Raw genomic sequence first — 72,089 nt, 5'->3', positions numbered from 1 at the left:
GATTTTCATATATTTGTAGATCTACTTGATTTTAACCATTTTTGGAGTTTTAAAATTTATAATTAGTTTTGAAAATAGATTTTCAGGTAATCCTAATAATTTTTTACACCAAAATTAAATGTTATGATAAAATTTGGAGATGCGCCATAATTGGATTGTGTTAAAGTTGCAATCGTGTAGAAACCACACCCATTAAGCAAAGGGTGTGGTTTGCATTAGGTTGCGACCTTAATCAAAGTAAGGCATCTAAAATTTGTCATAAGATGTAGTTTTCATGTCAAAATTTCTTAGGATGGCACAAGAATCTATTTTCATCTCTAATTATAAAATTATGAACTGCAAAAACAGTTCAAATCAAGCAGCTATGAAGATATGAAAATTTTGAAAATAGATGTTATAGATAATCTGTTGCAAGATGTACTATTTTTGAGACTTAAAATCTTTTTTTTTTTTCCATATCCAAATATCTCGATATCAAGATGATCAATTAGATGGTTTTCATACCAAAACATCATTTTTCTGATGTATTTTTTGTAAGTGCACCTTAATTCAACAATTTAAGGCCTCAACCGTATATAAACTTTTTCATGTCTAAGAAGGGTGGTGTAACAATCCTAAAATTTTTTTTAAAAAAAAAAAAAAAAAAAAGGAGAAAGTATGCTTTTAAATAGGTGATGTTCTGTTTGAATATGATGGTCCTTGAGGACCATCACTATTTTCAAAAGATTTTGCCTTTGCCTTTACTCTTTCTTTTGCCTGCTTTTGCCTCCTGCTGCTTGCAGCTGGCAACGTCCTTTAGCGGACGTGGTTTTCGTACGATAAAAGCAGACTTTTAACGCGACACCTCAGGTATGAGGTAGAGCGTAATAAAATAATATAATAATACGTTATAAGAATTTAAATAGGGGATATGAGCACTCTCACCCTAAAACAAAATTTTGAGATCTCTCTCTCTGGTCGAAACATAGTGAACTCCTCTCTCGAACCGAATTTTTTATCGAAAGCTTCCTCTCAAACATTTGTGAGTAAGTGACATCGTCTTTCTGAAAAATAGTCTATTTTTAATAAATAGTGATATTTCCGTCTAGGATCTTTATTTTATCAGTTTTGTGTGTAAGTGACCTCATTGTCTCGAAAAATAATCCATTCTTTTTAAAAATAAAATGAAATAATTATTTCTGCTTATTATCATGAATTTTAGGCACGATAAATTTTATGCGCACGTGACGTCATTATCTTGAAAAATAATCTTTTTAATAAAAATTGTGATATTTTATCTATGTTAGAAATTTTGAATGCTGTAAATTAGAAAAATAAATTTATTTATTTTTCTTGTCTATTGTTAGAAATAAATGTGATATTTCTGCTTTTAGTAAAATTGTGATATTTCTTTCTACTATTTTGAATATTTAGACATTGTAAAATTCATGTGCAAATGACTGCCTTATTATTTAAAAAAATTGACATTTTTGCAATTGATTATAGTATTGTTGTGAAATGTTTATTTGTGGATTGATATCCCATAAATTGTGATAATTCCGTATTCTTGAATTTTTATAAGAGTTTTTCTATACATATTAAATTGGCAATTATGCTAGAATACCTTTACAAACTGCTACCTTTCTAAATTTGAGCCCAAAATATTTGATTGGTTATTTTTGAAATGTTATAGAGAGTGACTGTTATTAATGGTTTAAGTGAAATTCATATTAATGATTTTAGTGATATGTTGAGTACATGATATTGCTGCTTTCGAATGTTTAAAGAGATTTAGAAATAATTTAAGTATGCAAGTGGACTCATCCGGTTCGCCGGTGAGGTATAAGTGGACCTATCTGGGACGCCGGTAGGGATTAAGTGGACTCATCCGGTACGCCGGTGAGGTATAAGTGGACCTGCAGGGATTAAGTGGACCTATCTGGGACGCCGATAGGGATTAAGTGGACCTATCAGGACGCTGATGGGGTATATAGGTGAAATACTTGGGACGCCAGTAGGGTATTTTGTGAAATCCTTTGAATTATGTACTGCCGTTAAAAGTGTTATAAGCATTTCAATTACTCAGATTATACTTAATTATGCATTTATTGAAAGTGAAACTGTTGATGCATTTCTGTTAATAGATCTCATTTTGGAAAATATTGATATCTTTCAATCATGATTATTTTTAGGATTATGATGATCACTTACTGAGTAGCCAAACTCATCAAACTATGGTAAACATTTTTTCAGGATAACTACGGATTCATTTTGAGTGCTAGTCAAGATCAACCTTGGAAGATACTGTTGTTGTGCTAGCTTTCTTTATTTACTATGTAAGACCTCGCCACTGTAAATTTGTCCTATCAATAGATGTATATATGTTTTGTCCGTCACATCTCAGGAATAATAGTATTGTAAATTCATGGGGTGTGACAATTATGGTATCAGAGCAATAGGTTTAAGATCCTTAGGAAATTTAAAAAGAATGTACTTAAAATCACATTTATTGTGTGTACAGACAGGGATAAAGTCAGGATCCAGAATAGCTGAAGCCAATATGGAAGGAATTCACAAAGCTTTGAAAAATATGATTGCTCTAATGCAACATCAGATGGAAAACAACAATTCACCTAGGCAGTCAGTTACAGGAAATGGTGGGAGCAACATCGAACAATTTAAGAAATTAAACCCACCTTCTTTTAAGGGTGCTGTAAACCCACTGGAAGCCGAGGGATAGATTATGCAACTGGAAAAAATATTCGAGGTTATGGAATGTCCTGATGATAGGAAGGTGGCCTTGGCAGTTTTTATGTTAGAAGGTGAGGCACAACACTGGTGGCGAATGGCAAAAGGAGTATTGGTCAAAGAAAATAAAACCTTGACTTGGGAAGTATTTCTAGAGGCATTTAATGAAAAATATTTCCCAGATTTTATTCGAGACCAAAAAGAAATGGAATTTCTAGAATTAATCCAAGGAAATAAAACAGTAGCACAGTACGAGGCCAAGTTTACTGAATTGGCCAGGTTTGCACCACATATGATTAATAATGAGGCAAGAAAGGTGAAGAAATTTGAAAGGGGTCTCAGGCCAGCTATTAGAAGCAGAATATCAGTCTTGAAATTAAGAACTTATGCTGAAATAGTGGATCGTGCCCAAATTGTCGAAAAAGATTTTGAAGATTACCAAAAGACAAAAAATCAGAACAGTCATGTTAGACCTACATCATCTAATCGACAACAGTTTGAAAGGCCAAACAAGAAGCCAATGCCCTCGCCATTTCAAAACCCAATAGAACCATGTAGAAAATATGGGAAAAATCATGGATCAAGCCCTTGTTATTGGAATATCGGAGCCTGTTTTAAATGTGGAAAATTGGGACACCAGATTAAACAATGTCCTAGCTTACAGACACAACAGCTTCCAAAGCAGGGAGAGATAGCTCCGAAGCCTCAGATGAAGGGAAGAGTATTTGCGATTACCAAGCAAGACGCTCAGGCCTCAAAATCAGTGATCCAAGGTACTCTTACTATCTTCCAAAAAGTAGCTCATGTTTTGATTGATCCTGGATCTACTCATTCATTTGTGTCACAACACTTTGCATGCCACTTAAAGGTAGAACCAGAACAATTAGAATACATTCTAGAGGTAGCCACACCGATGGGAGATTCAATTAACACCAATATAATGTACAAATCATGTGTAATAAAGATAGAAGAAAAGGAACTGTTGGTTGATTTAATACTCCTGAAAATTCAAGATTTTGATGTAATCTTAGGCATGGAATGGCTCTCTGCATACCATGCAAGTATTGATTGTTATAAGAAAATTGTTACCTTTAGTATTCCGAATCAACCAGTATTTTACTTCAATGGTGTCAAAGAAGACTCCCCATCATATTTAATCTCTTGTATTTGAGCTAATCGCCTCTTTCGAAAAGGGTGTCAAGGCTTTCTTGCCTATATCAAAGAAGATAGGAAGGAAGAAATAAATTTGGATACCACTCCGGTTATCCGAGAATTTCCCGACGTTTTTCCTGAAGAATTGCCAGGATTACCGCCTGACAGGGAAATTGAATTCTCCATTGAATTATTGCCAGGGGTAGCACCAATTTCTAAGGCACCTTACAGAATGGCTCCTGCAGAACTTAAAGAACTGAAACAACAATTGGAAGAATTATTAGATAAAGGTTTTATCAGGCCCAGCGTGTCACCTTGGGGTGCTCCAGTACAGTTTGTCAAAAAGAGAGATGGGACTATGAGATTGTGTATTGATTATAAACAGTTGAACCAAGTGACAGTGAAAAATAAGTATCCATTACCTAGAATTGATGATTTATTTGATCAATTACAAGGATCACAAGTGTTTTCAAAAATTGATCTTAGATCTGGATACCTTCAGCTTAAGATTAAAAGTGAAGATGTACTCAAGACAGCTTTCAGAACAAGGTATGGCCATTATGAATTTTTAATCATGCCTTTTGGAATAACCAATGCACCAGCTGCATTTATGGATTTGATGAATCGGATCTTTAAGCCCTTTTTGGATAAATTTATTGTGGTATTCATCGATGATATTTTAATTTATTCCAAGAATCAGAAGGAACATGAGCAGCATGCAAGAATGGTATTGCAAATATTAAGAGAGAAGAAATTGTATGCCAAACTTAGTAAATGTGAATTTTGGCTTGAACAAGTGACATTTTTAGGACATGTCATATCAAAGGAAGGTCTATCAGTTGATCCTTCAAAGGTTGAAGCCGTTGTTAATTGGAAACAACCAAGTAATGTGACTGAATTTCGAAGCTTTTTGGGATTGGCAGGATATTACAGAAAATTTGTAGAAGGATTTTCTCGAATCGCAATCCCATTGACTCGATTGACATAGAAAAATGTCAAATTTGAGTGGACAAGTGAATGTGAGGAGAGTTTTCAAGAACTAAAAGTTCGATTAACTTCAGCACCTATTTTAACTATTCCTGAGGGGAGTGGGGGATTTGTGATTTATAGTGATGCTTCACATAAAGGTTTGGGCTGTGTATTAATGCAATATGGGAAAGTAGTGGCATATGCATCCAAACAGTTGAAAGAATATGAGAAAAAATATCCAATTCATGATTTGGAGCTAGCCGCAATAGTATTCGCTTTAAAAATATGGAGGCATTATCTATATGGTGAGCAATTCGTAATATATACGGATCATAAGAGTTTGAAATACCTTTTCTCTCAGAAAGATTTAAATAAGCGGCAGATAAGATGGATGGATTTCTTAAAAGATTATGATTGTACAATCCATTATCATTCAGGAAAAGCTAACGTTGTAGCCGACGCTCTAAGTAGAAAATCTACGGGAGTCTTAGCTCATCTAATGATCCAAGAAATGAGATTGTTAGAGGAAATAGTGGATTGGCATCCAACTCCGTCCATTAATGGTGTGGTAAGTATGATTGCCAATATTAAGGCGGAACCCCAATTAATTCAACAAATTCGATTGGCACAAAAGAAAGACCATCAGCTTATAACAATTATAGAAGAGGTGAAGCAAGGAAAGAGAGATGAATTCTCTATATGTAGTGAGGATTTGTTAAGATTCAAAGGTCGGGTTTGTGTCCCGAATGATGAGAGTGTAAAGAAAGCTATCTTAGAAGAAGCACATCATTCTCGTTTTACAATACATTCCGGAAGTATTAAAATGTATCAGGACCTGAAGAAAAACTTTTGGTGGAATAATATGAAAAAAGAGGTAGCACTATTTGTGTCTAAATGCCTAACATGCCAGCAAGTAAAAGCTGAACATCAAAGCCCCGCTGGGTTGTTGCAGCCTTTACTGGTGCCAGAATGGAAATGGGAGCACATCTCTATGGATTTTGTCTCTGGCTTGCCTAGAACAAATTCAGGACATGATAGCATTTGGGTCATTGTGGACCGGTTAACCAAAGCTGCCAACTTTCTACCGATTCGCACGACGTACACTTTGGATCGACTGGCTCAGCTGTACATTAAGGAAATAGTACGGTTGCATGGAGTTCCTGTCAGTATTGTATCGGACAGGGATACTCGGTTTATTTCTAAATTTTGGGCTAGACTACAGTCAGCCATGGGGACGAGACTCGCCTTTAGTACTGCCTTTCACCCCCAAACTGATGGACAATCGGAGAGGACCATCCAAACCTTGGAAGATTTGCTGAGGGCCTGTGTTATTGACCTTACAGGAAGCTGGGATGACCATTTACCCCTCATTGAGTTTGCTTATAATGATAGCTTCCAAGCCAGTATTTAGATGGCACCATATGAAGCCCTGTATGGAAGAAAATGCAGGTCACCCATATGTTGGGACGAGGTTGGTGAAAGAAAGCTTTTGGGGCCAGAAATTGTCCAGATAACCACAGATAAAATAGCATTAATTCGTGAAAGGCTCAGGACAGCTCAGTGTCGGCAAAAGAGTTATGCCGATAACCGAAAGAGAGATCTTGAATTTGAGGAAGGTGATCGAGTTTTCCTAAAAATCTCACCAATAAAGGGCATTATGAGATTCGGCAAGAAAGGAAAGTTGAGCTCACGTTACATCGGACCATTTGAAATCTTGGAAAGAATCGGAGGTGTCGCATATAGACTTGCCTTACCACCCGAATTGGCAAATGTCCATGATGTCTTTCATGTATCTTCACTACGAAAATATCAGCCCGACCCGTCCCATATCTTAAAATATGAACCTTTACCGATCAGGAAGGACCTATCCTTCATTGAGCAGCCAATTTTGATACTGGATAAAGGGTGCAAGTGTTGCGTAACAAGGAGATTCCTTTAGTCCGTGTATTATGGCAGTACCATTCAAGAGAAGAGTCGACTTGAGAACGAGAAGACGAAATCAGAGAAAAATACCCCTATCTTTTTCGGTAATCAGGTATACAAATTTAGAGGATTAAATTTCTTTAAGGAGGAAAAAATGTAACAATCCTAAAATTTCAAAAAAAAAAAGAAAAAAAAAAAAGGAGAAAATATGCTTTTAAATAGGTGATGTTCTGTTTGAATATGATGGTCCTTGAGGACCATAACTATTTTAAAAAGATTTTGCCTTTGCCTTTACTTTTTCTTTTGCCTGCTTTTGCCTCCTGCTGCTTGCAGCTGGCAACGTCCTTAGTGCACGTGGTTTTCGTACGATAAAAGCAGACTTTTAACGCGACACCTCAGGTATGAGGTAGAGCGTAATAAAATAATCTTAGAATACGTTATAAGAATTTAAATAGGGGATGTGAGCACTCCCACCCTAAAACAAAATTTTGAGATCTCTCTCTCTGGTCGAAACACAGTGAACTCCTCTCTCGAACCGAATTTTTTATCGGAAGCTTCCTCTCAAACATTTGTGAGTAAGTGACATCGTCTTTCTAAAAAATAGTCTATTTTTAATAAATAGTGATATTTCCGTCTAGGATCTTTATTTTATCAGTTTTGTGTGTAAGTGACCTCATTGTCTCGAAAAATAATCCATTCTTTTTAAAAATAAAATGAAATAATTATTTCTGCTTATTATCATGAATTTTAGGCGCGATAAATTTTATGCGCACGTGACCTCATTATCTTGAAAAATAATCTTTTTAATAAAAATTGTGATATTTTATCTATGTTAGAAATTTTGAATGATGTAAATTAAAAAAATAAATTTATTTATTTTTCTTGTCTATTGTTAGAAATAAATGTGATATTTCTGCTTTTAGTAAAATTGTGATATTTCTTTCTACTGTTTTGAATATTTAGACATTGTAAAATTCATGTGCAAATGACTGCCTTATTATTTAAAAAAATTGACATTTTTGCAATTGATTATAGTATTGTTGTGAAATGTTTATTTGTGGATTGATATCCCATAAATTGTGATAATTCCGTATTCTTGAATTTTTATAAGAGTTTTTCTATACATATTAAATTGGCAATTATGCTAGAGTACCTTTACAAACTGCTACCTTTCTAAATTTGAGCCCAAAATATTTGATTGGTTATTTTTGAAATGTTATAGAGAGTGACTGTTATTAATGGTTTAAGTGAAATTCATATTAATGATTTTAGTGATATGTTGAGTACATGATATTGCTGCTTTCGAATGTTTAAAGAGATTTAGAAATAATTTAAGTATGCAAGTGGACTCATCCGGTTCGCCGGTGAGGTATAAGTGGACCTATCTGGGACGCCGATCGGGATTAAGTGGACTCATCCGGTATGCCGGTGAGGTATAAGTGGACCTGCAGGGATTAAGTGGACCTATTTGGGACGCCGATAGGGATTAAGTGGACCCATCAGGACGCTGATGGGGTATATAGGTGACCTACTTGGGACGCCAGTAAGGTATTTTGTGAAATCCTTTGAATTATGTACTGCCGTTAAAAGTGTTATAAGCATTTCAATTACTCGGATTATACTTAATTATGTATTTATTGAAAGTGAAACTGTTGATGCATTTCTGTTAATAGATCTCATTTTGGAAAATATTGATATCTTTCAATCATGATTATTTTTAGGATTATGATGATCACTTACTGAGTAGCCAAACTCATCAAACTATGGTAAACATTTTTTCAGGATAACTACGGATTCATTTTGAGTGCTAGTCAAGATCAACCTTGGAAGATACTGTTGTTGTGCTAGCTTTTTTTATTTACTATGTAAGACCTCGCCACTGTAAATTTGTCCTATCAATAGATGTATATATGTTTTGTCCGTCACATCTCAGGAATAATAGTATTGTAAATTCATGGGGTGTGACAGGTGGGGACCTTAAACTTTCACTTAACTTGTCCCAAACCTAGGTAAAGGAGGTGAGTTGTATTAAGTAGACAACCAATATAAAACTTTGCCAAAACTTCTCATGAATCTTGAAGCCACAATATTTGCTTACGTAGTAATTTGAATATTGAGATTGGTATGAAACCTAGCTTGGTTTTTGGATAATTGTATTATCTAGATGATGTTGACCTTAAAAGTTATATAAACACCCTCTCAGCGGTTAAGATTAGACATGAGGAAAGGAATGACAATGCTGATACGCCCTAAAATTTTATCTAAGGGCCCATTTGGAGTCCCAAAACCACAAAGATGAATCAAGCTCCACCATCGACTCTAGGGGTAACACCCATAGACAATATGCAAAGTTTGAGGTTAGAACTATGACTTGATGAGTGTTACACGATCTTAGTATCAAGGTTGATCTTTTTGTGTTTCGTGAGATACTCGAAGAAAAATCAAAATCCCAAAGTTCCGTCACAAGTTTCACATTAAGTGTTCACTGAAGAAGCAAAGTACTTATTTGAATAATGAGACTTCATCATTAACTATTCAAATAGTCAGTGAAGGATACATGAGCACAAAATTTGAGGTTGTGCTTCTCTCAAGCTCAAGAGATTGATATGATGTGTTTTTAATTTTCTGTCTTTCATGATTTTGTTAGATACTAAAAATATGTTTAAGTCATATGGTCTTTTATTTATTTAAGTTGGGTTATTTATATACCTTTTATTTTAGAGAATTGGTGGGTAGAATTGAAAGTTAAATGTTAAATAGATAAATTGCTAGGATTTATTGTGATTAAGGTTTCTAAGGAGCAAGTTAGTTTTAGGGCTTTTTCTTTAGAAGTGTTGGGAAAAAAATAAAAATATTTTATTTTGAGTCTTGTGAAAAGAATTTTTTAGGGCGAACTCCATTACATGCTTAGAAAGTAGATATACTCTCTCATCCCTTTATTTTTATTTTATAATTTATTTATTTATTTATTTTATTTTCCCTCTTTCCTACGTCACCCTCTCTCAAGAACATGCATGCACCACTTTTAAGAAATATATAAGTCGTTACTATTATAACCTTAATTGTTTATTTAATAACGTAGATGTAGTAGGTTACCAATACATTAACTCAAATGCATTAACCCAATTTACTTTCTAGGTCTCTGTCGGATGCTATTCAAACAACATACCCCCATCTTTCAAGAAATATCAATTTCAGGAGATACCAATTCTAAGATACACATTTCTTCAAGAGTTCCATTTCCAGTAAACCAAATGAGGCCTAAAGGTTTCTATCTTCACTATAAAATGTCCACAAATATAGACCATTTTTCATTAGCGAAACTTATTTTGGTATTAATTTCTCTATCTTCTATCTAAAACATACTTTTGCTATAAATTTAAATGTGAACGTACTGCACTTAACAAATTCAAATGATGAATTTGATCTAGTAACCCTCAGTTGTCGATCTAAAGAGATATTACATTTGAACCCACATTTAAACTTCCACGATTTTTGTCAAGTAGATCCATTTTATGTGCCAATTCCATGTTTATTCCTTGCCCTTTTCTTTATATTAAACTCTAAAATCTTTTCATTGCAACAAAATACAACTACTTTTAAAATGGGAAAGTTTTTATACTTCCTATATTGTATAGAAGATATATTTTTCTTTCTCCATCCAACTGTCCAATTCAGATCAAGCGTTGTATTTTACTTTTAATTTTTGTTCTAAAAATTATATGCATAGGAAATTTGGTACATGCTATCATCTCGATTGGACACCTAAACAAAATATAAAAACAATATTTTCGATTAAATGCAATGTAATTTGGTACATGCTATCATCTCAATAGGAGCAATTTTGGTCATTTTATTTAATTTAGAATATCTTTTTATGTTTATTATAAGTGCGATTTTAAGAAAGGAGAGGACGTCCAAAATTTGATGTTAAAATGGTTTGTATAAAAAACATTAAAAATAAAATAGTGTAGAGGCATGACATTGTGATTAGGGCCATCTCAGCCGTCCTACGGGAGCATATACTATGTGTCTACTCCATCGCTCAAATAACTTATTTAGGAAGATTTTTATGGTCTAAAATTTTGTGCACCATATAAGAATTATCAAAAAATTATTTTAAAAATTTTGAATTTTAAGTTGTACAAAGCTTAGATCTAGCCCTTCAAAAATTGGACGGTTTGTATCCATATCGAGGTGTTAGTTTTTTCTAGTACATAAGAGTATGTAATTCAAAAACAAATATTTATAAAAATTAGTCTATGGGCACTACAGAATACATCCCTAGAATTTGAGATCTAAAAGGTGTTCTTTGCATGTGTTTTGACTTAAGGAGTAAATGGATAGTATACTCCCGCCAAAGTAGGAAATCTTTTACTTTTTTTCTTTCTCTATTACATCTCCAAAAATTTAAGATCTATGCCTTGGGGAAAAGTTTTCCCAATGCCTATAGGCGAAAATAAACAGTGATTTCGCTATGTTCATCACCGTCCAAAATTTATCGTACGGACACAAGTGTTCGGTAGTGTTTCAATTTTCATTTTTTTTATTTATAAATCAGAATGATATGAAATTTGAAGCATGTGTACATCTTAGTGAAGTGTACCTAATAAAAATATGAAAACAATATTTCGTAAAATATAAATTGATCAAAATACCCCCATAAATTTTCAGGGGTATTTTGATCAATTGATATTTTGTGAATTATTATTTTTTATAGTTTTATTTGATTATTCTATTTTTTATGAACACACGCTCCTAATTTCAGATCATTTTGATCTATAAAAAAAAAAAAAATAATAAAAATATTACTAAACAATTATAATCATGCAATAAATTTTGAATGATGATAAACACACCTGATGTGTCTCTCAGTTTAGGATGAGAGACCTAAACCCAAACTAGTTTTGGAGATTAGAAACTTATTGGCCACTTTGGTAATTAAGCCAAAACAAATGGGAGCTGTGTGAGATGGAGGACACGTGTAAAAGAGCATTTAATAGTGTGCCATGCCTTTCGGACAAATTGTTCAGCTTTGCGTGCCCTCCAAGGTTACTATTTGTCCCCCCTCTCCTTCTATCTATTAAATATTAAATAAACTGTTTTTTAAATATTAAATAATTTAAATTAAATAAACTTAAACTAAGGTTCCCCCAACTCCTCCCTGTCTCTCTTTCTTCGTGCTCCCTGTTTTGTCCCCCTTTTCTCTCTATCTTATCTATAAACTAAGGACACGGATGTAGAATGAGTTGCCTCTTAAAGATCTATTTTTCACACGTAATTTTTATGAATATGAAAAAGTAAATAAATTTTAAAAAATAAAAATAATAATTTTATTAATAAAACATTTGAATCATTAATTTTAATTATTTTTAGATGGACCACCTGTTTGTATCCATTTTTAAGATAGATACTTCATATCTCGAGGATTACAAATGTAGAAATACAGTCCCCACCGCAAGAAATAATTTTCATAAAATAATATACATAACTAATGTTGTTTTTCTCTCTCATATATATATATATATATATGAAAAAGTATAGAATGAGACCATTTAATTTTAATACAAGGTGGTCACATTAATCTTGACCATGGGATGTAACATTGGGTGGTTGCAATTATTTCATTAACCAAGCTCAAACTTTAAAATTTTTTTTTTCGAACTTTGTGAATCCAAGATATCAAATTTCATATTAAATGGTTGTAAGGAATTTGGGCCACCTTGTATCAAGGTAAATGGTTTCATTGTATACAATCCGAAGCTTTCTATACTTCCTCAATTCTATATAAGTTATATACTTCTCCCAACTAGCCATCCAATTTAGATTAAGTATGACATTGACCGTTTGATCTAGCTCCAACATCTTAGAGTATTTTATTTTTAATTTTTTAAACAAATCATATGACTATGAAAATTGATACATGGCATCATCTCACTAGGGCACACCTAAACTAAATATTGAATATGTTTTCGATAACATAAAAAAACCAAAATACCCCTGAAATTTTTAGAGGTATTTTATTCATTTTATTTTATCAGGAATATTTTTTTTTTGTTTTTACAGGTGCGAGTTCAAAAGAGGAGTGGACGACTAAATTTTGGTGTCAAAATGGTTTGCGGAAAAAAATTCAAAAGCTTTTGCTATGTAAAATTAGTTCTGCTCCTGGGGGAGCATAGAGCCGTTTTGGACACTCTAGTAAGACCCAAATTAAGAGTCTGACTATTAATATTGAGGCGTAAACCCAAAAAAAACTATTCATTTCGACTTTGTAAGTGCTTGAAAAAAAATTTAACGTCAAGATATTAAACATAGACCATCTAATTTCTTGAAATTCAGATCACAGTGTTCATTCTTTTGAGAAAAGGATCATGAAGTGCTTCTTAATTGGATCCCAGAATCTCAAATAGAAAAAAATTCCCCTTGAGTATCTCTTAGGCCCGAGGGAGAAATAGCACCATATGTTCCCATAGGACCATGCTATAATACTTATATAGGCTCTATACACATAGCACTACAGGGTGAGGTTTGCATAAGGCGCCCTCCTGATAGTAAGCTGCAACTCTAAAATCTCGTTCGAGAGGTAATTCCAATATTAGAAACCTTATGATAGTTTGAAAATCTATTTTTATACTCAGTTATGTAATTTAAAATTTTAAAAATAAAACAGTTCAAACATATCTATAAATATTTAAAAAACCTTGAAAATAGCACTCCAAATAACTTGTTAAGAGGTAGATTATTTTTAAGACTTGAATTTATTTTTTTATTCATATCCATACATCTCAAGGTTGAGATGATCATTTGGAAGGTTCTTCAACATCAGAAGACTCTCTTCTAAAGGATTTTTGATACGCACCATACTTCAATATTATAAGATTGCAACCAAAAATAAACTCTCCAAAAACTACTTTCCTCCCTTCTCTCTCTACGTCATGCTTAGAATATACATTATTTTGTTTTGCTGCCTTATCTCACTCTACAATTTTGAGAATAAAAAAGAACATGAGGATGAGGGGTTATGAGGTTACTCCTCTGTAATGGATGTCCATGATTTCGTCCAGACGCAAGAGAGATGATGCTCTTACGAGTATCATGGCCTTTGATGCACTACTTAATCTTCTTACTTGATAATTAATTGATATTAAGATACAGTATTAGGATAGAGACCCGCATAAACCAGTATCTGTCCTAATCATGAATTATCCCTGATAATGGCTTGTTGATTGACCTTCAAATCCTATTCAATTCACACTTAAATGGCCATTCACAGGGCCCCAAAATACAGAAAGAGTACAAATCCAGGTATTTTAATTGAATGCTAATAGTGAGCTATTTACAAATGGAAGGCATGGACCAGTGACTTTTATTTTATATGTTAACATGAATCCATATCTTTTAGAGCATCTCCTAATCGCTTGATTTTTTTTTTTTTTTTTTAAAAAAAAAAATTTAATCCCTTGGGTTCACACAACTATAAATGAGAGGGTGACCTTAACCTTAACTACCATGCTCTTCCCAATTCCCCTTTCTCATATCAGTGACTATGGGAATTGTGGTTAAGGGGCAGGCTGCATTTTGAGGGATTCAGCTTCTTGGCTTAGTGGTTTAGGTGTAAGGATCATACTCTTTACTACTAAGAACTCTCTAAGAAAGTCCTTTCCCACGGGCAGACGGCCGCTCGAGAAACCAATTATTCTTTGATAATAGTAAATACAATGGAAAGGGGGCCCCTAGGTATAAATCAAGGGTCCTTGAAAATATGTAGTGATAGGAAGCCTATGAGTTCCCTTATGAAAGTAGTAAGACCCAAGGTTTACATCACAGACTCTGAGAGGTTCAAAGCCCTTGTTCAGGAGTTGACTGGGAATGGCCTTCCCCCACCTTCTCACAAGCATCAAGTGAAGAAGGCAGGGCCAGTAATTGACACCAAAGATTGTGAAGGGGTTCACGATTGCATATCTTTGCCACCATTAGTGGCTTTTACAGCCTTGCAGAGTGCTCAGGCTGTGCAGCAAACTGTCTTCGATGATTTCGAGTTTGAAGATATTGACACCGCATTCCTAGATCTCGAACAATTTTTCCTGAATGATGGATTCTAGCTTGCCTTTATTGTGCCGTTTACTGGTTTTATTTCCAATTCCAATGACTCAGACGCATCATAGCTGCTTATAGAGAACTGGAAAGGTAGGTTTCCTGTGAGGGACATGGGAGCGTGGTTTTGCAGTTGTTAAAAAGTAGTCATTCTTTTTACTAGATATGAGCTGCTCATACATTTTTTTTTTAAATGTAAAGACAGGATGTATTTTGGTCTGTCTAGATGTAGACAGAGGATGTATCTTGGTCTGTCTAGATGTAGAGAGAGGATGTTTTGTATATAATACCAGTTCAAATGTATGTTGCATGGAATTAAAAGAGTGGATGAAGCTTCGAGTCACCGACACATGCGATATAAAGAAATTATTCAGCATGGGGAATGGAGCTCTTCGCACCATGGTCAGGGCATGTGGAGCTATAATGTGATATCAAGAGTTCTATTCGATATTCAAAATAAGTAAAGAATACAAGAAAATTATTTTGGACATTTTTAAAGACGAGTGATTATGACCTCCTTGTACAAAAAGTAAATGATTTCTTTATGTACAATTCCAACTATTTAATATAAGATGATATTTGTAACATAAAATTCAAAGGTACTACTAAAAATATTTCATGAGAATTTTATTAAGCCACAAATTTCCATTGCAAAAATGTGATGAGATGCTTTAAATTGGTGACAGTACCTTAGTAAAATCATCGCGTAATACACCCAACAGGTTTTCGAATTTTTTATAGGAAAGAGAATTTGCATGCTTGACCAAACAACTTACTTTTAGCACCCAAACGACAATTATTATGACATAGGCATCAAATTCCTCACAATAATGTAATTATAGCTTTTTGCTGAATTTTGACATGGATTTGAGATTTCACAGTAACTAAGCAAACATATGGACCACAAATTGGTTTTGAGTTTGTCACAAATCTGGCCTTCAACAAAAAATTCGACATTTCACATAAAAATTATCATCTGATTTTCTTTTTCGCAATTCAAAACGATTTTGATATCCACATTGAGGAGATTTATGTTTATCAAGAGGCCAATCACCGAAAAATTGTCAAACCAAGGCTAAGAATTTGGAAATAGCTTCACTGCAACTGAACTGAAGGACAATATAAAATGAAGGAGAAATTTAGTATATTTACAAACATGACCTACAGGACCAGATTTCTATTCCTAACAGAACACCACTATGTCTAAAGGCAGGGATATTAACTCCCATCAGAACAGGCAGTCCCAACTTTTTGCATTGCTGGTGACCTCATTAAACCTTCCCAGTTCGAGAACATTGTGTCGGCAATGCTTTTATCATAGTGGTGGTCGTCTTTTCTTCATTATGTTTGCAAAATAACCTCCAAGCGTTAACGATTCCTGCCTAAGTTTTAAGTCATATTGGGCTACCTTTTGCGGCCTGCAAGAATATGAACTATGTTCACGTTTCCATTGAAAGTTCACTCCCTGTGCACATCAACGAAGCTAAAACAGTAGTATCATGAGTGCTGTGGTTTACTCAATGAATGAATCAGAATCACATTACCAATAAAAGAAAAAAGCGCAAGTATCATGAATAAACCTGAGGTTGTGAGCTCGTGGTGGCAGCAAGCCAATGGTGAGGATAGGGAGATGGAGTCCTCGATTCTCGAATTACCATAACTGGACGGGGTGGAGTGCTCCTATTGGCAACGAGTCGTGGTGGTGCTTCTCTCATGACCCATAATATGACAATCGATGGAATCGATGAACCTAGATATAATTTTATTTTAATATAAGAAAGATCACACCAAGAGAACTGATTGAAAAAAAGACAAAGATATGGATTGTCAACAACAGTAAGGTGAAATGTGATTAGGGTGCTAGCGTGGAAAGCTATAACATTAAAATGTCACTGGTTTAAATGGTCGCTTACCCACCCATACAGTAATTGTCTAGCAACGGTTTAGCAACCGTTAAGGAACTTTTTCAGGCATGCATTGTCCAGAAAAAATTGTTCTTGATATCAGGGCTGCTAAACTGGATGCCAAGGGGATAACTTATTATCTTGCTCCTTTATTCTCTTATGTCAATGAGAATCAACTGAATGAGAATTTTACTAGATCCTAACCAAAAAAGTTACCAGTGAAAATCCACAACATATCCTGGGCTGGCAAAATCTTTGCTACAGTGTGTTAAAATACTGTTCGATTTCCTCAAATAGAAATCCTACGCAATAGGTTTTGTAGAATTGTGGTTTTGTGGGATTTAGCCAATGTAAATGGCCATTTAATTTGTTATAGATGGGTAGTATTTCATCTATTTATTCTCTTCTGCAAAGCCAATATAGAGAGAGAGAGAGAGAGGGAGAGAGAGAGATTTGAGGTCCAGCTAACATTGGGATATGGATATGTAAATGTAAAAGAATTTACCTATGAAATAATAAAAAGTTGTAATAAACGAAGAGTATATGCCATGCGCATCATCTGAATGCCAAGAATTTAAAACCTGCATCAGAATTGAAGGGGACTTCACTAAAGGCCACTTCATACAGAGTCATATAACCTTTCCTGGAGGGAGGAACTGTCATAACTCACAGGTATATCAGTAACAAGAGCTACTAAAGCGCATGAAGTGAAGCAGACAACAGCAGCTGCTGCTAAACCTGCCACCTACGTCAAGTAATAAACTGTCAATTTGAAACTATAAGCAAAGAGCAATAGCTCATCAAAGGTAGCCATTCGTCACCTTACACAAAATATCTATGATACCTATGAAGAAGCAACATTGGATTCCTAATACACAAGAGATGGTTCACACATTGTCAATGGCCAGTTTATGTTCTTGCCATATCAACAATCTCACGCAAAGTGATCGACTTCATGAATAAATTCAAATACCTTTCGCATCTCAGATGAAACTTTATCTGAACGTACTCTTCTCATCTTTAAGAATATGAGCAGACCTGAAAATCATCACAAGCCAAAGGAGAATAAAACTTCGAAGTATTAACTCATGAAAATTCACTGACACAAAAAACCTGTATTTATCAAAATTATTCAGAATTGGCTATGCATAATGAGAAATAAGAGAAAAATATTGAAACCCAACAAGCAACACAAAAAGAAATCGACCAAAAAAAGAAAAAATTAACAAAAAGGAACATTTGTGTAGAACACATATGAAGGTAAATGAAAGATGTCCACCAAGAAATCTACAGACGCACAAGACACATTTCTATAATGAGCCGAGGAAAATATTCTTATGTAGAGTTATATTTCATAGAATACTTAAGACTGGATGCCCTAGTTAAAAGCAACTGAACTAGTAAGATATAAGAAATGCACATGAAAAGGGGGCTGGAGGATAAGGGTTTGTCAAATGGAAGTACAGATCATAAAGTTAACAATCTTTTTTGATAAGTCCAAAGATAATAATATTGAATACTATGAATTTCTCTACCGGCAAAAAGGTTTTGATTAATGCATCTCATATTCCAACAAGACTTTGAATGCACTTTCAAAAGTTTGAATACACAGAAATGAGGGCAAACACCAAATGGAAGAAAAAATATCATCATCATCATCAAAGCCTTTTCCCAACTATTTGGGGTAGGCTATATTAAATCCTAGTATGTCATTCTGCTCTATCAAGGACCATACCCTCAGTGAAGTCATAAGTCCCCATATCTTTTCTCACTATTTCAACCATATCCTTTTGGGCTTTACCCCTTGTCATGTTTGAGCTTTCCACTTGAATCAACTCGTAACTCCTAATCAGTACTGTACTGGGTCTATACTCTACATGGCCAGCCTATTTAAGTCTACTCTATCTCATCTTATTGCCTATTGGAGCCACACCTAAGTTCTCCCTATTACATTCATTTCGAATTCTATCCCTTCTTGTCTTGCTACTCATCTATCTCAACATCCTCATTATAGCTACACTCATCCTATGAGCATGTTGTTTCTTGACTGCCCAACATTCAAGAAAAAAATAGAAAAAAAAAATATTAAGAGCATGATAGCTTTCTCTTTTATTTCAGTATGAACAGCTTACAGTTAATACCAAAGTTGTTCATATAAACTGCTATATTTCTTAATATCAACATTTGTGGTACTACTAAATCAAATCATCATCATCATTAGAGCCTTTTCCCAACTATTTGGGGTTGGCTAGTACTACTAAATCAAATCTAATATGTAAAATCATTTGGAGTGAACCTTCTCTCTTTGAAGAATACAGGGTTGCAGGTCTTTTTACCCAAAGAAGCCAAAAGATCTAAAGAATTTATACTAGTATAGCTTCGGCCTATTGGTCAAAGACCTAGTCTTTTGCTTCTTTGGCCAAACTGAAGTGAAGATGAACACACTGGTTTAGTCAAAATATACCCGTTAATTTGTAGTAATTCCCATACGTAGGAGGGGGCATCAAATGTATAGGACACATCTAAAATCTTTAACATCATTTGCTGCATCCTTTATCAAATTGTGCATATCAATGGATAGAAATGTATTTGAGCTAGAAAGATTGTAACATCAAGATAATATGATATTTACCCCATAATACATAAGTATTAAGTAACTCGAAAAGGATAATTCACACCAAGCCACTTGTGCTAGATTGCTTGAACGATATCTGATTCAGGACTCCGAGCAGTAGAAAAAAATTAATGAAGCTACCCATTGTGTACTTGTATGGTTACTTGGCCCAACATTACAGAATAGTTATTATGCAAATACTTCTTATGATACTGAAGTTCTCAAGTGGTCCTCATTATATGCCTTTCAGATATATGGTGGGATTTTGGTGTCAGCCAACCGATCCAAATGCAGTCTCCTTCAAAAATCCATATTAGAGATGAATTTTGGAATGAAAATTTTATAGGTTGATAATTTCGACCACCAAAATCTGGAAAAAAAAAAATAGTATCTCGAACCATAAAATAGACTTATTTTAAACAAAATTTCTGGAACATTCATCATAGTACATTTTAATTCCTTGCAGATCATCAGATCTTGTATTATTTTTTGAGTTGCACATGGATGTAAAGTGGGAATGCATCAGTGTGACTTAGGATCCTAAATCCACTCTAAGATGGATTAGTGGACACGACCCGCATTTTAATAGGACCGTATTTAAACTGTTCCCTTAAATATATCAGATTACCTGCTAAAATGGATAATAGGAGTTCCAGACCTTCTACTAAATCCAGATTTCAGTAACTACAAATAATGTTTTCTTAGACGATACTCTTTTGTGAAAATAATTGGTCCTATTCTTCATCTCTTGCAAGCCAGAGACACCATAAATTCGTCTATCAAGAAACCTATTAAATGCTTGATGCAAATCATAAAATTGCTCATCACCACTTTCCACTACCACAGTCAACTTGAATATCTAGTTAATGCTCGAAGCAAAAGAATCCTTACCATAGCAGGCCAGACCACCTCCAACGAGAAGGGTTATTACGGATAGTATATATGAATATATCTGCACAGTGAAGTATATTAGGATGCAAGTTATTTTCCAAACTTCATTTATGAAGCATTATGGAATTGATTGAAGGATACATAATCTCCCCGACATTGACAATCAAGCAATTGGAATTGATGGCACAACATTACAACTTTCTTATAGTATAACCCACAAAATCTTTTTTTTTTTTTTTTTTAATATCATTGTGTATCCCGTAAAATACCAACAAAGAAACCAGAATTATAAAAGGTAAGTGTAAAAAAATTTGGAAGACATACAATCAGAAGCTCAGATCATATACACACTCTCTTACCCGAGCCATAACTGAAGAATTGATTGGGTTTTTACCCATACCAACCCAAATTAGTACAGAAAATGCGACCATCAGAACCAAAATAAGCACAAGGACCTGATACATAAAAACCAAGTCAGAATGTCACACAAGACAAATAATGAAACCTAATCATCCCTAAAGTATGTTTCTTATTAAGTAGTTTCTCCAAACTTTGAAAACAAAATAAAGAGCATAAGAGGAACATTGAATAAGATTAATATTTTGACAGAGATAAGAAACTAAGTCAACATGTATTTACTCCCATACACACCATTATCACAAATTTTTGTCGGCTGCCTACATGAATGTGCCAAGAACAACATTTTCTATAATTTTCTGCTGATGTAGAGCCTGTTCTGTTCTTTGTCTTTTCCAGCAGTACTTGGTATACTTGGTCATCTTTGTCCTCTTCATCTTCATCAATTGCCTGATGGCAAAGATCAACCCTATTTAACCACCAGTATCAAATGCATAAGAACACAACATAACATTATATTCCCTTAGTATTGATGAAATTGGGTAGCAGATAAATTTTTTCTTAATTATTTAAGCAAAATCTGCACCAAAAATAAAATTGACAAAGTCCATCACTTTTGATAAACTATGTAGTTGGAGCAAACGAAAAGGACGGAAACTACATGGAGAACAAACCCAAGGATTCTCGGATAAATCAGGGAAGGGCCTCCAAGCTGTAGATCCAATTTCATAATTTGAGAAATGTCAATGTGTGAGAATTAGGATTATAAAATTTTAAGACTTTTCAGTTCTATCAACATTCCTACAAGTACTGGCAGGGATAAATCCAAACTTTTGCATCAAATTAAAGACCTAGTGAAAACTTATGCCAGAATGCTGGGTAGTATGATGTCTCTTTACAAAGACACTACCAGACCTTGCAGAGATCATCTATATCTACCCTCAGACCTCAAGAGTAATGCGCTTACATTCTTTAAGTAACACAACAAAAAAGATAAAATTGTTCAGAAAACAGAGATGTGCAAAAAATCCGGCTCTTAAATGTTAAAAGAAAGTTCCAGATTAAAATGTACCAGAAAGATAGAAGCAGAAGAAATGCTCCAAGAAACAGAATTTGAGGGAAGGCTGCAATAAAATAAGGAACATGAATAAAAGTTAGAGGCCACATAAAGCAAATAACAGGTCCTAGTTAAAAGAAGGTTTGAGAATAATAAGCTTGACTCAAAGAATCATGCCACATAACATACAAGAACTTACCCATTAAAATGAATCCACATGCATGTAGCCAGCAAAACCATCCATTGCAATTAGCAATAACATTGGACAAAAAGTAAATCAAGTAACCTGCAAGAAAAGGTGTCTCAGAAGCAATAGGCACAACTAAATTAAGGATCTTCGAATTATATACAAATGATTTAAGCAGATAAATGCAAGCTATCTAATTTTAGTCATGAAACACAGAAAGCTGCTAATAGCAGAATCTAGAGGATATGCAAAGACTGAAGTTAACCTGAAAATTTTTTTAAGTCCTCAAATATCAAACAAAATGGAAGTTAGGAATGTAAGAAGTTCAAGAAAAGTTAAAAATAAATCAAGAAATTTTAACATTTATGATACATTACCATTTCTACCATCCAATACAAGCAACCTACCCACTTCAACAACTTCAATAGAGGCACAAATACCAAGGAACCAAGGGTACCATTTAAGGAAAAATTGGATCCAAAGGAAAAACACAATTAGTATGACTTGTCAACTAATCTAGTCAGGCTTCTCTGACAAGAATGAGATTTGCAAAATTGTTTTCTTATTTATTGGCAAAATGTGCATGCTCACAACACAGCATCAACATTGTAAAAGGCAAGGAATGCAACCAACACTGGACACCATTTGCAATTGGTCACAGCAATGTCTGACAACAATTATGAAAACTCGCAAACTTAGTCACCAACAGCTGTTTCAACAAAAAACAAATTCATAACCTCTTCATCAACATTGAGACACAATGAAAGGTTATGTAACTTCAACTACTGAACTTCAATAGAATCATTCCTATCATTTGACCTTCATGATTCCTATCTGAATTAGAGATGAGTTGTACTCCATTTACAGAATGCCATATGATAGTCCACAAAAGATTAAGGCTAAAAGCAATAAGGCAATGGGTTAGAGTCAATCAAACATATAGATCAAATGCATATGCTTTTGGATAAAGCACAAACCAACCAACCACTTATATTTCTACGATTTTTTCTTTTCCACACAGTGGGTCTAGTAATATTCAAGAACAGAGGTCCACCAACCAATATCCATGCTGACGAGGAGTATCAAGGTGATGGGCGGGAAAAGTCATAGATTTAGGCATGAGTGGTCAAAATTAAGAGAGGTTCACTGAAAGAGAATTAATATTAAATATATCAGCTTATATTGGGTTAATTTAAGTTTTATAGGGATTTTAGGATAATTTAGGAAATAGAGGAAAGTAGATAGGTCATTATTTAATTACCAAGGGGCAAGACTGTCATTTCCATAGCTTTAGGTTTCCATTCAAATAAGTAGGGAGTCTGGTTCTACATGCAAGAATTAGAGAGATGGGGGCTAGATTAGATTTATGTTTCCTTGGTTGGAACTCAGATAAGAATAGGAAAGAGGGGTCTAATTTGTCTTTTATTTTTTTAAGATATATTTTACGTATAAAAGGGGGAGAGGTGTAACACTGGCGTGATATATAGTAACTCCGGACTTTACTTCAGCAGCAAATGTCTTCATGCTCCCTTTGAAAGTCTCATGATTTCTTGATGGTTCTCCCTTTACCATAGTTTTTACTTTTCTCCATTATTGCAATTTCTTGAGCTATTGTTTTATGGAGATTTTCTTACATCGAATTTGTATCAAAGCAAGTTCTTTCTCTGGGAACTTGTGTTTGATTAACTACCGGTAGGAGAGGTGGTCGTGAGAATGGTGTAAGATAAAATAGAACAGAAAAGATGAGATCTGGTAGAAGTTTGACTAGGATAGTTGGCGGATTAATGCAAATTGTTGATGATTTGTGTTGAGAAAAAGCCAAGAATCAAAACATGGCTAAAACCGGACCACATAAACGTTAGATGCCGAAGGGTCACGGGGCATCTGAATAGTCGCGATCCAATACGCACAGTGATAAGTCACAAACGGTGCTCGTCGTGAGAGGCAGTAACCATGCCCTCATGCCCTTTCGGCGATCATTTAATGGACGGCGGCAAGTCGCAGCCCCCTATGGTCGTGCTCGACGATGAGTTACGCGCGACAACAGTTGCGCACAGCGCTGAGTCATGCATGGCGATGGTCATGCACGACACTAAGTCATGCGCAATGATTATCATGCACATCGCTGACTTGGGTAGGCAAAGTGTGGTGACCAATGGTAAGGCCGGGCTTATGAAGCCTGGTGGAAGCCAAGTCCTCTAGCACAACTGTGCACTCCATGTTGTTCTTTGAAAGGGTGCTCACTGTGAAGAGGGCGTGTTCTCTATCATAGGCCAGTTCCTTGCCAGAAAGGTCTGCTTTGTATGTCTGAAATACTTGATCTAAAACCCTTCTACCCTCCTGAGGCGGGAGTAGCGTTTTGGCCTGTAACAGTCCTCTTTTCCTCAGATGCAAGAGTAGCACTAGGGGTCAACCATCTTCTTTTCCTCATATGCAAGAGCAACGATTGAGGTCAGCCGTCTTCTTTTCCTCAGATGCAAGAGCAACATTCCGGCGCAGCTACTCTCTTTTCTTCTGATGTGAGAGTAATACTGCATAATAGATTTGTAACCTCCCTAATAATGGGATTTTTGGCTTGTAACTCCTTCTAATACAATAAAAAGAGTTAAACTTTGTTTGAATTGTCTTGCTTCTTCTTTCCCTTTTTTCTTACCTTCTTTTTATTTGTACTTCCCTTTTTACTTTGTATTGAGTCTCTTTGAGAGCATATCAAGGAAAGTACTTCTTTAGATATTGCCCATTGATGGGCAGCATCACCTCCTCTCCATCAGGATGTGCCAGTATATAAGCCCCATTTGGCGAGACTTTCTTGACTATAAAAGGACCTTCCCACTTAAGTTTAAACTTCCCTTTGCACCGTCCATGCATAACGATCGGCCTTTTGACGGCTAGAACTAGATCCCCACGGGCGAATGAGCAGACTTTGACTGACTTGTCAAAGGCCCTCTTCATTCTACCCTGGTTGAGTCCGAGATTCTGCTAAGCTTTGAGCCTCTTTTCATCAAGTATGTCCAATTCTTGATACTGAAGTTTGACTCTCATCTTTGGTCAATCCTTGATGTATGGCGACACACAGTAATGTGAGCTGAATTTAAGAGGCAAGACTACTTCAATCCCATAGACCAGCGAATAAGGAGTGGAATCAGTGGCATTGCGTGTGGTGGTTCGATAGACCCACAATGCTTCAGGAAGCTTCTAATGCCAGTTCTTTTTTGTCTTTGATACTGACTTCCTTAACACGCTGCACAGGATTTTATTGAAAGCCTTAGCTAAGTTGTTCACTTGAGGGTGGTACATAGTTGAGTACTTCCACTCGAAACCAAACTGGTTAACTAAGCGATCAATGTGATGACTTTTGAATTGAGGGCCGTTGTCAGATATAATCCGGTCAGGCACCCCAAACTGGTATATGATGTGATCTCGCAAGCCGCTTTACCTAACCCATCTGGCTCTAGCCCTATCCTGGCCTCGACCTTGGCCCACCCTATCTCCCCATCCGCCTCTTCTCCTTTGTCAACACCAACCCTCTTCCTTCTTCTTTTGGGTCTGTTGAACAAGGTATTATCAGGCCATGCCATCGCAACCTTGATTGAGGTTCCAAACTCTCGATCCAATCAACCCCTGGAGATACCTCGCCTAGCCCCCCTGCCTCTCATCAACCTCTCTACCCCCACCTCCTCTCCTAGCCCCTCCACCTCTTCCTTAACCCTTTCCTCTTTCATCCCCCTGACCCCTATACTAGGAATCCACGTATCTCTATCCGTCTCCCTTTTTACCTTTTCATTCAATCTCAACCTTATCCCTTCAATCTTTTCGGCCTCCGACTCCCCCGCCTCTTCTGCATCCTCCCCAACTTCAACCTTCTTTCCCTAGCTCTACTTACTTTATTGGACTCCCACCTCCATCTTCCTCTTTAGCTCTATCTTCCCTCCCCTTCATCACCCACTATTCACATCAGGTTCTTCCTACCCCTTTGCATTCGAGCTCAAATCATCTGCTTTCCTGCTCTCAACCCTTACCTCTGAACCGCGCTACCCCAACCCCAATAGTCCCAGATCATCTTTCCCCCTTCCTGCGGCCTTCTACCATATCCATGAAGCCCTCTCTCCCACAACTCGAAAAACCTTGCAGCAGGTAGTTCACCCCAACCTATCTGCCAAAGCCTGTCTTCAAATGACTGTGCTTCCCTGTCCTCTCCCATATAAGTGGGATCAAGTTTCTTAGACAACATGGATAAAGCCCAGGGGAACATTAACTTAGTCATGAAGGTCATGGGCGTGGCCTACAATGGACCTCAGGAGGCTCTCAATGCCTTCATTTATTCAGAACAAGATCATCAATCCAAGACTGCATCAAAAGGCGAAAGAGAGCTAGCTAACTTTCATTTTGGAATCAACCACTGGGTAACTACTTCTAGAGATCAGAAGACCTCTTCAAATTGCCCCTCAACCTGACGGTCATCAAGATTGGCCCCCTTCCTCACCGTGCCTTATGAAGATTCTAACTTGGAATATTAAAGGTTTGGGTGAACCCCAAAAACGCAGTAATGTTCTCAGCTTTGCCTCCCTCACTCCCCCTCTGTCTTAGCATTGATTGAAACGAAACTCCCCGGCTCTACCCTTCCCTTGTTCGCCAGCTTTGGGGGTCCAGATCCTGTCCGTGGGTGTCTTTAGACCTTGGGCTTTGTGGGATATTTGGGTTTGGGACCCAACCGTACACAACATGTCCTCCTCTAATGTAGGGGCTTTTTAAACATCCATCTGCCTGATGAGAGTATCACACTTTCCCTTGGAAATTCACAGCCATTTATGACCTCAACAGCTCTTCACTCAAACCCAATTTCTGGAACGAATTGAAAAGCATCAATTCCCTTCTCCCCCCATTATTGGTGCATCGGAGGAAATTCAACACCACGAGATGATTGTTTAAGCGGAACTCAAATTCATCCTTTTCCCAATCAAGATTGACTTCTTTAATCTTCTGTCAAGGTCAGAACTAATCGACCTTCCCCTCCAAAGAGCTTCCTTTACTTTGTCAGATCACTCTGACAACCCTATCCTCTGCAAGCTAGATAGGTATCTCATCTCTTTGGACTGGGATGCCAAGTTTCCAGGATCTCATTCTCTTGCCTTCACCAAGCCCACATCCGACCATTGCCCAATTATGTTGGACACATCTCTAGCCAATCGTACCGCCAAACCTTTCAGGTTCGAATTGGCTTGGTTAAAGGAAATCTACCTTCCCAACCTTATTCAGACCTAGTGGAACTCTTTCTCTAGTCATGTCCAATGTTATGCAAGGTATCGACTCCAAAGTAAGCTTTAGCACCTTAAGGGATCCCTCAAACCCTGGAGTGCCCAACTGCCAAGAAACTTTCGACCCCAAAAGGCATTCCTCCTTCACACCATCCAACTTTGGGACTCCACTGAGGAGCTCCACCCTCTTGCAGATAATGAGAGATCGATTTGATCCCATGCCAAGTTCGAGTTGCAACTACTCTTAAAGTAAGAAGAGATCTTTTGGGCCAAGAGATCAAGAGATCTTTTGAGAGAAAGCCTATGACCATGTCGATTGGTCCATCCTTGACAAAACTTTCCTTCGTATGGGCTTCGGAGTTTGGTGGAGTGCTTGGATCAAAGGCTGCATTTCAGGCCCTTACTTCTCTATTTCGATCAACGGTTCCCCCAAAGGCTTCTTCCCTTCATCTAGGGGACTCCACCAGGGAGATCCCCTTCCCCTTTCTTGTTCGCGATAGTTGCTGAAATTTTCGGTAGATCAATCTCGCGATTATACCAGGCTGGCTTGCTCAAAGGCTTCACAATCAGCAACTTGGGTCCACTGATCTCTCACCTCTAATATGCTGACGACACCTTGGTATTTTGCGAGGTCTCCCATGAGCAACTTGAAACTCTTCACCACTTCCTCAAATTATTTGAAATGAAAACAGGCCTTGGGGTAAATATGGCAAAATCTAAGATGATCGGAGTGGTAGTGGACCCCTCCCTAGTCTTCTCTCGCATCTCGCTGGGGTTGCTACTCGGATGTTTGCCTTCCTCCTACTTGGGTCTACCTCTATGTTTAGGAAAGCCTAAACTAAACCTATGGAGCCACATCATAGATAAATTTGACTGAAGGCTCGCGAGGTGGAAAGACAGATTTTTATCCTCAGCTGGTCGTCTTACATTGATCAAAGCCACTCTTTCTAGCATCCCTATTTTGCAGATGTTGTTATTTCATATGCCAACCTCAGTGGCTCATCAACTGGAGCAACTAATGAGGAGTTTTTTGTGGTTAAGTAATGGGGATAGGAAAATCCATCTCATCTCATGGTCTAATGTTTGCAAACCTAAATCTCTAGGAGGGCTGGGCATATGCAATCTCAAAGACAATAACCTCACCTTACTTGGAAAATGGTGGGGTGGCATTTAGCCACCCAAAGAAACCACTTATGACAGGAAGTGATCAACTCCAAATACCTTAGCTCCGACCCCTCTTGGTTCCCTTCCCGAAGAGCCCACAACAACACTTTTGGAATTTGGAAATCCCTTATGCACTCATACCTCCACTTTCAATCCAAGATCAGATATAGGCCTTGGCAGGGCGACAAAGCTCTTTTCTGGATTGACCCTTAGCTGGATAACACACTTCTCAAGGACCTTCATCCCAGCCTGTTCTTGCTGGCCTGAGATCCTAACGCAACGGTCGAATCCCACTTTCAGTTGTTGGGCAATAGGAGGCTGTGGGGCAGGATCTTTAGAAGACCCCTATCCGACTCTGAATTTCAGGACTTTACAAATCTTTCCAACACCCTAAACGCAATTTTCTTTACTCACCAGGGCCAGGACAGTCTCATTGGGACCCCAAATCATTCGGGGAACTTCTCGGTGGCTTCCTTTTACTCATCTCTAGCCCACCCCAAAGCCCCACCCACACTCCCGCTACAATTATGACTAACGTTTGGATCCCTCTTGTCCCCCCCAAGATTCAATTTTTCAATTGGATAGCTGCTTCTGAGAGAGCCTCACAGTGGACCAGTTACAAAGAAAGGGACTCCAAATCCCCAATAGATGCATCATGTGTACTGAAGAAGAGGAGAGCAATGCCCACCTTTTCATCCATTGTAAGATGGCCTCGTCCATATGGGCTGAACTCCTTCAGCTATTCCAATGGCAGTGGGTAACTCCACCAAATATCCCCCATCTTCTTAGCTCAACTTTCTCAACCCCTTGGCCTAAAGCTGGTACTCGGCTATGACAGTCATCAGTGGCAGCTACTTTTTGGGTAATCTGGAATGAAAGAAACACCAGAATCTTTCGAAGCCAAAAATCATCCATGGAACCTCTAGTAGAAAAGATTAAAGCCGCAGTTATTTTCTATGCCACCCACGACCTCTCACTCTGATTTTCTCCACAATTTGGCCTCCATTCTCTTCTTCAAACCTCAAAGGCTCCCTCGCTCTTCTCTCCGGAGACCAACCAAAGAGGGTCAATTAAACTTTGATGGGTGCTCTCTCGGAAACCGTGGCCATGCAAGCATTGGCGGCTTGTTTCGAGACCATGACATCAACATCCTTTGCTCCTTTTCCATCCCTATAGGCCTCTCAGATTCCATTGTTGCTGAAGCTTCAGCCCTTCGGGAAGGACTAAAAAAATTTGCCCTCGCTTGGAGTCAGTCTCTAACTACTGAAGGTGATTCTTTTTGTGTGATATCTTGGGCCCCAGGCTCAGCACTCTGGCCTTGGAGGCTCGATAGCATTTTTGAGAAATTCGTCAACTCAGTAGGACTCCACTAATCTCGTGGAATCACGTATGAGAGAAGCAAATGGTGATGCTGACTCCTTACCAAGGTAGCCGCAACCTTATCTCAAGACAACCAGATTCACTCTTTGGGAACTGCTTTTGTTTGGTTTCCCTATCTCAGCATGGCTTTGATCTCCTTTATGGTTTCAAATCAGCTATGTCAAGCATTTTTGGCCTATCTATGCATTTTGTATAGGGCACCCATCTGTGGGTAGCCTATTTTGGGGCAAAACCCATGTGTGGGTATCCAGTCCCCCTCCTAACTCTCCCTTTGTACTCAATTTTAGCTTAATAGAGTTAACATTTAGGGGGGGGGGGGGAAAGGACCAACCACCCCTAAAATGTGTATAGGATATTTTGGTAATTTTATTTTATTTAATTATTCTTTTTTTTGCAGATGCGTAATGAGAAGAAGTATGGACACACAAGTTTGAGCTCGATCCGATGTATAAAAACATATAAAACTGAAACGTAGATATGCTCTTAAAAAATGGGACATGAATGTAAAACATAAAAATATTGGGGGCAGATTTTAAATTTCGAAAAATATGGGCATATGTATCGTATAAAAGGGGGAGGATGTAACCCCAGCGTGGGATTTGAGAACTTTATTCTCAGCTACAAAAATCTGTGTGCTTCCTTTGTGAGTCTTGTGATTTGTTGATGGTTCTCCCTTTACCCTAGTTTTTATTTTCCTCAATTATTGCAATTTCTCAAGATACTGTTTGCGAGATTTTCCTGCATCACAAATCTACTATGAGCCCGCTTAGTGCTTAACATTGAGTTCCATAGGCATACCCCCCAATTCACTTTTTCTATGTTGTGCCGAAGAAATGAGATCCTACATGTTCTTTTGTTGTGTGACCATGCATCAAGATGATCAAGTGACCTCAGTTTCAAAATATATAATAATCACTGACTTTCTGCCATGTGATATTTTATGTATTGTTTCAATAACAAAACAAACAAACGTACTTGCAAGAAAATACAATTCCACTCTGCATATGTGTACCTCTTAGATCATTACTAAAAATTACAACACAGTAAGAAAATCCTCTTCTTGGGTAAGCTTAAGCATAATATTTTAATATCATGAACTATGCAAGCATTTCACCTGCATTAGAAGAGCCGATCATGACAAGAAACACCTGCACAAAAACAGGCATCCAAAACAGAATTTTTAAAACTTCTGACATTTTGAAAGCAAATGAACTCGCAATAAAAAGGGATGCATCGCTTAATGAAATGAATTTACAAGATACATGCGTGCCATACATAGAATAAACTGATTCTAGCAAAACTGCCAGATAATGTCTCATCAAGATGCCGCCCAAAGACACATTTCAGCGCTATTGGAGCAGCATATTAGGTGACAGCCAGAACATGTTTTTGTGGCTTCTTTTGATGCCACTCTATACCCCACCCAGAAAACATTGCCATCTTGTGAGTGAGATAAATAACTGAAACTACCAGTTTTCATCCAGCTCAACAAAAATGCTAATCTTTGTCAGAACTCAAACAAATATTGACCTGAATACTTCTTGCAAACAAGCTAGCTGTAAACTGATTCAACCAAAAGAGCCAGTCATATAGAATTAGAAACACAATGAATCCAATTCAATCAAAGAGATCAATTTTTAAGCTGTTCTTGCCCATTTGGATCCTAGGTTTTGCATATCCTGGATATCAGCTAGAAAAACATGTTTAGCTTCTTTTTCATCACCCTATCCTGGACATGCAAATCCCTGAAAGGGCTCATAGCCTTGAAATGCTAATTCCAAACAAAGAATTAGAATTGGCAAATCCAGGATATGCCAATCCAGGGAAATTATTGTTTTGCATGCTGAGGGACCCATTAGCCTCTTTTTCTCCTCCTGTAGTACCTTCCTCTCTCTCCCCCATTTCTCTCCCAACTCTAATGTTGCATAACTCTCTCTTCCCCCCCCCCCACTGGGGGCAAAAAACATTTCTCTCCCGACAATCGCTCTATTGGAACACAAGTTTTAAGAGAGAGCGAGAGTAAACTTACCATATGGACTTCCACTGATGGGTTGCTCTATAGTGCCCTTTCTCTCTCATCCGAGTGTATGCCATGGCTCATAGCCCTGGTTTCGCTTTGTTGAGTCAAGGAGAGAGATTTCGAAGTTTATTTATTGGAGAGATCATGGCGGTTCTGATGGGCAAGAGGATGTTCGGGGATTTGATGCTTAGGTTTTTGTCTGGTTTTCTTGGAATATCTCTTTAAACATTGAGAGAGAGAGAGAGAGAGAGAGAGAGAGAGAGAGAGACTGTTATTTCAATATGGACTGGAATATCTCTTTAAACATTGAGAGAGAGAGAGAGAGAGAGAGAGACTGTTATTTCAATGGGTGGAGGTTGTGAATACAGATAAGAGGAGGGAGAGATTGTCAAAGGGTGATTGTCGAGTGCCAAAAAATTCATATACACAGACACAACAAAATCTATGAACAGAGAGAGAGAAACAAAGACAACAGAAAATGAAGAGAGAGAGACAGACAGAGAGAGAGAGGCCGGAGTAAAAAGAGAAGGGGTTCTAGAGAGAGGAAATGGTATTTTTAGAGATGGAGAGTGCATGAGTTCTTTGCTGGGGGCGTTTCTAAAGAAGGGGTTCAATTTCGAAAGGCTAAAGATAAGGGAAGAGAAGGGGGTATCAGTGACAGAGGTGGAGGCGTTGCTATGACAAATGGATTGCAGGTCACATTGCTTCTCATCCATGGGTTATCGAACCTTCCTATAATAATAGAGCCCTCCCAAATTTAAGCTTTTTAAGGTTTTGTTCTAATGTAATAAACATAATCACCTCGCTTTTTAACAATTACTCTTAAAAGTCTAATCCCCTCGTGCTCTCCCCACACATACCCGTCTCAAATTCCAAAACACAAATAGAATGTAGAGGGATATGGTCATAGGATAGTCATGGAGTGCCAAGTAGAAGGATCTAAGTTTCAGTGTTAGCACACTCTGCTAGGATTTTTAAAGAGCCGTTCAAAAGTTTTCAAGCAAATGAAAATTGTTTTATTTTCTCTACTTAACCAGTTGGTTTTTGGGTAGTAGTTTTGTAATTCAAATAAGGATATATTTGGTAATAGAAAATTTATTTTATAATAGCATGTATTTGATATTCTAAATTTGTTATAGAAAAGAATGTATATAGAACATTTAGTGACCCGCGTGAGGGCTCACTATGGGACACATGGAATTTCCATGTGGACTAACTAGCCAGGGGAGCAATGTGGAAGTCAAAAACTCAAAGTGGTTGGGCGTTCGGCCCACTAATGCTCTAGATAGGGGAGTGTGGACCCCATGTGGACCTTCTATTTCTAATTTGGAATCCTAAAGAAAATCCAAGTGGTTAAGTGGTTAATATTGAGAAGTCAAAGCTACAAAGTGGATAGGATTAGAATCTTGGAAGGAAATCTAATTTTCATTGTAGTTAGTTATGAGAATCCAAATAGAAATGAAAATTTCCTAAGAAAGTTCAAATGGACACTTAATACAGCTAGAAGAATGTTGGAACAGGGATTATGGTGCATCATCCACCCTTGATTCAGGATGGTTGGGTACTAGATGGCCGATATTAACCTTTTCGCACCATGGATCTCACATTAGACCTAGAAAACAAGTTCCTTTTATATCCACTTGACCCTAGACTGCACCATATAAAGGGTATCTCACACCATTACGACATAGATGACTCATTTAGAAAGGGCTTCATGAGAGGGAACCTAGGTTTAGATCACATGGGAGGCTGAGAAAATAGAGAGGGGCATCTTAAAAAATCTAGGATTTTTGGGTTGTGAGAGAGGAAAAAGAGAGAAAGGGGAAGTGCATACGGGTTAGGCTAGGGTTTATGATCATCCACCTCCTTGTTTGAGAGATCCAAGTAGAGAGAGAAGAAACTGTACAACTTGCAACTCCATGATTATTTTATTCACCAAAAATAGAGAAATACATCTTCCTCCTAGAGGGTTTTATGAGAGAGAGTGTGTGTGTCTAAAAGATGGCAATATAGAATATTTTTTTCTTTCTTTTATTTATTCTAGCTATTCCACATTCATATACCAACTACAATACAAAAACCATAAAAACAAAACCTAATACAATCTAGCATCCTCACTTGTGTGCCATAAAACAAAACTTCTTTTATTTAGAAACAATCAACATAACTGCATAAAAAATAAATCAAGAAACATGGAAACAATATAACAGGATAACCTTGCCTCGGATCATCATTAAGGATTTAGCCCCACTTCGAAGCACCTAAGCTCGATGGCGCACTGATCTATGTCCCTTCTTAGAATCTCCTTAGGATGGGAAGCTCTATGGCAAACCTAATAGTTGGGGTCAAGAGAGTATAACCAAGGCCACAATATCAAACTCAAGCTTTTACCTCACATGGGCCTAGGTTTTGGCTCTAGGTGTGGCCCTAGGGCTAGAAGAGAGATGGGAGAGAAGGGAGAGAAAGAGGGGAGAGAGAAGAGAGAAAGATGAGAGAGAATGGACGTGTGGAGGCCTATAGATAGATCTCTACCAACTTGATGCTAAAACCTATCCCCAAAGGGTTTATTTATAGCGCTTTTCTAACGTTTTAGGGTTAGCACTTGCCATCTTACTAATATTCAATTTGGACCGTCGATCTCCAATGATATGTGGGTTGAAGAGAGGCTTCCAATCTCAGCCCTTCTTTCCCTAAATCAGCAATCATGATGAAGCGAAGGTAATAGAACCATTATCCCTTAGTTTCCTTGACCCATTCGCTTTTAACTATTTAGTTTTCTTTCAGGAATATACTTTTAGTTTCCTAAAAATTCAACTTATAGAACCATGTTCTTTTTTTTTATAGAACCACGTTCCAATAAACACAAATTATCTTCCTTCTCTCTCTTCCAAATATTCAATCACAATGCTTCCTAAAAATCCTAGATGCGGATCCACTTTCAAATAAAAACACATTACCTTCCTTCTCTGTCTTCCAAATATTTAATCATAATGTTTCTCAATATCTAATCAACCTTTTGGATGGCTTGTGAGAGAAGCTAGAAAAGAGAGAGAAAATGGGGTATATGGGCTATTGAAAGCCCATGTAGGCCCCATGTGCCCATGGCTATTGTGCCCCCACGTGATCCCACAATTTCCATGCCCTAACAATAAATTTAATCTTGAAAAATCGCTATTACGTAGTTATAAAATACTATTTTGTGAAAATAAAATCTATAGAGCATTTTATAAATTCATTTTATTGTATATAATTTTTATAAAATATATTTAAACACAACTAGAAGAGAATTTAGATCCATTAGGTCAAGAACAAGCGATTGCTAAAGCACTCCACCTATTCCACAACTCGCGGACCATAGTCATCTTCGCCAACCAGTGTAATGGAATCCATGACCCACAGTCCAAGTAAGGCTCATGCTTGGCCCATCAAGACTGGCCAAAATATGATGGAAACATAGGCCTCATTTGAGGATTTCAAGTCCACCCCAAGAACAAGTCATATCCCATTGGACATGTGCAAACTATTGCAATGGTGGGGGGGATCCTCTCTTCAGCACATCTACACCTTATAGACCCATGGGTGGCTTCCTATAATAGAACTATCATATGTATATGTTGTGCATTGGTAACATAGTTGTTAAACGTGGGAGCGGGTTCACGAGCAAGATCAGTTCGGTGAATGACGAACCACCATAGTATGAAAGCTCCCTGGGGTTAGGATCAGTGTCCACATATTCAAAAAATTAAGAAGCAAGATCCTAGGATACCTAGGAGCGAGATCCCATATAACTGGAATCAAGGTATTGACTTGGAGGGATCTAAGCTCCAATACACCTAAAACGAGATCAATTAATAGTATATGATAAAATTAGGATCAAGCTAATGCTCGCTCGATCCATTATCTCACATCTTAGCTACACCAATTTACTACAATAGTATAGTTTAATAATATCATAAATTGGCTTACTACAATACTAAACTGTAGTTTTTAACACCATCCTTCTAGTATACCACGATGTGCTATGCACCACAAGTTAACATGTTTTAAAAAAATAAATCGATATGACTAAGGAGAGGAGTAGCAATTCAATTAATAGTAGATATCCTCTCCTTGGAGGGATCCTACAAGCATGTGGACCGATATTTATAAGGAGCAAAGTCCTTATTTCTCTAAACCCAGCTCCCACTAAGATCCCGTAGAGGAACCGCAGGATCGAGTTCCTAAGGTGGAACAGTGAACCAGCAACTTTCCCACAATATAGTTGCTAATGTTGGGGATTTAGGCCCTTTCCCTCACAGGGCTACCAACCAAACATAGGAGACCTAGCAATCCTTTGCCCAAAACCACCTTGGGCATCTCTCTGACTTCAACAAGGAGCTAATCGTGCAAACCCTCCATGATTGTGCCTTATACCCAAGGCTAGGGTTTTAGACTCCATCTTCGGCCTAGTCCATCAAACTTGGGTGAGTTATGACCCCATGGGAACTACAAAGCATTCTTCTCTCGTCCCACATGTACCACAATCCCATTGGAGTACAATATCTTGTAGTTTTTACATGCTCTCAAGGCCTTTAAATGGCAACAAAACCCCAACAAAGAGAAGGTGAGGCGATCTTATGAGGATTCAACATACTTTTTGTGAAAGATCTAAAGGGGAAGAAGTGTCAGCAACCTAGAACAACTTACCTGCAACTTTTTCACCTAAAACTAAGTGGAAGGAACAAACTTGTAGTCTAGGTGTGTCAAGATTCTATGGGATGTATGAAGTCCTAAGGGCTAGGCATTGGCAAAATGTGATTTGTTGATATTCTTGCATGATTGACTGCTTTTGGAGCACATGTTTGAGGATGTGGCAGCAACCTTTCCTAAGGCAAGGTATCTTGATATTTGTGTTTTTGAGCCTAGTTTCATTTATCGAAATTTCAAGGAAGGTTGTAAGGCCAGGGAGACACATGCACAAATAAAGAGTACTCATTTTGTTTTTGCCAAGAAGATTTAAAAGTTGCACCCAGCATCACTTGGCCACACTGCCCACAGATGAATCCACCTTCTCGAGGAATTAAAAAGCAAATGATCTCTTCCAAATAATTTGTAGCTAATGGTGAAATGGCATTTTGGTGTGAGACCAAAGAAGTTGCTGGAGAGGCGAGGGATATAAGATCTTGTCTATTTGGCAGGTTCATTAGTTAAGACCATGCTAAGAATAACAAGAAAGATATCATGGGAATCTGTGAAGGCTTTTAAGAGAGAGATCAGTTTCTAACCTCTAATGAACAAGACCGATGCCCTCCATTAACCCATCTGGATAAGTTTCCTAGTTCTAAATATTTGTTTGTTCAATGAAAAATATACTCTAGGAGGTAGCTTCTCATGCAAGTCTCACAGAGAGAAAGAAAGTTGATACACCTTTGGAGGCAAATGCCACATGCCCTATGGTAAATTGAGGTATGACTTCCCTGAATAGTTACGGCTGTTTAGGTAGAAGTCTTATATAATTGATCATTAATATCTCAGATATCTTGCAAGGAAATGAATTGGTGGTTTAATTTTATTGTAGTGACTGTTGTGGGCCCCATGCCCATTAAAGTAACCTACAATAATAGTTACGGGCCTCATGCACATTATGGAAACTCGCATGTAGTGATAGCGTAAAATATCCTACCATATTTCAGTAATTCTCTTGCTATAACGGTCATGCACAAGGGTTGTTAACTCCTATACGGATCTGTGTATATATAAGACACATGGGACCATGATTTGTATAAAGTGAAAAATGCATCTATATTTGTTTTACCTTGTGCTTGAATATTACTCTCTCTCTCTCTTCTCTCTCAATGTTAACATTGTATCATAACAGGGCTTGAAACCCAGACGACCCAAGAATCATGATTTTTCTTCCTGCCAAAAGGTCCCACTCTGGGAAGAGGAGATACACCTGAGAGCACTGTTAGGACTTGCATCAATACTTGAGACTTAAACCAAGGAATCTAAGTGCCCATACTACATCGAATGAGGAGAAGGAAACGTCAGCCATACAACCTAATGTATCTGATCGAAGAGATTAGGCCATCAAAGACTTACAACACTAGTTAACTACTCCTTAATGCTTCACTCAGCTCTAAGATAACAATAGAGCAGCCAAGTACATATGCAACTGCAAACCATGCCTCGAACTCCACCTTTTCTGCATCATTGATCATTGACTCAGGGGCTATTGATCACATGACCGGTAAGAAAGCTGATTTCTTGTCCTTTTCTCAAGACCAGTACCTTCAAGAGTGGAACATATAAACTTTAATCATCGTGTCCTTATCGTTTGTAATACATGTGTCTTATTTTCCTTCCAATCTTCTTTCAATTAGTGGCCTGACAAAACAACGAAATTGCAGTGTCACATTCTATCCCTCACATTGTGTTTTTCAAGACCTGAAAAATGACGAAGACGACTACTGGTGGTCATGAAGACAATGGGTTGTACCTGTTGAACATGGGATGCACTTCTGCTATTCTTAGCTCTAAGTCAAGAAGTCAAGACTAAGTCCTATTGTGGTACATGCACTCAGGCCACATGTCTCCAAAATCTTTAAAACTAATTGTTTCCAGACAAGTTCGTTTCTTTGAATGTTCCCAAGATACACCTGTTCATTATCCAAAAATTGTAGAACCTCTTTTTCTTCTAGTGAAAATAAAAATTCTGAGCCATTTCATCTTGTTCATTCTGATGGAGCCTGCTCCAGTAATTTTTGTATTTGGATATCGGTATTACTACTCTTGTCCTTCTTGGATCTATATTATGAAAAGTAGAGATGGAAGTACCTTCAACTGCTAACATAGTTCATAAAATGGTTCAAACCCAGTTTAAGCCTAAATAACAATTTTTGTTTTGATAACGCACAAGAGTATCTATACAATGGATTAAAAAATTATTTTGTTGAACATGATATAGAAATTCAAACATCATGTTCCTATCCATCATAACAAAATGGTATAGTAGTACTAGAAAATAAACACTTGTAAAAGTGGTGATAGGCATCTTACTTCCTTAAACATATTGGGATGAAGCAATTCTTACTACTACCCAAATAATCAATGCAATGCCTACATCTGTTCTCCATCGTGCTTACCTTTCAAACTTCTCCACCATGCACTTCCTTACTTTTCTTTTCCATCAAAAATGTTGAGTTGTGACTGCTTGGTGCATACCTTAGACCCGGCTAGGAATAAAATAGGACCTCAATATCTGAGATATGTGGTCCTAGGATACTCAAACTCTCAGAAAGGATACACGTGTAACTCTCCAGAAACTGAAAGGAAATATGTCTCAAAGGGTGTTACCTTCTTTGAGAAAATACCATATTTTTCTTCCCAAAGAGATTCAATATAAACTACGCCACCAACAATCATATTCCTCTTTCAATGATCACTAGTAGTTCTAGCAATCTAACCAAGGAACAGGTGGAATATATTGAGAAACAACTGAATTTTTACACCCGAAACAAGAACAAGGGAGAGTCTGATGTAAACAATCAACCCCAACTCGTTGACTCATCAGATTCTTCTTCTCCGTCTACCCCTATTCCTTCTCAATTCAAATTACCTATTGCCATAAGAAAAGATAAAAGAACTTGCATTTCTCATCCAATCAACAAGTTTTCACTTTCGCCTTCTTTTGGGGTACACCATTTCTCCACTTCCTTTATTCCTACCAAAGTTGTAGATGCATTGGCTCATCCACAATGGAAAGCAACCATGATTAAGGAAATGATTGCCTTAGAGAAGCAACAAACTTGTGATGTAATTGATCTACCAAAAGGGCAACATGTGGTAGGATGTTGCACAAACCAACTAGTTGGATTGAGAGATACAAAGCTTATTTAGTGGCTAAGGGTTTCGATTGCCATTAAAGACCTTATGAGTTTTTGATATAGTGGAACAAAGAACTTCAGTGGGAGTGTAGTCTTGAGGGACCAAGAGAATATGGTCCTAAGGACTAAGAGATTATGGTCCAGAGGGATTGAGATAGGTAAATGTTATTTACAGATACTCAAACTTGGCATGAAGTGCTAGGCCAGTCGAGTTGGAAAACCCTTATTACCAGGGCATGGAACAAAACCGAGGAGAGTTTATGGGTTATCCCTTGATGAGGTCAGAGTTGCCCAAGAGAGTGAGCCAAGGGACTGTGTGACCGTTGTATGTGATGCTTGGCCTCTAGAGATAAGTGTCAAAGCCTCATCACTGAACCATCACACAACATGTACATATGACGGTCATATCGGGAAAGTGAACCACCATTGAAGGTGAAACGTATACATGTGCGAGAGATTACTCCAATGCAATATAGAGTAGTGATTGCATCCAGTCTAAGTGACCATGGGTTCATCTCTAGGGGAGAACCTATAGTCCATAGACTAGGATTGCGTCCCCTTGCCAATTGGCTGATTTTAGTGGCCCAATCATGAACCCATGTGGTAGTCTGTAGGTCATGGGAACCGTGGGGTCAGTTTGATAAAGCAAATGTCGACTATAGTCCACAATAGAAGGTGGAGTGCTCCAGCGATATTATAATTCCTATACCTTGTCAGATCCGATTCCCATTAAAATTAATTGGTTTTAATTATTTTGATGTTATATGATTTTTAGATTTGATTATTTGAATTTTTGCAGTCTCTGGATATTTTATTTTTACAAAACAAATTTATAAATTACGAGATATTCAATTTTTTGTATTCAGATGAAAATAGAGTTTATTTCCCATATTCTAAACAATCAATTATATAATTTTAAAAATCATTTTTAATATGAGGGCCCATGGGGGCCCACCATAAATCCTTATGTGGTTGTGTATGGGGACCACCCATGGTCTACATGGGTGGCATGCCCCATTTCAAGTCCTTTTGTTTTGATATGCCTTGATGAGCAGGGCATGGAAACAATTACCATGATATGTTTTATGGAATCCTCAGGAGATTGAACTTCTAAAAGGAATATGTATAAACAAAAAGAGATTTATAAAAAGATAGATATTATCTGATATTTTTCATATTTTTGATGGGATAAAGGTTTAGGAAGCTAAAGGATAAGATTTTGCAACATCCTTCGAATCATGATGGCTGAACTAAGAATTAAATGGCTCACATATCTCACCCCACAGGTATCCTATGATCAATGGTCTGGATCTAATATTCATACGGATGATAACCCTAAGGGAACCCTAACCTAGAAGCTCTATAAATAGGGACCCTCTCTCCAATAAATCTCAACACCTCTCATCACTCTCTTTTCTCTCTAAGATCTCTCCCTCCCTTAGAAAACATATTTCTTGAGTTAGAAATTGGGCACGCCCAAAGCTAGGAGAAAAGAGGGAGCAAGCCCCCACACATACAAGGTATTGAGGCCTCGTGGTTTATGTGATGTTCCATGTTGCTCTCATATTGATTAAGGGTTGTAGCCAAGGCTTTCCTATGCTTCAAAAATCTGAGATAGACCATTGATCCCGTGTGCCATTGGAGGAGGAGACCCGGTGTAGGGTGTACTAAGTCCGTTTGAGGTAATCTTCAGGTATCTTGCTTTTTGGTTTACGGTATTTTATTTCTTAGGCCTTCTTATTCCCATAAACAATGTATTGGTTTTATTCATTGAATAAAAGTTGTAAAAGTGGCAACAAGTGAGAACCACTTTTGGTTATTTATTAACCTATTTCATGTGAGTTTTATTGTACTTGGACCTTTCTAAGTGTTCTAGTCGGTGAGAAAAAGAAAAATTAAAACTACATACACCGTACTAGATCACTTTGTCCAACTTTCATTGGTATCAGAATAAGGACTCTTGCTGCCATATCTTTTATATTTCATTGTTTTGGTGAGTGAAAGTCAGAGATTTGAAAGACAAAGCTTTATGGCCGTATGGGAAACCTCCGGAAAGATTATTGACATGATTCCTACATCGAAAAGGTACTCCGCAGAATAGAGTATTCTATACTATTTTGGAGCACTGATATGAACAAGAGAATGAGGTATTTCTCTTATGCATAATTCAGTAATATTTTGTGTTTTTAAGAGTAAGATCTTCTTGAAAAATTTCAGTGGGAGATCATGGGGAATTGAGAGTTACGTACTCATCATTGAGAGGTGCCAATTCTAAACCTGCAAAATCTAGGAACTATGCACAGAGTTCTGTGAATTTTTCCACTAAGCAAATAATATTTTTTTTAGTAATAATTGATTGTAACTCATCAAATTGAGTCTACTTTAGAATAAAAATAATTTTAATCAGAAAACCCTTGAAGTTTGAAAGATATGGTCCTTTTATTGAAGGTTGTGCAAGTGTTGTTTTTTATAGCGAAAACTATTTCAGTGACATGAATGTCATAATTTTATTTCCATTCTTAACATTATTTTTTGAGGCCCGCATTGAGTTCTTAAGCTGCCATTTGAATCTAGTTTCCAACAAAAATTATTTGAGAGAGAAATATCCATGGGAAATAACAAAAAAATTTTGTTGGGGAGGGGTCATCCTGAATTTCGGTAGTTTTGTGTTTCATTGAGATGTGAGTATCTATATTGAGATGTAAATATCTATCTAAAATAGGCTCTAAAAATGGAGTTTAGGTTTCAAATGAACCTAAAACCCACGATTTTGCCCCTTTAGTATTGAAAAAAAGACCAAAATATGGCCTCAACAAGGGGCATTTCTGCCCCTGGGCAGGGCGCAAGCCCTGGGCGACACTGGGCACCCGCCTAGGCGGGTTCCCTAGCGCCTAGGGACAGCCTTCCTAATGTGGCCGCCTAGACCTGGGCGAGACGCCCAAGCCTACTGGACCGCCTAGACGCCCACTAAGGCCCCGGGCAGTTTGCTTTTTAAAAAACAACCTACAATAATTATTATGGGCCTCAACCATTATGGAAACCTCCATGTGGTAATAATGTGTATAATATCCTACCATATTTGGGTGATTTTCTTGCTATAATAGTCATACATGATAGTTGTAACCCACATACATTATGACCTACCTGTATTGCAACTCCCTTAGGGATCCGTGTACATGTAGGGCACATTGCCCCACAATTTGTAAAATAGTGAAAAATGCATCTATATTTATCTTATGCCTGAATATTACATTCTCTCTCTACTCTCTCAATCTTATCGTTCAATAGCCAAACATTTCATCATAGCGCTACATGGCAACTAATTGATGCCTAACCAATGAAATGTTACGTCTTCATCATCCACTCTGCTCTTTCTGACCTCCACAGATTCTGGTTGGCATGATGTCTAAACACTTGAGGTCCACTACTTTTCATGACATAATTTTGGGTAATCCACAAGCTTTGGCATAGTAAGATGGAAGAAACAGTCAAGTCTAGTGCTGATGCAGAATATAGACCTTATGAGTTACTTGCAATGGGAGTATGGCTTCCTACAAAGTTCAACTCCTGTAATTTCATGTTGACAACTTCAGTGTTATCCAGATAAGTAATCAAGTGTTTCACTAGGACAGAGCACATTAAAGTGCACTATAATTTGTAATGTGATGAATATTGATGAGTGATTAGTTTTCATTGAATTTCCACTCAAGAACATATTGCAGATTTGATTACAAGGTACATGTTTAAATAAAGAGTACTTGGTAATTATTATTTTTCATTAATGTATCCTGTGTGTATTAAGTGGTATACATTATTGTAATTTACAACTTTATAAATGAGACTTACTAGTCGTCAATAAACTGTAAATTCATAGCAAAGTTTTACTTCCTTTTTGGAAAAAAAATTCACGAAGCCAGAATTTTGTCATCCAAAAGGTTCTCCAAATCCAAAAGCGGCAGTGGAAATGACCATCCCATTATGGATTCTGGAAAAATTGCTTAAGCATGGGCCTAGCAAACTTAACTAGAACATGTTTGTGTTCGTCTCCCATAACGATGAGTTCATCAAACAAAGGTTTAGCAGCTTTAGCTTATTGAAGATTGTAGGATGTAGTTACCCTTGCTTGCTTTAGAAAGCTCACTTCATTCTCTAAGTTCTACAGTTGAGCACCATAATTCTCCAGTTCATTTTGAGTCATGATACCTAACTATTGTGTACGTATCATCTTGGACATCAATCAATAACTGTTTTACATTAATTCCAGGCAAGATGCTTTGCACTACTGCATTTTAAGATCCACTTCCATCATCCGCATTGGGAGGCATATCTATTGGTTTATAATACCATTATAACAAAATGGCCCAAAAATAGGCCATTATTACTCGAAAGGAAGGAATTTGAATTTTTTTATTTTTTGCCAAGTTTATCCCCTGATCGATTTTTCAAACCTCGAACTGCTTTATAACCCCGATAATTTTTATTTTTTGCCAAGTTTGGCCCCGTTCCTATTTTCAAAACTCGAACCGCTTGGTAACCCCAACATTTCTCATTTTTTCCCAAGTTTGCTCCAACATTATTTACTAAAAAATTCAACTGAAAGAGAACAGAATGTTTCGAACATTGAACTGCATTATATTCTATTTTTCAAGTAGACCAAGCATTCAAATGGTTCGAACATCAGACCGCATTCTGTTTAATTTTTTTTTACTAAAACAATGCAGTTCAATGTTCGAACCATCGGACCACTTAGTTGTCTCAAATATTCCAATGCAAGTTCAAATCATAAATTGACCTTTAACCCTGCAGGTTATGGGAGAAGTATTAGAAAGAAAAAAACATGTCCTAACAACTATTTTGAGAGGTATCAGGCAAAACAATAAGACAAATGTTCTTGAAAGATTGAATATTTGAGACAACCAAAAGATGTGGAAAGATCTTGAAATGATCATTAATTACAAAGGTAGATATTTGAGACAACCAAGCGGTCCAATAGTTCGAACATCGGACCACATTGTTTAGTAAAAAATATTAAACTGAATGTGTCCAATGTTCAAACCATCGGACCGCTTGGTCTACTTAACATCGGACCTCCTTTTATTGGATTTTTTTAGTAAATAATGCAGGGGCAAACTTGACAAAAATGAGAAATGTCGGGGTTACCAAGCGTTCGAGTATTGAAAAAATAGACTGGAGGCAAACTTAGCAAAAAATCAAAATTGTCGGGGTTACAAAGTGGTCCGAGGTTTGAAAAATCAAACCGCAGGCAAACTTGGCAAAAAATAAAAAAAATTGAGATTCCGTCCTTCCGAGTAACAACGGCCTATTTTTGGGCCATTTCGTTACAACGGTATTACAAAGTAGTCCGTACGTAAATTTCCCTTTCAAGATTCACTAAATAAAACTCTCCTCAGTTATGTTGTTCACACCATCAATAGTTCTGATACCATTTAAGAAATGTGATACAATGATGTAGAGTTCAAATGTCAAGCATATACTCAAAGAAAGATACACCCTAGGGAACTTCTAAGATATGCTCCAAATCTCATAAAAAACAGCAGGAATTTGATGGTTGTAAATTCAAAAGTATCGAAATAGCAGCAGCTAAATGGTTGTCTTCTAACAAAGGTAATGAATGGACAACAGACTTTTACATCACAAAAGGAGAAGGCTGAGTTGTTCATCTAAAAGAAGCTCAAAAAACTAATGGAAATAACTCGATTTAAAAGAACACACAACTAATTTAAACAAATTAACATCATCATCAACAATTGAGCCTTATCCCAACTATTTGATGTCGACTACACGAATCATATTCTACCATTCCACTCTATCAAGGGAGATACCTTCAGTCAGACCATACGTCACCACATCTTTTCTTACAGCTTCCATCCATGTCCTTTTGGGCCTTCCCCTTCCCCTTTTAGAGCATTCCACTTGAACTAAATCACCCCTTCTAACCAATGTTGCTCTACTGCACATAACCAGACCACCTAAGTCTACTTTTTCTCATTTTATCATCTATTAGAGCTACCCCTAAGTTCCATCGTACATATTCATTCTAAATTCTATCCTTCCTTGTCTTACCACTCATCCATATGAATATCGTCATCTCAGCTACACTCATTCTATGAATACGTTGTTTCTTGACCACCCTACATTCTATCCCATAAAGCATGGCTGGTCTTACAACCGTCCTATAGAATTTTCCCTTCAGTTGCATTAGTATACGATAATCATATACGACTCCAGAAGCACATCTCCACTTCGTCCAACCAGGTCTATTTTGATGAGCAATATCTTCCTCAATCTCTCCTTTTCCATAGATTATCAACCAAAGATATCAAAAATATTCTCTTTTAGGTACTTCTCGGTCATCACTCTTAACTAATTACTCGCTTCTACTCATATTATTGTTAAACTTGCATTCCATACATTACGTCTTAGCCAGTTAAGAAAATGGCAACTGAACCAAGCACATGCAATGCCATGCCTCTCCCCTAGCAACTATTCTAGGACATTCGCAGAGCACTACAAGTTTGGTCAAACCAATACATGGCCATAGGACAAGAAACCCATAAACTAGCATAAGAGTGGCACTTTGACCACCAACACCTCCTCTCTCCTGCTGCTTCCATGCTGAATTCATTCTCCATGCTCTCAAGAATTCCAATCCACCAGCATCCCTAATAAATATTACTCATTATACATGGTTATCCAAACTACCATCACTCAAACTCATAATTTATCCCATTCAACTTCATACAGCCCATGCTTCACAAATCATCAATGCGTCCAGCAGATTTCTTTAAGAATTCCCGTGAATGATGGCATTTTCATAAGGCATACTAAGCCCAGTAGTTATGTTGAAGCCACCATGTGGCACCGAGTTATGCATGTAGAAGTAAGAATAATATGTTACAACTCCAATATCAAGTTTATTATTTAAATCCAAAACAAATTATAAGAGACATATTATAGAATAATTATCTCTCATATGTCCAATAATCTCATGCCAAAAAATGTCCAATTGAATGCCAAAGAATACACACATATACATTCCAAATATACTTGTAATCTTGAATATAAACCAAATTTAATGCATATGAATAAGGAAGTCACCTTTTGACGAGTCCATCCAACTTGTTGATTCCCTAAGTGAATCCTCAATAACTGAAGAAACATAAGCAGTTTAGTATAGATTGCCTTGTACAATCCAATACAGAGAAGAAACTAAGAAGTAGAATCAATTTGTTTATCAAGTAAAAATAGGACAATGTAAAATATAAAATTATTCCATATCATTGTGCACTTCTACCATGAAGCACTAGCATTAAACCAACATGTGATGTAGATTATCGTATGCAGCGGGAAACAAGGAGACAGTAAGCAAAACAAATGCATAACATGAAGATGAACAGCTTTTAATATCATATCTAAGTTGTACAATTTTTTCTTTTTTTCTTTTTTCCTTTAACGTCATCAGAAATATTTCAATTTCCAAGAAGTTGATGGCACTTAAATTTTAACCCATATACATGCTGAAATTTTAGTAATAATATATGGAATGCAAATCCCAACTAATTGGGGTCGGGTACACGAATCCTGGTCTGTCATTCTGCTATATTAAGGGTCATAATCTCAGTAAGGCTATACATTCTCATATCTTTTCTCACTACTACTAATTATGTCTTTTTGGGGCTACCCCTTGCCGTTTTTTAGCCTTCCACTAGAATTAACTCGCACCTCTTAACAGGTGTTGTATTAGGTCTGTGCTACACATGGCCAGCCCATCGAAGTCTACTTTCTCTCATCTTATCGCCTATTGTGCCACACCTAAATTCTCCCAAATGTATTCATTTCAAATTTTATTCCTTCTTGTCTTGCCGCTCATCCATCTCGACATCCTCATCTCAACTACACTCATCCTATATGTATGTTGTTTATTGACTGTCCAACATTCCACCCCATAAAATAAAGCAAGTCACACAGTTGTCCTATAGAACTTGCTCTTCAGCTCCATTGGTATGCAGCGATCACAAAAAACTCTAATTGCGCATTTCCACTTTGCTCAACCAGCTCTAAATCTATGTGCGACAGCTTCCTCAATCTCTCCATTTTTTGGTTTATCGACCTAAGATACTGAAAGTATGCTCTTTTAAGTATTTATTTGCCATCAATCTTAACTAATTCCTCATTTCTACTCCAATTAGTACTAAAATATTTGATGATGATACTTGCTGAAATTTGGAACTTTTGCATGTGATCATATTGATTAATCCAATATTATCAGAGTAGTCTCCTAGAGGTAGGGCAATAGAATTCTACACTCCCTAGGCTTACATATCATCATTACTATAAACAAACTTGGATTGTTTATGCCCAAATATTGATAAATGAACTCTAAGGTCATCTAGCCAAAATTGTGCCATGCATTAAGGATACGGTGTTTGTAGTTTAAAACCCAATATGGCAACCACCATATAAAGACAAGTGCCAAAGTGACTTAATTCTTGAAGGAATAAATATGTTAATATTATACTACACCATGGATAAAATAACCTAGTTAATTATCCTAAGCCAAGAAAACATTCAAAGTAATTAAAGATGAACACAAAAGGAAGAAAAGGCCTACCTAGTTGGGTTCTAAAAATTTTTAAATTTACAGATAAATCCTATTATAACTGTTTAAGATCGCATATTTTATATATTATGCAAAGGTCCCACTTTTTCATCATTGCTTTATTCCCAAACTATCCATGGTTCGAGAACTAGTTCTTTAACTGTGGCATTTTTTTTTTTTTTCTTAAGTAAGAGAGGGATCGAATTAGGGGACGGGTTCGAATAAGGTGATAAGATAATGAAAAGTAGACTTAGGTGGGCTGGCCATATCTAGCATAGACCTAATCCAGTACCGGTTAGGAGGTGCAATTCAGTTCAAGTGGAGGGCTTTGAAAAGGCAAGGGGAAGGCCCAAAAAGACGTGGATAGAAGTAGTGAGAAAAGATATGGCGACTTTTGGTCTTTCCAAGGGTATGACCCTTAATAGAGAAAAATTGAGGATAGGATTCATGTACCTGATCCCAAATAATTGAGATAAGGCTTGGATGATGATGAGGAGGAGATGGGATTGAATGAATGGTATCCAAATTGCTTTACTTATGTTTTTATTTTAAGTGGGTCAGATCCAACATTTAATATCCAAACCCATTCCACTTAAAAAATCGCAAGTGATGGGTCAGACACCCAATGTCGGAGCCCCCACAATGTTTTAGGCGGTAAATGGGCTTGGACATTTGGTATCCAAACCCGTCTCCCACTTAAAAGATATAAGTACGCAGATTTCTATACACAATGCCCAAAACCTGCTCACAATAAGACTTTCAAGTGGGAGATACCTCTGCCCTCAGCATCCTAGCCATGTAGGTATCATCACACAAGTGTCTCATGTGTATCACATGGGAGTGTTGGGCCAGCCATTTATATAGACCTTTCTTGAGTTGGAGTGTAAGTTGAATTTAAACTTGTGCCATCAACAAGAAAACTATGAGGTGAAATCCCATTCATTCACCCAAGGATGGAGACCACACTTTTATCCCCAATTTGCTTTATTTGACACTCTTTCAGACTTCTAAGCTAGACAAGATTCATAATCATTCCCAAAAGTGGCACACATCTCTCTCTCTCTCTCTCTCTCTCTCTCTCCAAAAGTGGCACGCCACCCTCTCTCATCTCTCTGCCCTCATCTCAATCTCTCTCCCACACTTAGAAAAATATTAGAGAAGGAAAAGAGGGGCACGCCTCATTTACATTAGATCAAGGGACAAGGCCCTAGCTTGTTCCATTGCTCTCATAGCTCTTGAGGGTTTCTAGCCGAGGCTTCCCATAGTTGTGAGATTTAAGAAAGACCTTGATCTTGTGCACCATCGGAGGAAGAGACCAGGAGTGGGGTGTATCAAGTCCAATTGAGGTAATCTTTAGGCACCTTCTTTTACTTTTCTGCAGTTTATATTTCTTGTTCCCAAAGGCAATGGTTATGTAATTTTTTGTTCATGAAAAAAAGAGTTGTTAAAGTGGCAGCAAGTGATGATCCAAATTTGTGTTCTTGTTTACTTGAGTTTATATTGTAATATTTAGACTTCTGTAAGTGTGCTGGCCGGTTTCGAAAAGAAAAATTTTAAACTACATAAATCGCGTTAGTTCATGTTGTCCACTATCAAATTCCACGTTGGTGAGCACTTGATTCCACTTACTCATGGAACCATGATTTGGATGAGACAGATCTAGATCCCATTAACAAGTGATCTAGACCCCCAATTTTGCGGAACGAGATCCCTAAATTCAAAAAACATATGGAATCAAAACCCCATGGCCCGAAGCACAAGATCAGCCTTACAAAGCTGGAGTGACCACTTGTCGGCGATCCCGGTAGCCATGTCCCGAATTTAAGAGATGACTCAAGGATGATGAAGCAACACAATATGTTGGCCTGCTAAGTGAGTTGGAGGAGGTGTATACTCGGTGGTGAAGGGGATTTAAAGATGGGAAAGTTCTTTATTTTACAATATTAAGACCTCAAAGAGATTTCTCCCCGCTCGGTTCGCCTGGAAGGTTCTAGGCTCTCATAAGATCCAAGTGTTTTGGTAGGTCACATGCCTAGATAAAATCCTTATCTTTTGGGTGGGTTGCATGCTTATAGAATCCTTCTTGTCGACCACTTAAAACATTGAGGTTGGAGCATTATTCCTAACATGTCTATGATGCATAGAGAAGATGAGATAATGAACCATCACGTAATCAATTATATGATTGCTTCCCCCATTTGAGTATACAAGAGGACACTTAGAAAAGGACGGTAATGACAGCCCATGCAGGTGAATGTTCTGGTCAGACATCATTTCCCTTTTTCAGCAAAGGACTTTGGCATAGTTCAACAACTAGGGCGAGCCAAATAGGACTCACCTGAGTCAAATTGACTAGGGAAAAATCGAGTCCTAAAACATTCTAACTCAAATTCTTCACGAGTTGGCCCATTTTATTGTGGGTTATTGTAGAACATGGCTGATTTACTATTGGCTCAACAAGTTCTACGAACTGACAAGTCACAAAGTCTTGACATCAAAAAATGTTTTAATATTTCAAAAAGCTAAATTCTCTTAAAAACTTATTGGTGTGGCCCTTATCCACTTATCCTCACTCTCTAATGTGTGACTAAATATATGTATCTCCTCCACTCCCCCCCGCCCCCCCCCCCCCCCCCCCCCCTCTCTCTCTCTCTCTCTACACATACACATATACATATATGTGAGTCTGTATATAGTTAATAATCCCATAACATACAAAGGTTAATATTAGAAAGGGACGTGATGGGTGCAGATACCAAAAGGTCATTGTTTTTGCAAAAGAAGTTACTCTTTAGTGGTTGCTTGATCATTACAAATACATTAGAAATTTTCAAAAAAGTGCAATGGCATTTCATAAGAAGTCTCCTACTACTTTATTAATACAAACCATATTGAATGCATTAATAATGATGATCAAAGGGTCTTAGAGAAAGATGAAGAGGCAACAAAAGGTGGAGAGTTTATTCTCAAGAATTATTAAATGACAAACACAAGGTAGAAGAAACCGTTAGAATAAATGAGGGCGGAGGTCATAAATACATTCATAAAATTCAGTTATCGAAAGTAAAAGAAGCTATAAAAAGGATGAAGATAGGCAAGGCTTTAGGACCAGATGCTATCTCGATAGAAGTTTGGAGTTGCATGGGTGAGATAGGCATTTACTGGCTGACCAAGCTACTCAACAAGGTGTTGAGAACAAAGAAAATGCTAGACAAATGGAGGAAAAGTATTGTGGTACTTATTTACAAAAACAAAGAAGAAATACATAATCGTGTAAACTATCGAGAGACCAAACTTATGAGCCACACTATGAGGCTTTGGGAGAGAGTGATCGAGCAAGGACCAAGATACGAAAGGAGTGTATCAGGAAACCAATTTGTTTTTATGCCAGGGAGGTCCACAACCGAGGCTATTTTCCTACTTAGGTAATTGATTGAGAAGTTTAGGGCAAAGGAAAAAGACGTCAACATGGTCTTTATTGATTAAGAGAAAGCTTATGATAAAGTACCTCGAGATTTGATTTGGTGGGTGTTGAAAAATAAAGGAGTCTTTAAACACTACACAGACTTGGTGAGAGATATGTACGATACAGCACTAACTAGTATAAGAATAACTAGTGGAGAGACGAGTGAGTTTTCAGTGACATTAGGTCTATATCAAGGGTCAGCATTGAGCCCATACCTCTTTGTCTTAGTTATGGACGACGTAACTAGGCACCTACAAGATGAGGTACCATGGTACATATTGGCAAATGACATAGTTTTGATTGATGAGACCCAAAATGGTGTTAAGACAATTCGAAGGATGCTATAGAATCTAAAGGTTTTAAAATTAGTCGGACTAAGACAGAGTATATAGAATGCAAGTTTACTAATAAAAAAAGTAGAGACGAGGAAGTAATTAAGATTGATGGCCAGAAAATACCAAAAAGAGAGAACTTTCAATATCTTGGTTCGATAATCCAAGAAAAGGGAGAGATTAGGGAAGATGTCGCACATAGAAATCGAGAAAGGTAGGTAAAGTAGAGATGTACAATCGAAATTTTATGTGATCACCACATACCAATGATGCTGAAGGGCAAGTTCTATAAGACAGCAATGATACCAGCTTTGCTCTATGGGACGCAATATTCGGCGATCAAAATAATATACTCATAAAATCAGTATAGCAAAGATGACAATATCAAGATAGATGAGTAGCAAGACAAGATGGGATAGAATTCAAAATGAATACATTCAAAAAAAATTTGTGACACCAAGAGGCGATAGATGAAAGAGAGTACACTTAGGTGGGCTGGCCATGTGTAATGCAAACCCAGTACAACACCTAGTAGGATGTGTGAGTTAGTTCAAGTGGAAGGCTCAAAAAGGACAAGGATAGGCCCAAAAGGATATGGTTGGAAGTAGTGACAAAAGATATTAGGACTTATGGCCTCACTGAGGGTATGGCCCTTAATAGAGCAGAATGGCTGACCATGATATATATAGCCGACCCTAATTAGTTGGTAAAAGGCTTTGACAATGATGATGACCCTCATCCTTTAGAGAAAACTTCAATTATGTTCTTATAAAAATAACAAAGTGCCATTTGTCTTGTAGAGATAATTACATGTACCTTTATGTAATTACTAAGCTAGCAATAAATAACAACACCTTTTACTAAAATGTAACCACATATTCGGTAAATCCACCCTTCACAAACTATTCTAACTTTAACCTTTACATATTGAAAGGTTTTTAACTTTAGATTATCTCTATACATCATGCAACGGTTCTATAGTAATATAATGAAACACTTGTCAAAAACTATGTTTGGGCTATTTGTTTGACCTCATGTTTTAAACATACACTCTTTTCATTCTAATTAACAATCAAAACAAAAAAATTGACAACGCACCCTAAAAAGTCGTTATTGAGCTATATCAACATAGGCCACCCATATTGGTGAGATAATTAGATCTAGACCTTAGAAGGATTGTTTCCCTTTCCAAGTTTGTTAGATGGCTTTATTTTAACCAAATGAACAACGTCAAAAATGATTTTCAGTTCGTAAAGGCCTGGATCTTGAAATTCGCCAAATGGATGGTCAAAATTCATTGTCGGAGGGGGGCTCATTTTTAGCATATCTAGAGTGCAAATTAAATTTTATTGTTTTGGGGATTGGTTATTGGGATGAACATAGGGTATGTGCAATTTTTGGGGTCATGCAAATGCCACAAACATGGTTTTTTTAGAAATGTGGTTTCATTATATTATAATGACATGGTGAAATGAAATCAATCCCCGATACACGTATGACGCTCGCACAACCACACACACACACACATATGCATGTGTATATATATATATCGAAAGCGAAAGAGAGAGAGAGAAGGGGGATGGAATTACAGTGCATCCATTGGTGCTCCTCTCACCTCAAAACCACTTTAGATTGGTCCAAGGGAAATAAAAAACTCCAAATGGTCTCCAAATCATTCACCTCTAAATAACATTCAAATTTGAGCTCCATGCAAGCTCCAATTCCCCTAGATCCATTGTGCAACACATGGATGGCTTAGTTTCCATTTGGACAGACTTGAAGCATATTTAGGGATCCAAATCAAAAGTCTTTTGGATGAATCTGTTTTTGCATGGAGGAGACAATTTGCAAAACTCTTTTCGGGTCCCCAGACACCTAAAAAATTGTTATTGAGGTGAAGCTCCAAGTGGTGTGCTCAAGGGGGAGGCCATCAAACAACACTTTCATCTTTCACTAAATTTTGGTTATTTGACCATTTCTTTATACAAGATTTACAATTTTCTTATTTTCAATATATACAAAATAAGTACGACAATTACCATGGACTACCCTTCCTAAGTCCCCGAGTCCACTTACAACAGTCCCAAGTTCTTGACAGCTTGACAGTAAAACTCTGAGTGCCGAAATGGCAGACATTGCCCTTTGGTAACTGACATCATTGAGGATCGTGTTGGGAATGAAGGCAAAGGAATAATCATATCTTCAAAGGCCCATGGATACGAACTGAGGTCCTTGGGAAGAGTAGTCGAAGATTAATCATTTCTTAGGCCTCTTACCGTCATCCAATCTGAGGATCAAGTTAGTGAGAAATTGCTTTCCTGAGACCATATCTGTGGACTTAGATTCATAGCATAGACCGGTTACTGATAGTCATAAACTTCCATCTCAGTGGCCATTCAATGAGATTAGTGAGGATGGATGGCACAGTAAGGCATTCCAACATATCACTTCAACATCTTTTCTAGGTCCTACCGGAGTTCACTACTCCACTACGGCATAAACAAGACCCTCCTTGGTGGTTTTAGCACTGCCACTAGCCATGCATGGTTACCGTCAACATACCATGTTAATATCTGCAACCCTGATTGTACATTATTGGCTTTCAAGTAAGACCTTGTTACTACTCCAAAAAAATGAATAAAGAAAACAACTAAAATAACTGTTATGGCAAAACAAACTAACATACTTAAAGGTTGTCAAGGAAGTGGATAAGCATGATAACTATTCGTACCAATGATTCTATTCATAGACCCTGAGTTCTTGGACTCATGCACACAGTTATGCTGAACATGCTCATTAATGCAGTGTTTCAGACCGAACATATGGTACTCATCAAGTATTGTGCATAAATCCATGTCGAAAAGTCTAAGACTTTCATCCAAAAACTTCGCTACAAATTAAAAATTAGACTGGAGGGACACAATTACCAATGGAGGATTCACATAATTAAAGACACTCTGACTGAGTCAGCAGTCTAATTTTCTATATTTATAATCAGATCTTTAACTTTGACTTTGGGATGGCCACTCAAGAAGTGTTCCTAGTTGATTCAAATCCCTAAGTAATGGGAAGTTACACGTTCTATGGAGCTCTTTTTTTTTAGACACTTTCTTTGTTTCTTTCTTTTTCTTTTTTATTTTTGAGCTAAGTATCGTGGGGCTAGGGTCCCCATTGATTTATATTATAGTAAAAATGTTATTTACAGTGTAAATAAAGGACTTGGCACTGCTTGTAAGGGCATAGGGAAAGAAAGAAACTGCCAATTACATTACCCAAAAAATGCCGGTAACATAGCTAATGGCGAAGTGTAGAGTTGCTCAGCTGCAAGAGAAGCCAGATTTAGCATTGCCATTCCCCTCGAATTCTGAGGCAACTGGTATTGAAACCAATGCATGATATCGTGGAGCTGCCAACTTAGAAATGTAGGCTTCATGGGCAATATCACGAGATCAACTATATATTATCTCTGCACCAGCCAACGTATCCATCTCCTTGTTGTCTTCCTTATATTCATGAGAAGAAGATCATCACCTGAAATGACTTGCCTCCATTCTACATGTGCTGCACTTTCCTTCTGGACCTCCATACAGGCAAGGTATTTGAGCCTATTTCAACCCATAAGTTTGGTTGGCTCCTTTTTGTGCTTTATATCCCCTATAATGATCAAATAGAGTTCTGCTTAACTGTTTGTAACGACCAGGATACCAATGAGTGACGGTATAAGAGACCCCTGGATTACCAAAATTCGTCACCATATCAGGCCCTTAGGCACTTGCACCATCAGCATTGAGCTTCATTTGGTGGGCCATAAGAGGTGACCAGTGACATTCCACAATTTCCCTTTACAATGCTGGGTTCGAGTCTGTGCCCCACTCATTTATGTCCTAACCATTAGGTCAACAGGCCAAGCCCCCATTTCCTAGAGAACTGGTAACTAAGAAGTCACGAGCTAATAGACAAAGACATATTATCAAACTACCATGTTTTGCAGGGATAACCAGTCGATAAATATTAGAAGTCAAGCCAACAAAAAAAGTATTCATTTTCTGCTATTTAAACATGCAAAACCAGCAAATGTGGTGATGAAAATTTCCTTCTTTTACTGATAAAGAAACTTCCAAACATAATTCATAAAGTCCATTTTATCCTTCTCTTCGGAAAGTCCATTTTATCCTTCTCTTCGGACATTTCTCGGCAATGGGTTTTTGAAGTTCATCTTAGCAATTGGTGTAACAAGATTAAGAGAATAGTTTCCCGTAACTATCATCAGAGCAGAAGAGCGGGATATCATCCCAAGCCAACAGAAAAAATTAAGAGAATTATGACCATACAAAAAAACTAAATTCAACCCTTCCAATTCATCACTACTGGAGGACCCGACATATTTCGCATCAAAAAACCACAAAAATAAAACAGAGCATTCAGATAATCATATCTAAACCAGAAGAAAAATAAACAGAACCAACATATCAATTCAAGAAAACAGACAATAATCAACATCAAAAAGAGGAACCCACTTTGAAACTGACACATGTGGGCAATGGGGCACCAAATCGAAGCGATTGAAAGAACGAACTCACCTGGGAGAAGGCAATGGCAGCTATCAATCCATCAATGCAAGCAAGAGAAATGTTGCAAATGGCCAGGGGACGCGGTAGGCAGTGACCCTCCTTGTCAAGAGGCTTCATTGGCCTGGAACTCCAATGTAGACCGCATGCATAAGAGGAAGAAAACTCAGAATAAAGTCAGGAACTCCTCTTGGGGTGTATCAGAGAGATGAATTAGATCTGCATCCGAGGAACCCACATCCTAAAATTCTGTGGAGGTTCGAGGAGAGACAGATTGAAGAAGATGATACTGTAATAAAAACAAAACAAAAAAGATGTTCATTTTAAACATTGTCCTCGTCGAGTATGCTGTCTCTGACATGCTTCCAAATAACAGTTGTTATAAACCAGGCCACATTGCCCACGAAGTACGACTTTCTCGTCCCATACTATGCCCGTGCAGGAGCATGCTATACATTTACTACCTTGGGCAAAAGATCGTAGTGAGGAGATTTTCTTTTTTTTTTAATCTTAAATTGCTGGAGCTACCTAATATTCAGAGATTATTTTCAAAAGAAAGAATTTTAAGTTTGAGTTCTCTGCCACTTAGATTTCATCCTCCAATAATAGGAAGGTCTCTATTGATTTTTTTATTTTTTTTAAGCACATGGAGAGTGCGATATGGAAAATTTGTTTTATTAAACGTAATCAATAGGTTGAAGAAGTTACGTCCCCAAATTTCAAGGTTGTAAAATTAATCGGACCCTAGGTTTTATCACCTAAGGGAGAAAATGGATTACAAAATCGTTTAGCTTATAAAAAAACCCTTGTCTATTTCAAATTGATAGAGAGTTAACCATGCATTCCCGTCTACAAGTAACCTTCCTTTGTTTGAGTTCACGTAGAAATGAGTTCCCTCTTAAAAATCTACTTTTAAGATAGATTTTTTAACTTACTTTTAAGAACATATAATCGTTAACATAACATGGAGATCATGAATATGAAAAATAAATAAATTTAAATTATTTAAATTAATAATTTTATGAAAAAAACATTTGAATCGATTGATTTTAGATAAACCACCCATTTGTATCTATCTTTAAGATGGGTGCTCTATACTATGGGGGACACAAATGTAGAAATACGTCTCCCAATGAATGGAACAATTTTCTTTTACTTTTTCTATTAAATGGAGAAGTATAGTGTCCATTGATGTGGATGATAAAATGATACGGTGCCTAGGCCAAATGAAAAAAAAAAAGAATCGCCATTATTTTGTTTTGTTTTTTTGACAAAACTTGAAAAAATAATTTATAAAAAAATAAATAGATCAAAATATTCCAAAATATTTAAGGATATTTTATTTTACATGTATCATTTTTTGGTATTTTTTTGGGTATGCCTGAGATAGTGCAAATGCCTAAAATTTCATTTTAATACAATATATAAAAATACAAAATAGAGCTGCGGTGATCAATCTCGCCAAAATAAACTCCACTCCCGCAGGTGTAGAATGCCCATTTACTCTCTCAGCTAAAACCCCACTTGGAATTAATTTTATATCCCACCCCAGTACAATATGATTGTACTGACGTGGGATATTTCATTACCTCTTCAACTTGCAGCTTAGTCTCCGTAAAAAAAAAAAAATTCTAATTGCACCCTAGTTGGAAAAAAATGTCTCAAATTTGAATGGTGACCATCCAATTTTTAGATGGTGAGATCTGAGAGCTAGAAAAGTCAAATTTCGTTTGTTTTTTTTTAATAACAATCTAGTAATTCTTAAGTGGTTCATAAAACTTTAGATTGAAAAATTTCCTCTCAAATAGGTCTTTTGACTAAGGGAGTACAAGTAAACTATGCTCCCTCGGGAGCGTAGTATACATGCTCACAAAGATGCTGAGCATCTCGTGGATGCTATGCCATTCTGGGAAGCAGTATGTACACTCCAGCAGTTTTTGGAATCTTGAACGCCATAGGGAGGGGTGGGTCCGCATCTTTTACTATAAGGAAATGAATTGTATTTTTCTAACGATGTATATAATTGGAGAATGACCCAATTTTTATGAGTCCCCCGACTCATACTATTCTCATGGCTCCCTCTAGCACCCATTTTTATATAAATGTTGGATCCAAATTTGTAGAGATTCATAATCTACACTATGATGATGAATATAGAAAATAAAATAAAATATTAAAATATTTTTGTTAAAAAAATCTTCTATCCATTGGCTATAACCAGTACCCTTTAGGCCCATTCTCAGTCACATGTTGTAGCCCTTAAAGCTCCCATGTTGAATACTTGTCTTGGTGGAGCATTGCCCTAGTGAAACTACAAGTTTTTAGTACATTTGGAGCGTTCTCCCACTTGATTTTTAGCAGCCCCTTTCACCACAAATCAGGCCCAATTCCCATCATTTTGGAGAGTTAACAGGGTTCTTTGGCTTCCTGCGATTGAGGAGTTCGGTCGACTTCAGTAGAAATCCAGCATGGAGTATACTAGTCCATTGAGGTAATCTTGGGTACTTTCTTTTGGTTTTTAAGGCTTCCCGTGGTCCATTTAGTGTCATGACTTAAGTGACATATGTGTTGATGTGTATGTAATGTTGAAATTGCCATCTAAGTGTTCATGTTGATGCTTATGTAAGTTTCTGTGCACTGGCCATGTTATACAGTGTAAGTTGTCATGTCCATAGCAATCTCAATTGTGTCTTTGAATGGAAAAGTGACTGAGGGTATATTAGAGGTGTGTCTTGGGCCTTGTACCAGCCACATATTTGGTGGGTTTTAAGTGTCTTTGCATTGGTTTAATGCCATAATTTGTGTTGACCATGCTTATGTAAATGAACTTATGTAAGGTTTTGATGTAAAGTGTTTTAAATTATGCACCATTGCATACCAATTCGGAGTACCACATTTGTAAGGTTTTTATGTAAAGTGTTTTAAATTATGCACCATTGCATACCAATTCGGAGTACCACATTTCCCCATGAAGGCTAAATAACTATCTTGTGTGTTTGAATAGCAGACAGAAATCTTTCCATATTTAGTCTTTCCTTTCCCTGTTTTTATCTTTCATGTTATGTTGTCGTAATGCGTTGTTTTTAATTAATGGAAAGACTTCCTCTGACACACTTCAAAAATCTGTTTGATTTTGGATAATCCTGTATTTTAGGCGAAAGTCGACAGGAATATCTCGGATATTTGACAATTGTGATTATTTAAGATTTTAAGGAAGAGCAAAATCTTTGACTGCTCTGAAATACATGTAGGTGCACCTATGAATGGCTTGAGGGGAAAGAAAAGTTTAGTTATACTTCTTATCTTACTAAACTAGTGAAAGATTCAAACAAGTCCAATTCTTACTTTAATTTTTTTATATTAGGTTTTCGGATATTTGACAATTTTGATTATTTAAGATTTTAAGCAAGAGCAAAATCTTTGACCACTCTGAAATACATCTAGGTGCACCTATGAATGGCTTGAGGGGAAAGAAAAAGGTTAGTTATACTTCTTACCTTACTAAGCTAGTGAAAATACAAACAAGTCCAATTCTTAGTGTAATTTTTGTTTATTAGGCTCTTATTTGTATACCTCCAATCATCACTCATGGCACGAGTTGGAACAACTCAAGGTATGTGTTTTATGATACACAAAGATCTTCAAAGAGTCGTAATAAGTCTAGAATAAAATGTTGTGAGTCACAGTAATAATATGTGTATATATTTTTCACTTGTCTTTTATTGTCATTGTATATTTGTATAGGGATAATATGGTCTACACTAAATATGTATTTGTCTATAAACCCTTTTAGGGTTTCATTCTTGTATAATGAGAATTCATAGAGATTGTTTCTCTCTCTAAACGGCTCCTGAACTCCTCATGTTCTCTAAATCTAATATGGTATCAAAGCTTAAAGGATTTGATCATCTCTTCTTTATTGTTGCTCACAAATCGTTCTTTTGTGAACGTCAGTAATTAGATTTTTTTTTTTTTCTCTGTAGTGCCACTCATTGATTATCGATCTTTGAAGGTCAGTTTGTCCCGTGTTTATTTTTATTTTTGATCTGCTAAGGATTTCCTACTACGATTGAATCTCTCTTTCTCTAAACGTGGGAAGTCCAAACGCCTTTTTTTGTTGTTGTTTCCTATTTACCTGGTTTACTGCCCTGTTGCGTGGTTTCTTCCACTCTCTGTATTTTTTTTTGTTGTACTTTTGTCTGACCTTTGTCACCCTCGTTTTGTCTTCTTTCTCTTTAATTAGTGTCTTATTTCCTCCATTACATATTTCCCTTATTCTCCCTCGTCACCTTCATTTTATCTGGTTGATGTTTCCTTTTAATTAGTCCATTACTTTCTACATTACAAATTTCTCCAAAGAGCAGCAATAAGACGACCTTTGTTAATTTCTACGTATAACTTCGTTCTTATTCTAAATACTGATTGTTGATTACCACATTAACCTCATTCTAAGCATATCCCGTTTCTTATTCTCTTTGAGTAAATGATTGCTGAAAAAAACAAAACAAAACTTTGTTGGTATATCTTGGCCAACATGTATCCCATCGAGTTTGTGTTGTTGTGTTCGTGTTCTAGTAGCTTTGCTTTTGAGCTCTAGTACTTTTTGTGAGCTACACTTCTTTTCATCATGGAATCCAAGAATAACACAGAGAGTGCTACTATTTTTGTTCGTCTTGATGGGAAGAACTACGACTTGTAGTTTTTCCAAATGCGACGTTTTCTCATGGGAAAGAAGTTATGGGGCTATATTGATGGTTATGTTCCCGAGCCTAAGGATGAGAATGTGCGTAGTGATTGGCATACCGCAGATAGCTATATTGTGACATAGATTATGAACTTAGTTGAGCCCAAAATTGAGCGCAACCCCACATATCAACCTAGTGTCAAAGCAATGTGGCTTTATTTACAAAAGAGTTATTCTAAAGTAAACATTGTATGTCTGTATACCCTTGAACAAGAGCATGAAGACACAACAAGGGGATTCATTAATTCAAGATTATTTTAATATTCTCTCAAGCATGTAGAATGAGATGGACTTAATGGAAACTGAGTCACCCACTGGAGCTGTTATTAAAGAATGAAATCAGTCTCGTTTATTTCACTTCCTTATGGGGTTACGATTAGAGTTTGAAATCATGAGAGCCTCAATCTTTCATCGTACTCCCACTCCATAACTGGATGATTTCTTATCAGATCTTCTTGCTGAAGAAACTTATTTAGGCTCTCTTGGAGTTTGCAAATCCACCTCACATGAATCACTGATGTGGCCTTTGTCATTTCTAATTTTCCTAACAAGGATGTTAACTATTTCCAAGTGCGATGTCCTATATGCAAACAAAAAGGCCACATGGCTGATGGGTGCAAGAAGCAAATTTTTTGCAATTATTGCAAGAAGCCAGGTCATGTAATTAATGATTATCGAAAACGTCGGCAGGCACATGGAAAGCCTCATGTACCTAGTCAGACTCAATGGGCTGCAGTTGCCTCTATTCCTAGTCTCATCAACATGGAGGATGCCACATCCATTCACTGTCATTCTGCCTCCACATATGTTCCCTCTTCATCGATGCCAGATCTTTCCTCTATTGACTCAACTACACTTCAACAACTTGCTCAAGTTTTAGCTGCTATGGGTTTTTTAAGTAACTCAAATTTTTTATCAAACACTTGCATCATAGACTCAAAAGCATTGAATCATTTGACAAGACAACTTTCTCAATTATCCTTGATAAAACCCCATTTTTACTAGTAATGGGTCTCCACTTCATGTTACCCACTCTGGTAATACCATTGTCCGAAGTCCATTTGGTAACTCCTTTTACTTTGAAAGATGTCTATCATGTTCCAAATCTTCCACTTAATTTAATTATGTTGACCAGTTAGTTGATAACAGATGCCTTGTTTCTTTCTCTAATAAAGGTTGTGTGGAGCAGGATCTATCAACCGAGAAAGTGATTGAGAGATGCACTAAGCAAAGTCAGTTTTTTACAATTAGTTTCACTGAAGCTCCTTCCCACCTTTCACATACTCTGCCAGTTTGTCATCTTTCCCCTTTTCCTCATGACATAAGTCAATTAAACTCTCTTTAGTATATTTGGCATTGTAAGTTAGGATACCCACACACTAAAAAAATACTCTCTTTTAAACTCTGAACTTTTATCTGTTGTCTTCACTCAAAGAAAATTTGATAAGAGTATTGTTTGTAAGAGTTGCAAGTTGGCAAAACATTTGGCTTAACCTTTTCCTCATATCAATAATAACATTGCACTATGAGGTTTGGGGCCCTGCTCATGTTCCTTCAATTAGTGGTTTTTCTTATTATGTGGTATTTATAAATGATTTTTCAAAGTATACTTTGGTTTATTTTCTCAAACACAAGTCAAGTGTGTTTAGTGTTTTTAAATACTTCCATAACATGATAAAAAATCAATTTAAGACAAACATTAAAGTTTTTAGGTCTGCTTCTGGAGGGGGGGGGGGGGGGGGGGGGAGGTGAGGGAGTATGTATCCAATGAGTTTCAGGCATATCTGCATACAAATGGCATTATCCATCAACGTTCATGCCCTCATACCCCTGAATAGAATGGAGTTGATGAAAGAAAACATCATCATATTATTTAAACTGCTTGTTCTCTTCTTATAAGCTCTCATTCCCCAAAGAATATGTGGGCTGAAGCAATCTCTATTGTTGTCTATCTTGTTAATCTTCTTTGTACACAGGTTTTACACAATGTGTCACTAAAGATTTAAAAAAAAAAACCCTGATTACTCACATTTACGTATGTTTGGGTGTACATGCTTTTTGCTTTTACTATCTCCTACGTGTGATAAACTCTCCCCTAAGTCTGTCAAATGTATGTTTGTAGGTCTATCCAACAAATCAAAAGGGATATCGTTGTTTTGATCCTTATGTTAAATGTGTTAAAATATCACAATATGTAACATTGAGTACTTCCACCAGCATTGCTTACACCCTAGTTCAATCACTCGTGGACCAAAGTTTTCTTTTCTTCTAGTTTCGATATTCCTCATTCTCAAGATGATAGTTCACATTATCATGGAAATCAGGGATCACCACTTTCAGCAACTAATTATGTTGAGTCGTCTTTGTCAAGTACTGATCATATATCACATTTAGTTGTTGATCTTTCTACATAACCTATTCCGTTTCGGCGGTCACTTCGGAAGCCAGTTCCACCTTATCACCTTAACTTACCTGTGGTTAGCCTATATCATAATTGTTCTCTTGCAACTATTACTAATCCATTGTTTCATGAGCCATCAACTTATTCTCATGCATCTAAACTCCAATGTTAGTGTATAACTATGAATGAAGAAATTGTAGCTCTAAAGGCCAATCACACTTGGGATTTTATCCCATAACCCCAAACATGCATGGCGTTGATAGTAAATGAGTTTATAAAGTCAAGTTACGAGCCGATGACACTCTTGACTGGCACAAGGCCCGATTAGTTGCTCAATATTATGCCCAGGAGCATGGGATCGATTATGAAGAAACTTTTACTCTAGTTGTAAGATGACCACTATTCGTACTTTTATTGCACTCCTAGTTATTCATGACTGGCCCATATGACAGATGGATGTCAAAAAGGCATTTCTTAATGGCGAACTTTAAGAGGAAGTTTACATGCGTTAACCACCTGGTTTTGCTTCTCAAGATAAGTCATTGGTTAGTCGACTTCATAAGGCAATTTACGATCTCAAACAAGCTCCTTGAGCATGGTTTGAGTATTTTCGGGTTGTCATTCTTGCAACTGGCTCATTCAAAGTAAACATGATCACTCCATGTTTATTCGTACCACTAAGCATGTCATTTGCATTATTTTATTGTATGTCGATGTTATTCGTATCTTTGGCAATGATTTCACTTCCATTGCAGATGTGAAGCTACGATTGTGAGAAAAATTTCAAACGAAGGACCTTGAATAAGTATCTTATTTGATTGGCCTTGAGATCTCTCGTTCTAAACGTGGTATTTATATCCATCAATAGAAGTATGCACTTGATCTTGTTTCCAGTGCCTAATTGAATGATGCAAAGGTTGTTGATACACCCATAAAACTCAATGTTAAACTTTCTGTACATGTTGGAGATCCTCTTCTTGAGCCTACAATGTATCGCAAACTCGTAGGCTCCCTCATCTATCTCATTATGACTCGTCCAGATATTGTATTTGTTGTCCATGTTGTGAGCCAGTTTGTTTCAGATCCTCGACGACCACATCTATCAGCAGTTCACCAAATTTTATGCTATGTTCGAGGTACTTCCAGTCGTGGATTATTCTTTGACTCCACATCCTATTTAGATCTCAATGTATATGCCGATGCAGATTAAGCAATTGATCCAGACACTTGCCGCTCTACTACAGTATATTGTGTGTTTCTTTGATTCTCATGAATATCATGGAAGAGCAAGAAACATGACACTGTCTCCAAGTCAAACACTGAAGCTGAGTATCGTGATATATCCTCGTTTGCCAGTGAGATTGTTTGGGTTCATGCTCTTCTTAATGAATTTGATATCTCTATCGTGAATTTCATACCTTTATATGCAGATAACCAAAGTGCAATTAAGATTGCATCTAATCCGATTTTCATGAAAGGACAATGCATATTAATGTAGATTGTCATTATGTTCATGATTGCTATCTTGATGGTACATTATATCTCCCTTATGTTTCTTCTACTGAGCAAAAGACTGATTTTTTTATCAATTCCATTACTCGAAAACACGATGATTTTCTAGCGGACAAGCTAATGCTTTTACTCATGTCTGCATCAGCCTGAGGGGGGGTAATAATGTGTGTGTGCATAATTTTTACTTGTCCTTTATTGTCATTGCATATTTGTGTAGGGATAATGTGGTCTACACTAAATATGTATTTGTATAATGAGAATTCATAGAGATTGTTTCTCTCTCTAGACGGCTCTTGAGCTCCTCGTATTCTCTAAATCTAATATAGAGTATTTTTGCATGTCATATAAATAAAATTATTGAAGTACACAATCTAACTAAGATTTCATTGCAGTTGATGACAAGTAGCTCTTGAAGGTAAAAAGGAACAACAAAAGAGATGCTTTTGGTCATGCCAAGATTCTGAATCTTGGCATGACTAGATAAGCGCCAATCTTTGAATAAAGGAGCATCCTACGTGGTCAAGTTTTCATCATAATATAATGAAGTCACTTAAAAATGAGGAAAATGACAAAAGAATATGTTGGGGTAAGGTTTTAATCAAGGTATCACGAGATTTCATCCTTATCCCTCTCAAACTATTATGCATGTGTTTTTCAGAGCCATAATGCAGGGGCACACATACTCAAGAGATCCACCAGGTGAACCTGAAGGATGATCTTCAAATATAGGAGCCGAGTAGTTGTCAAGCCCATATGCACTTGGCAAACAACGGTTCATGATACAAGACCAATGAGTATGACTTCATGATATATTTGTAAAATACACTTCAAATGTCATAATGGGGTATAGCAAAGCCAAGATTTGATGTACAAGGCCTTGATACGCCTTAAAGTTGTGACAATGACTAAATCATTTACATCTTGATGACCGATCAATCATAAAAATAATCTTGATATGAGACTAAATTTCGGGACATTGGCTCCTATATGCCTCATCACATGATATTAGAGGAGTTCAAGTTCTCTTTGATGTGTCTTTAAATCTGTCATTCATCAAAGAAGGGTTTGATGGCTAGACCTTGTGAAACCTCATTATATTATTTCAAATTAAAGTGAAGCTTCACATATATTTTTAAAGAGGCCTTATATGTATCTGGTCCAAGACTAATACAAATTGGGTACTATTTGGTTAATCATCCAAATCAGTTAGTCACCAGAATATGCTCTAATCATGGGTCCCCCTACGATATTGGGGGATTGATCCAAAATTTATATGAAATCGTATGTGATGCATGGTAATTTTCTCCCAAAGTCTTAGGTTATTTGGAAATGATTTGGCTCCTCTATACTCGTTGGTAGCCAAGACTTATATCCATTGTCTACAAGATTATCAAATTGTCAAGGACTAAATCGCTTGAGAAGAAAGGGGTTGGACCGACAATGCTTAGATTTGTAATCAAAATCTGTGGCCAAAATGGGTCAACTTTGACAAGCCATATCTTCATCGTTATTGATTTAAAATATAAGGGAAATGAAATTTACCTTAGGGGACTCGAAGCCAGAGTTTAAGGCTTGGACCAGACTGTTGTTTACCACCATCTCCTTTGTTTGAAGGCTTCTTGTTGTTTGGAAATGATTAGAATGCCTTAATTTTGAGATCTAAAGCTTCTAAAGGCTTTAAAGTTCCTAGATCTAAGGTTTCCCTAAAGATTTCTACAAGTTGATGGTGGTTTACTATATCTAAGGTTTTCTAAGGTTTTTTGGGGCTCCTAGAATTTCTAATGAATTTCTAGTATTGTTCTTGATTTTTTTGAAATTTGTTCCTATTTTTCTAGGGATTTTTGAGTGAATTTATAAGAATTTTCCAAAATTTTTAGGTTTTTTCTAGGTTTTTCTTGTATTTTTAAAAGTTTTACAGATGTAGTTTTACATATTTTATGGAGGGGTTTATATAGGTTTTCTAGGGATAAAGTCAAAATTTTGAGAATTAAAGCTAGAGTTGTAATCTAACTAGGAAAGGGGTAAAATATTCAATTTTTAGGCTTATCACGCCTAAGAACCTCTTCAAAAGACCCATCCAAAGCTCTAAGAAGGTCTTTGATTGCCTCTGGGCTTATGGGCTTATGCAATACGTGGTGACTCATGGGGCCCGTGGGCTACACAACAGGCCGCCGATCGCATGGCCCACACACAACTCACCACGACTCATGCCGATGGGACTTATTTGATAGTTTGCTGAACAATCTTCCCCTGGTCCTATCTTCTCAACAGTAAGCCAAATTTGATGTTTCATGAACCGTTGGAAAGCTCTTGGGATCTACTTTCTCTTGGGCTAGGTTGTGGGTGACTTTGAGACAAAACTTAAGGGTTTAGGTTCACTATGGTTCACTACTCTTAATGTGGTCCCTAGGACTTACATCAAATGTTTCTAGAAATCCTATTAGCTAAAATTTCTTGGGGGGATCTACAATATGCATCATGGTCTTCCATCTTTATCACCTATCAGCCTCCATTTAAACCCAATTAATGCAGTGGGGAGGGGATCAATCATATCAAATTGATTGAACATATATTGACTTCACGCAATAGTGATCAAGGGAGAGAGTGACGCTACTATTCCCTAGCAAGACAATCCCCAAACAATGCCTTTATTCTAAATACAAAGAGATTGACAAAGATAGAAGTTGTTGATTCAAACCCACCTAAAGCCCAAGTCTTGAGTAGGCGAAGAACGTGGGAGTACCCTTGTATATATCTTATACACACGTAACATGCCTCTTGGTGCTGATATCTCTCATTATTTTTGTACATTTTCCTTTTTAAAGATTTGTATAAGCTTCAAGACCATGTGTATAGGTTTAATAGCATATACAAATCTCAAAGTTGAAGAATGAAGCAACAATTTGCCTTTTAAAATGAAAAGTAATCAAAATGGTTGTGGCTTGAACTCGAATCCCAAATAATTCAAATTCAAATGGAGTGGATTCCTTACCAACCAAATTTGTTTCACTACACCATCAATTATCAAAGTGGAAGTTGAACTGCTCAAGGTCCACAAACAAATGATAGAAGTTTATCCTTCTAAACAAACTCTCTTTAGAGTCTATAAAAGTACTATGATCAACAAGACATGGGTCATTTGTAGCCTTTCAGTCTTTAGAATGTGGTGAAGCACAAAGTAGACCCATAGCAGAAAGCTACAAAATCTTAGTTCTCAAGCAATTACAGTGGAAAAAACTCATCTCACATACTATTCATCATGTGAGTTCACAAAAGAAAAATAAATAATAAAAAAAAGAAAAAGAAACAAATAACTTAGAAGGCTGGGATGTTAACCCCGATACCCAAAGGTGGTCCCAGATCAAACGATGAAGATGGTCCTTACTCTTTGATCTTCGAGATTGACGATCTAATTTATTAAATGTGCTCTAGGGAAAGAGAGATGCCTAGGAATTTTATATCTATGGCTTTGAAATGATTGAAACTGGGTTGTTTTGATCTCTAAAGTTCGTTGGAGCAAGTTCCTAGATCTAGGGTTTGAATGGCCCTATTCTAAAGTTTAAGGAGCATGTTTCTATGACTAGGAAATTAGGGTTTCGTGTCCCCCAAAATTGGCTAGAAACATCTCTTTTAATAGACAAGAATATCCCAAAATAGGAATTCAGTGATTCTAGACCAATCAGGGGGTGACACATTGACTGTGCCACAGTACACTATGTGGTGTTGAACTGTTTTCTTGTCAGGTTTTTTCAAATTTGCTCCGGACATCGCGCTGAGTCCAATGGTGGTGGCCTAATCGAAATCAGCCACTTCTTTGAGGCCACAAACCACAATTATCTTTCCTTTTAGTTATAGAAACTACCTATCTCTGGGATACTGGTTTCTTAACTGAGATTAAATATTGACCTACCTATATTTGGATTTAGGAATATTTTGTTTCCTAAAATGAGATATCTAAGATATCCAGAATATCTTTGGAATATTTAAGGAATATATGGTTTCCTGAGATGGGATATTTGGGATAATACGACATATTTAGGAACTATTTGGGCTAGGTTATAGTCGGTTGATTGTGAACTAGTGTATTTTGTGGTGTATTGGGATAGTGTATTCTAGGGTTTTCGAATTAAGAAATAAAGTTAAATTCAGTGGGGGTGTTTGTATCTAGAAAGCAGGTTAAGACTCGAAACTTGCAAAAATGAATAGAAGAAAGTAAATTACCAAAAAGAAAGGGAAGCAAAAAGGTCATCTTATAGACTAATAAGATACCTCAAGGACTACATTGATGGTCCTAAAGAAAGAATATTAGAAAGCCGATACCAAAAAAAAGGCAAAAGGTTTCAAAAGTAGGCAAAATCTAGAGAACTTAGAACTCCAAAAATAATTGCAAGAGGGGTTGCCATGAAATTATCACACTTTGAAAGAAATGAAGGAGGGGAGCAACGCAAAAGACACATGGAGATTTCCATTGGAAGAGAAGTGGCACTAATAAAGACCCAAAAGGCTTCCATAAATAATTATGCTATATTTAGTCTTTTATGGAGAAAGCAAAAAGTGGCCATATTAGCATGCCCTGCCATGATTGAGAATATGGGGGCCTCGAGCTTTGTTTTTGTAATGCGAGGAAGGATTGAAATGCCCTTGGTTAAAGCCCTCTATAACAACCCTTATTTTTCTCATGCCATCGACTATTTGAATATTAGGGGCCATGTTTATGACTCGTGGAGTGTGATGAAGCCAAAAATTTTGAATAATTTCAAATAGTTATCTTAGGGGCATTTAATTGAAATCCTACAAGTGAATAGGGAATGACGTGAAGGATTGTCCTAAAGAGTTGGATGATACCTAGAGACTTGTACAACTAATGCATGACAAAAAAAAGACAATACATTGGCAGTCACCAAAGCATAAAATGGCACGTGCAAAATGGAAGTATTGAAATGAAGAAAATAGCATGAAAATATTAATAATCAGGAGCTTTATTGAATTCATGAAGTCTGGGATTGAATCTCTTTCATATTCATGACAGAAAAAGAAAAATAATAGTAATTAAAAGAAGATAGAAAGAAGAATTTACATTTTGCTAGATAATGCCAAGACACACATTAAGCTTCAGGCCTCATTTTCATGGGCCTCAGACAAATGACGATAATAGGCCATCTCATAGGGAAGCTCCTCTTCAACATATTATGATTATTTTAAGGAAGCATACGAACTTCGGGTCACAAGTAGTGCAAGATTTTCTTGCAGATCCAATGAAGGCCTGGAGGGACATTCATGACCAAAATCAATAACCATGGCAGCCACTGAAGAGGATTTGTCGGATCACAGCAAGACTGCGAGAGACCTTGTTGGTTGAAGAAGAGCTCATGGCTGCAGACGAGTAGCCATGAAGCCCATGCCCAGTATTTATAGAGCACAGGGGTGAACATAAAGAGATAAAACCCCTCATCAATGTGAGAACTTGAAAGTGTCTACTTGTTGGAATTCAAATTAAACTTCAAGAGTTGCAACTCTATCCCATGCTACATGCATCATAATAAATATGCATAGCCATCAACAATCAGTAATGCAAAAATATTGGGTAAAGTTTATAATCCACAAAATTGTTGAATGCCACACACTTGGTGACCTACATGTACAGCATGGGGGCAATTTTGTTGGGAGTGTTTTTGGAACCTCATAGGACCAAATACACTTGTGAGATTTAGGCAAGCATGAAGGTGATACAAGTGAACAGTCATAATGCTCGACAGCAAGTGGAATCACAAGCTACACCTCAAACATCACAAGCAAGGTGTGTCAAAGTCAGGACTTGCCATCCAGCGCTGTGATAAACATTGAAAGCCCTGACAATGGGTCACTATGCATATCATAATATCTCAATGTGATATCAAACATTGGAACTTATATTCTTCCCATTGCCCTATATATCTCTCCATACGATATTGGAGAAGTTCGGATTTGACTTTGGGACTTCTTGAAGACCATTGTTTGTCAAAAGGGGTTTTGACAGTCAGTCTGTGTGAAACCTCATCAAATCATATTAGAATGAGGTGGAACTTTATAGAAATGCACAATAAGCTCTCATTCAAATTGTATGCAGTTTGGACAACATTTGATATGTGTCCCATTCCATCAGTCGCTAGGATAACGTTTAGATTGTCGGTCCCCTCATGATACTTGGGGATTCATCTAAAAATTTTGATAAATCATATGTGAGGTGTGATAACCCTTTTCCCAAAAAGTTTCGGATCATTTGGAGAAAATTTAACCCCTCAATAGTAGTTTAGGCTTATATCCACTGGATGTCAAGCACATGTTCATCAGCCAAGAAGACCCCCTATTATTAAAATCAAGATATTTCCCAATCTATGAGGAGTTTTTCATAAGACGTGAGCCATTAGATTCATGACTTAGTTCTTTCTTAACCATGGGAGGTCGGTATTCTATGGATCTCATGTGTGAAAGCGGTTAGACTTATAAAAGTAGTAATAAAACTGTGCAAAATCTTGACCCCAAAGACTGAGATAGCTTCAGGATATCTGGAGTTTTTATACCAAATTTTGTGGACGTATTCAATATAAATATCTTGTAAAAATTTTCAAATTTTTAGGGTCTATAAACCCCTGAGGTGGAAGTGGTTGGTGCTATAATGATATGATCTATTGTATGAATCTGCTGCAGGAATGGATCAACTGTGATTGGGCATATCTCCTTCGTTCTTGATGAATATCAGGTGAGACATAGACCTTTGGATTTGTCTTTGAGTCCTCTATCAACATGCAAAGTCTTAATTTAAATGTATTCATCATTTGGAAGTAGCATCAGTTCAAATCAGAAAAATTCATCTATGCATTTTTCTTTGACCATTGGTGACTGCAAAT

General features: G+C 37.0%; 1 protein-coding gene across 15 annotated transcripts; it reads right to left on the bottom strand.

Annotated features, from left to right (window-relative positions):
- Window positions 1-15,821: 15,821 nt before the first annotated feature.
- On the bottom strand, window positions 15,822-56,923 carry CAND3 (tobamovirus multiplication protein). Of its 15 annotated transcripts, none has more exons than XM_020669116.2 (13): window positions 56,558-56,923; window positions 46,679-46,729; window positions 30,789-30,822; window positions 21,888-21,974; window positions 21,704-21,755; window positions 20,926-21,100; window positions 20,634-20,729; window positions 20,275-20,335; window positions 17,743-17,807; window positions 17,440-17,514; window positions 17,275-17,350; window positions 16,446-16,615; window positions 15,822-16,348 (listed from the first exon to the last, which is right to left on the bottom strand). In XM_020669116.2, the coding sequence occupies exons 1-13, from the start codon at window positions 56,663-56,665 to the stop codon at window positions 16,340-16,342; spliced, it is 1,059 nt and encodes a 352-aa protein (XP_020524775.1). In that variant the 5' UTR covers window positions 56,666-56,923; the 3' UTR covers window positions 15,822-16,339. The 15 variants fall into 15 exon arrangements, 12 of the variants coding, with proteins under 12 accessions (XP_020524775.1, XP_020524774.1, XP_011624514.1 ...); XM_020669115.2 differs by having other exon boundaries at window positions 15,822-16,330; XM_011626212.3 differs by having other exon boundaries at window positions 15,822-16,283.
- Window positions 56,924-72,089: the final 15,166 nt, after the last annotated feature.

The sequence above is a fragment of the Amborella trichopoda genome, chromosome 3 (genome assembly GCF_054954075.1).
Source record: "Amborella trichopoda isolate Santa Cruz 75 chromosome 3, AtrichopodaSantaCruz75HAP2 v2.0, whole genome shotgun sequence".
Lineage (NCBI taxonomy): Eukaryota > Viridiplantae > Streptophyta > Magnoliopsida > Amborellales > Amborellaceae > Amborella > Amborella trichopoda.
Note: the sequence above shows the minus strand (reverse complement) of the source record. Positions and strands in the feature narration are given on the sequence as shown.

What these genes read in the sequence shown, in the direction of transcription:
- CAND3 (XM_020669115.2), bottom strand. Translation starts at nt 56,665, where the DNA reads ATGAAGCCTCTTGACAAGGAGGGTCACTGCCTACCGCGTCCCCTGGCC. An exon ending in GATCGGCTCTTCTAATGCAG is followed by an intron (nt 21,975 to 30,788) that starts GTGAAATGCTTG and finishes CTTTTCTTGCAG; the next exon opens with GTTACTTGATTTACTTTTTG. An exon ending in CCACGAGCTCACAACCTCAG is followed by an intron (nt 16,331 to 16,445) that starts GTTTATTCATGA and finishes TGATGTGCACAG; the next exon opens with GGAGTGAACTTTCAATGGAA.